Source organism: Euphorbia lathyris, chromosome 4, assembly GCF_963576675.1.
Source record: "Euphorbia lathyris chromosome 4, ddEupLath1.1, whole genome shotgun sequence".
Taxonomy (NCBI): Eukaryota; Viridiplantae; Streptophyta; class Magnoliopsida; order Malpighiales; family Euphorbiaceae; genus Euphorbia; species Euphorbia lathyris.
In genome coordinates this window covers 28,860,343-28,932,431 of record NC_088913.1, presented here as the reverse complement: position 1 = coordinate 28,932,431, position 72,089 = coordinate 28,860,343, and the positions used below count along the sequence as shown (strand labels likewise).

Below are 72,089 nucleotides of genomic sequence, written 5' to 3'. Positions count from 1 at the left end.
ATGAATCTTATAGATTGAATCTCTTGACCCAACTTAGTCAGAATTGGTTCATTGGTACCCAATTGTCATTGATATGTCTCGACTCCAAGAAAATTGCTGTCTTGGTGATTTGGTTTTAGTCCAAATTAGAATTACCAGTGGGGACTTACCAGTTGAAAAGAGGAGAAAAGAAAAGGTCAATGAATGAAGGGAAGATTGCTGAAAATGTAGGTATATAAGAAGGTGAAGGGTAGCCAAATTCATTCACCATTATTAAAGGACAGGAAAATTATTAATTAATCTGAAGAAAAAGAGTTAGCAGCTTATGTCGTTGAATTCTATTTTATACTTGACAGATCAAGAATCAAACATGTAATCCATCAGGTTGCAACGTTTCTAGTGCCTTATCTGGAACTCAATAATGATGTAAGATGTGACACTCTTACAAGGCATGATTGAGTTTTTTTTTTGGTCTCACATGTCACTGTGTGATACTGAACATTTTCTTTGGTCTGTTCGTTATTTTTTAAATGAAAGTGTGGTACTGTGTCATCCCATGCTTCTCTCTGTATATATACACGTTAGTTTCTTAGCTCTAATCTTAAAGCTACATGTGATACACGTTAGTTTCTTAGCTCTAATCTTAAAGCTACATGTGAAGGGGATTTTATCTAACCCGATAGCCGGACTTGGATAAAGCTTGTACCAAAAACACTCAAACCAGTTCACCTTTAGGATGTGAGATGAAATGTTTTCTCATCTTTTTATTGTACATCTGCTTAATGGTTTATATTAACTTGTCTCAGTTTGTTTCTGTCCACCAACTTCGAAATGCATATGAGTGTTCTATCCTCGAATTTTTATTGCTCATTATATGATTCTTGGAGATTGTGCAGCAGTTGTAGGTCAAGGTTTGTTCTTTTTGAGACCGAAAGACATGGTTTCTACTACTTTGAGGCCGAGAATTCAGTGCATTAGGTCCGAGAAATTTTGGGTATTTTTCCTATACAATGTTGTGATAATTGTTTCTTCAGGCAGCCTTTGCTTCTTTAGACTTGGATTCTGGGAATTTTGTGAAAAATCAGTGCTCTGTCTGTTAACTTTTGGTTTTAAACATAGTTTAGAAACTTGACTTGGTTTAATCCAATTACAGCATCATGATCTTTTTTTTTTTTTGTTGTTGTTTATATATCCAATCTAGCTTGAAGCTTGAAGTGTTTGATTTTGATCATGTTTTATCCCCTTGTAGTTCTAGTGTTGATGCATGAACAATGAGTGACTGAGACAATGAGGTGTTTCTGAAAACTGTATTGTACACAAACATCCTGTGCAGCTTACAACAAAGCTTTTTCAACCTTTTTTTGAAGCTTGATTGTTGCTATTTTCTTGTTCAAGAAATGTTTATTGTTAACATGATCATTGGTGTCAATTTTTTTTATAGGCATCTTGTTTGAAATCCCTGATTCATTGTGCTCTTTACCTATCCCAATTCTAAACCCATTGGTCTTCACACTTTAGGCTTCAGGCTTGAACTCTGTTTGTATTTTCTGTTGGTGATTTGATGGTAGTTCAACATGGCATTTTGAAGTTGTAAGATTCTGACCTATTAGATATTGTCCTTTTTGACTTGAATCCAATATCTTAGGTCTCACGGTTGTTTACATGTATTCAAAATCCATTTTATTAATTAGCTCTAGTCACACTCTATTTTCAATGTGAGATTCGGTTTATTACTGCCTCATCGTCATCTTTGAGGGTCGCTCTTTGTTCAAGCATTTTATCTCCATGCTATCCATTTCGAACATGTTTGTTATAGGCTTACTAACTTTCGCTTGGTTCGTCTCCAAATCAATACATCATTCTTGAAGAGTGGGATCTGATACTAATTATAATTGCCCATCCAATATCGTGCGCTTTAGTCCAAATCTAATACTTTGGATCTTGCTGTTTTAAAATGCGTTTAAATGCAATAAAAATCCACAAACTAATCAATATCAGTTACTCTTTCTCCATCCTAACTCCATTCTAGATTGCTTCTTGCGTAGGCTTTTTATCAATCGTTACAGGGTTGTCATGGTGATAACTGTTTGATGTTTTGATAACCTTCTATATCAATGTAGTGTGATATTTTTTTTTTGTATGTTAATATTTCTAACTTTTTTGGAACTATTTTTTAATACTCCATCTAAATGTTAGCTTTGGGTTATCTATATTACTTCTAAACCGGGTGTGACATGTTACTACTTTATCCAAGCCCAGTTCAGCCCATATCATATTCGGATTGGGCTGGGGCCAGGCTAGGGTAGAGGAGCTAATTGCTAAGTTCAGTCAAATCTGCCCAACTAATATAGATTCTATATTTAATAAATTAAATTATGATTAATTTCATAAAATAAGGATTAGATAATTAAATATGCATCAAGTTTATGAAATAGTGTTGTGTATTTGTAGTTTAATGCATGCGTATTGTATACTTTATCCAATTTTATTAAACTGGTCATGTTAGTAATTTTCTATAAAATACGGATGAGTGCGGTTTTGTACTTAAAAAGTTAATAAATTTGCTCTGTATACTATTATATGGTGTGCATTTATAATTTATCAAACACTAAATTAGTATTTGTTTTCTAATAAAAAAAGTATTATTTTGAAATAAAATAATAACAAAAATGATTTAGTTAAAGAAATATATATATATAAAATATAAGAATGGGTCGGGCATGGCTTGATTTGCACTTTTGAGATAAATGTCAAGTCCAATTTATCAAACATGAAATATGCATGTTTAAATCCAACTCATTATGATGAGTTTGGGTGGATTGGCAGGTCAATGGATTCATAAACAAATCTAGTTAGTACTAGTATATTGTAGATGGAGTAATTTCAAACTCTATTATCGGTAGGTCCAACAAAAGTAAAATTTCCGTTAATTGGGCTCTATTTTGTATCACCTAAGTTACAAATTTGACTCTATAGTTATTGGAGGAGAATTAAATTTAGATTCCATGTATGAAACTGTAATTTGGGTTTTATGGTTGGGTCTTCAGCTTACTTGGGATGTAGGTGACGTCGAGATGGACTCGCATACTGTTTTGGGTTTTATGGTTGGGTCAGTCCTCGACTCACTCTTTTTCTTGGCTAATTACTAAGTGTTAGGAGCTTCGTGATAGATAATGAGAGTTTATGTTTGTTCATATGTATAGAGAAAGAAACATGACACGAATTTCGTAGGAAGTCTCGATCTAGGTCATTACGAGTATGGTGTGCCTACTGCACACATCCAAGATATCCTCTAAATCAAGATAAAGGCTAGTAGCCCCTACAAATAATTAACAACAATAAATTTATTTAGATTTGTATAATAAAAAAATTGGGCCCTCTTAAATTTGGGGCCCTGTGCGGGTGAGCACCTTTACACCCTTCTCCTACTCCCTTGATTAGACACGTGCCAATTTTCGGTTGGTTATGTCAGGCTCAGTCTACAACATCGTCAGGTGGTGAACCCTGTTATGTAGCACATGTTTCAATCAGGTGGATGAGTTTCATTGGGCCTGGAAAAGTAAGAGCCTTTTCAGCACGAGTAGGCCGCTTCCCTTATTGGCTAAAATAGCTTCTGGCATTTAGACCTCTTGTGTGTTAGATGGCACACACTAATTTATGCTCATGTCCTTTACGTAATCATTTATACTGATCCAATGGTTGCTATTTTCTAAAGGTATGGATATATGTATGGTGATTAGAGATTTTTTCATGTGGCCGAACGATTTCATTCGCATCATTAAAGAATATTTCCTTTCTAAATCAAGCTATCACTATGCGTCTTTCGGTCATGGAATATTCCTTATGTTATATATATATATATATATATATATATATATATATATATATATATATTAAGGATTAATTATTTAGTAATATTTTTATTTTCTATCAATTTTTATTTAATGATTTAAATTACTGTTATTAATTGTAGAATTATTATATAATAATTTATTGATGATTTAAAGCATTTCTATATTAATCATTTAATATATTAATCATGATTTTATTAAATACTAATAATCAACAATAATATAAACTAGAAATAAAAAATAAAAAATTGTAATTTAAAATATAAATATAAAATTATATATTTTTAATTAAATTTGATATTCATAACAAATCATGTTATTTTATTAGTAAAAAAACTAAATGTCATGTAGTTAAGATTTGGGATAATATCCAAATTTGATCTTAACTTTTTTTTTTTTTTTAAGTATAGATTTAGAATGATATAATTTTATCTATAATATTACAAGAAATATCAATTCTATCTTTATCTATTATAAAATTTAAACGGACTAATTTGACAGTTAGTCAAATGTCATATCGGATTTTTCAAAAAACGTCTGTCGATAAAATAAAACAGTCATGCATATTTTGACTGGTTATTTAAACATATAAATTTTTGGCAATATTTTTGTAATAGGATAATGTGCAAAAATACTAGCAACATTGACAACCATGATCAATTTTACTTTTAAGGTTTTAAATTATATAATTTTACCCATAACATTGGTATTTAAGAATAATTTTACTCTTACGGTTTAAAATTATACAATTTTACCCATAACATTGGTATTTAAGAGCAATTTTACTCATAATATTAGTAAATTGGGTCAATTTCAGATATTATTATACAACACATATTTTTTCATAATGCAATTATATTTTCTCTTCATATATGTTTGTGAGTTGTTAATAATAAGTGATAAAATGATGCATATTTGAAAAAGTGTAGACAACAAGATTCGCGACTGAGAAAACATTTTGATAAATTATTTATCAAATTGACCCAATTTGATAATGTTACATGTAAAATTGTTCATAATTGTTAATGTTATGGTTAAATTGCACTATTTTAGATGTTAGGGTAAAATTGCTCCTAACTATCAACATTATGTGTATTTTTGCACCTTAACCATTTTATAACTAATTTGTATATGAAAGACTTAAATATTGGAGTTTCAACGGGTTATTTGTGACTGATAAATTGATCTTGTTTGGTAATGTTAAAGGTAAAGTGCAAAAATATAAAATTTGCATCTTTATCCCTTTAACATATTTATTTAACTTTATATGAAAAGAATGGGCAATTATCCACTGGTAAATAAAAAGATATTTATTTTTGGTTACATACAATACAATAGTACTACTAAAGATATTTTGAAAATAAAATATCTAAAGCAGTATATTTACGAAATAAATATTATTAAATGGTGGATAGAGGTGATTGGTACGAGGGTACAAACTAACAAAGCGTGTCATAATTCTGTCAACTTTTGCAGCATGGCTAACTGTACGGAATATGAAAGCTTCCACATTTATTTTAAGAAAATTACCAACTTCATTTTGAACTACTACAGTATCATACAAAATTTAAAGGCTAAATTAAAGGCAATACTTTTTTTTTTTTTTTTTTTTTTATGTGAAGAGATAGTTATATATTTAAAGAAGTAAGATATCAAAACAGGCCAAATTTTTTTTGGAAGTATCAATTTAGGCTTTAAGAAAAAAATGACACTAATGCAAACTTAACGTTTAAAAAATAGTACTAAATTAGGTTCGATAACGAAATGTGATATGTCATTCATATTAATCCGTTAAGTTCTGGTTTCTCTCTCCATATACAATTGAAAGATCTTAATGGAGTAATATGAATAACGTGTCGCTTTTCATTATCAAGGCCTAAATTAGTACTCTTTTTTAAATATTAAACCTATATTGGTGTTATTTTGTACGTGTAGCCTAAATTGATACTTCCCCAAAAACCTTAGACCTATTTTGGTATATATATATATATATAGCCTAACCAAATAAAGGGAATTCATTAAACATACATATTTCTCTATCTATCTTCATCGTATATTCAAACACGTATTTTTAGAGAAGAATGCTGATAGGCTGTAATTCCCTTCATTTTAATATAGGGACAATGGTGGTGCTTTGGTTGCAGTCGCTGGTGCCAATAAGACATCCAGTGCACTCAATACTACCAATGGGAGGGTGGCCGGTAGTATGCATGAGCTGTTAGAGGCCCTACCTCTCCCACGGGCAAAGCTGCAAACCTTGAAGGTAATGGCATTGACTCTCAGGGAAGTGCAGGCATCGAGGTCAATCTCTCCTCCTATGAACACCTCCTGAAAAGAATATATATATATATATATATATATATATATTGGAAAATACATGAATTAGGATGGACAATAAGTGTTATAGACAAATATAAACACTAGTTAGATAATTAATCTAATTAAGAGATAATATTGACAATTATCTCTAACGCACCCCTCAATCTGATGTCAAGAGCGAGCCAAAAGGCTAGAGTGAAGTATAGTGAAGTGAGCACTGGCAAGCGACTTGGTTAGGATGCCTATAACTTGATCATCAGTCGGAATAAAACGAACGTTGAGAAAGCCACACTAAACTGGTTCACGAACAAAATGATAATTAAACTCAATATGTTTTGTTCGAGCATAAAACACCGGATTTAAAGTGAGATACATAGCTCCAACATTGTCACACCAAAGCTGAACATGTGTCGGTAGTGGAAATCTAAACTTCGAGAGCAAGAACCAAAGCCATAAGAGTTCAGCTGTAGCATTGACAACACTTTTATATTCATTTTCGATGGATGATTGAGCAATCATGGGTTGTTTGCAAGTCTTCTAGGAGATGATACGTGTGTCAGGATAAACATTGAATGCACCCGTCGATCTTTTGTCATCTGGGCACCCATCTTAATCACTATCAGAATAGCAGTGAACAAGATCTATAGGTTTAACAGACATGAATATTCCAAAGTCAAATGTGACTTGGATATAACGAAGAACCTGTTTGACTCTTCCAATGCTCATCAGTAGGACAATGAAGAAATTGGCACAACTTGTTAACAGCAAATGCAATATCATGTCGAGTTAAAGTTAAGTACTGAAGGGCTCCCACAATGCTTCTGTATTCATTGCTAGAGTTTAGACTAGTGCCAAGATCTTTGGAGAGTGTTGGTGTAGTAGCTATAGGTGTCAATATGGGTTTGGAGTCAACCATGCTTCTGTAGCGCTCCCACAGTGATTCTGTATTCATTGCTACAGTCATGAAAACCGATCTGATAATTGTAGCCTTGACCACATGACTGAACGTCTTTTTGTAGTCAATTCCCGATTGTTGAGTGAATCTATGTGCCACCAGACGAGCCTTCTGTCTTTCAATACTCCTATTAGACTTCTTTATTAGAAATAATCAACTAGAAGTGATGATGTGTCTATTGGGAGGATAAAGAACTAACTGCCAGATACCATTGTCCAGAAGTGCTTGAATTTCTTCATTGGCTTGTGCCCTTCTGGAAGTTTGTTAGTTTTGCTGAAGCATGTGGGATCAATTGAGCCACTGGGATGAGTAGCAAGCAAAGCCTCAAAGCACCCTCTTGAATTAAAGGTGGATTGTCGGAGCTGCATGTTATGCTGACGAACTAAAGCAACCAATACTATATATGTGGAAAGAGAAAGTGTACCAACCATATAGAAGGGAGTGGTGGATTAAGTTGACACAACATCGTGTATTGTAGGAGGTGTTGTGGTAGGTATCATTTGTGCGGGTGAAGTACACAGTTCAGATGCATGGGATGAGTCAAGTGTAACTGATGATATAAAGTCCAAAAAATTATAAGTGTGGCAAACATGTGATCATAACCAGTGATTGGCACAAGTGTGGATGGCTCAATAGGAGATGAAGTTCGTATCGAAACTCAAGGATCATTACCTGTGTTATCAGAATCTGAATGGGTGTTCATGGTAGTAGAACCCAAGGTGGAGTCCACACGTGGAGTGGGGTATGAAGAAGAAGAATCGGTCGGAGAAGGTGTAAGATTAGGAATGGAGAAATTACCTAGATAGGGGCTGAGTAAAGATGGTAGTTGACAATATGTGCTTTCCAACGGGATGTTAGGAGATGATGTTGAGGAAGCTGCTAAGGAGGCAGGAAACACATCTTAAATGTATTGAATAAATTTACAGATATAGACTCGACCAATTATAAATTCAAGACAAAGATCCCCAGAGTGACTTATAGAAGGACCCAGATAAACACACAACTTGGATCTAAAATCAAACTTGTGCTGGTTATATGGACAATAGAGGATAAATTCCACTTCTAAAGATACACAATGATGATTAATTAGGTTGCCTATTATAAAAAATAAGGTATGGTGATTTATTTTTAAGAATTTTTGTAAGTAGATGATTGATTAATCGCATACTGTGAAACATAGCATAGTTCTAAAAATTCAATGGTAGAGATGTATTATCTAATAAGGTAAGACAAGTATCAATTACGTGCCTAATTTTCCTTTCAGCAATGACATTTTGAGCAAGTGTGTGAGGACACACAATTTTATGTATAATGCCATGGCTTCTAAGGAAGGATTGTAATTTTTGAAATCCCCCCAAGATCAGAATAGAAGTTTTTAACTCTAGATTATATTGATTAGCAATCATGGCATAGAATTCACGAAAGGTGGAAGCAACACCGCTCTTATTTTTTAAACAAAACACTCATTCAAATCTAGTGAATTCATCAATAATAATTAAAAAATAACAGTTGCCAAGACAAGATAACACTGGAGCTGGCTCCCAAACATCCAGGTGTAAACTTTCAAAAGCAAATGGATTAGAACGAGTAATAAAAGGTAAAGAAGTTCTAGTAACTGGTGCTGAAGAGGATAACTTGTTTGCTTTTAGAACTGTATTGACTGTCTGATTCTAACAATGTCCAAGCCGTGCATGCTACCTTTCAAAAGACACCTTCTCTCCTATAAGCGTCTCCTTTAGGGTGGTTGGAAGAACATACGACCCGTCTTTAATCTGGCCTTGCAACAGGATTTTCTTAGTTGTTTGGTCCTTTAGAAAAAAAAATTAGGCCAAAATTAAAAAAAACCAAGAATTGTCATGTGAGAATTTTTGAATAGATAAAAGGGATTTAGTAAGCTTGGGAACAAGCAGAACATCATTAATTTGAACATTATTAATGTGAGTATGTCCAAAGTGATAATTTTTTGAACTTTGACCATTGCTGAATTGCACAGTATCATAACCCTAATAAGGGTACATCTGCTGATGCTGAGTTAGATTGGTTGTCATATGATTAACAACAACAGTGTCAGGATACTAGGGTTGAAGAGGTCTAGAGAATGATTCTAAGGTTCCTGTCAGGCAAGATGTGCTTGAGGACCAAGACAAAGATTTTGAGTAGCATAACCCTTTGGATGTTTACATTTATTAGCCCAATGATTGAGATCTCCATAATCAAAGCACCTACCACCCTATTTCTTTCTCTATCGCAGTGGTTCAGACGAGGCAACATTAAAACATTAGCTTCACAAGTTGCATATATACTAGTAGAATCCATTAATTCAGATTTCCTGGTGGTGTGAAGCATGCCTTTAATAGTTTTCAAGCTATTTAGGAGTTCATAGTAGTCAATGTTGGTGCCTTTCTGAGTAATGGGATTCTGAATGGTAGAGCGATATTCCTCACTAAGGTTTTTAAAGAGCAGTGCAAGTAACAGATACATAGGATATGAGTTACCAGAAGTAGCAAGATCATCGAGAATACCTTTCCGTTTTTGCATATATATAGTGACAGATAGATCACCCTGTTCTAACTCATACAACTCAAGACTTCAGTGAAACTATTTAGTTCTTGAAATAGTGTCATATGTACATTCAAGAACAATCTAAATATCATGAGAAAAATAAACACATATGATTAGAGGATAAACCTCCTCAGTAATGGAATTCGAGAGCAACATCCTAACCATGTTCTCTAAATCATGCTAGACAGTAAACGATGAATTCAAACTTAAATCCACATATGACGTCGTGTAACCACAATGTGAAATATATTTTGGTGGAGGGTTGGTGCTAGTATTGTGATCGAAGAAGTGGTGAGATTTTAAAGTAGATTCAATGGCCATTCTCCATGCTTTATAATTATGAGGGGTTAATTTTATGTCAATGATAACATTAATAGGAGGAACACGAGGTAAAGCAAAAGAGGATGCAACAGGACCCAAGTAGACGAGATTAATAGTGTTAGATTGATGAAACGAGTAAAGTTGAGGAGATAAAGGGTTAGTTTGAAATTATGTAGGATGGATAGGGAGAGGATTACTAACAGTGTTAGAAAAAAATGATGCATGTGCATAAGGATTTTGAGCTGTTTGTAGTTGAGAACTGTGGAATGAAGTCCCGCTACTGCTGAAGGACGAACTGTAGCCCCGACAAACCGCTGATTGGCAAACAGAAAAATAGAATCAGGTTGGCGGTGGTCGGTAGGAAAAAATGAATGGATTACACTTGATCGACGACCTTTTGCGCAGCTCGGACGTAGGTGGGCATTGGCGGTTGCTGGTCAGACGATGGTGCTGCGTGGAAGGCAACGAATCCCGACATCAGTACTGAAGTTTGTGTATTGGCCGTAGTACGTTGATCGGCAGAATCGGTGGTGCGATTCTAATGTGCGGCTGCCGATTGATTTGGATTGAAGGGAGACTCAAAGCGCCCGCCGAAACTCGGTTGAAGAGAGGAAGCCGAGTCCGTAACATATGTGAAGGAGGGTGCGGCTACGAAAGGGGAAACAGTGGATGTCGAATTATAGGATGTACACGTTGGTAATTCAGCCAATGAAGAAGAAACAAAAGTTCAAAGCTCTGATACCCTAACTAGATAATTAGGGTTAGACATATACATATACATATGATTAATAAATTCTCTTGATTAGGCTTAGAGGGTGTTTTTTCAGCTTTTCGGAGGAGTGTTTAGCGTTTCACTCCAAACTGCTGGAAATATAGCGTTTGGTTAGGTTTATATAACCGCATCGTTTAGCATTTTCTCAGCGTTTTGGAGCGTTTTACGAAAAGCTTCTATTTGGAGCTTTTCATAAACAGCTGTTTGTAGTTGACAAAATTATCCTTCTTATTTTCATAAAGTATGTTTGTTCTTTAACACTGTTTATATTTCTACAACATAATTATCGGAAGAACAATGTTTTGTTGCGTTCAATAAATTTTTTATTTTTTATATAGATTATTTTTATTAGTTTGTGTAACATATTTTTTATTTTATAATAGGATAAGGTACAAAAATACCCCTAACATTTATAACTAGTACCCTTAACGTCTGAAATGGTGCAATTATACCCCTAGTGTTGGCAGCCAAAAGCAATTTTACGCCTAACATTGACAAGTTGGATCAATTTGAGAAATAATTTATTAAACTGTCTTCTTGGTTATTAATATTGTCATCTACACTTCACATGTGGACCATTTTATCATCGTTAGTAACAAATCACAAACATATAATTAGACGTGAATTTTTTTTTTAAGAAAAAAAAAATATATTGTCTTTTGTAAGAGTTGGACATAAAAATTTCAACTATTTCATCGAATTTAATTTTCAATTTTATTATTAAATAATAAAAAATATAATTTTTTTTGAAAGGTATAAAATCTCTTTTTTAGAACTACTGGTATGTGCAATTGGTGTAAAATATGAAATAAATATATATATTTTCTAATAATATCTGAAATCGACCCAACTTGCCAATGTTAGGGTAAAATTGCTCTTAACCGTCAGCGTTATGAATAAAATTGTACCATTTTAGACGTTAAGAGTAAAATAATTTCTAGTGATAAACGTTACGAGCATTTTTTCACATTTTTCCTTTTATAATTTCATCGTTGATTAATTTAAAACATGTCAATTTTAGACATTTTAAATCCGAACAGCAACAATTCAATATAATTTTACCAAACACTAGTAATTAAACAGCTAATAACAAACAGCTAACAGCAACAGCTAACAGCTTACTGCAACTGCAAACAGCTATCAGCAACCGCAACAGCTATTGGCTAACAGCTGAACCAAACAGACCCTTAGACATATATAACTAGGATTGACAGTAAGTGTTATAAACAAATATAAACACTAACCAACCAGGTGAAAACTACTTAACCAACCAGATAATTAATCTAATTAAAAGAGAATATTGACAATTATCTCTAACGACCACTACCATATATCCACGTATATATTTAATAAGATAACAAAAACAGATTGTGCTATTTTTTATTTTTTAATTTAAGTTATAATTAGCGAAAGTCAATTTTAGTTCAGATAAGTTCTCATCAATTAAAAAAAATGTTTTTTCTAAGCTATTGAAAGAATACATGTTATTTGCAAAACAAAAAGAAAAGTGCAACATTTTATAAATTCCATAACTTTAAAAAAAATAATAAAAAAAATAAAATCCTCTTAGTGGTTTAATGTTTATAAGTTTGTTTTAATTAAATTTCTAGTAATTATATCTTGTATATTCATTGTTTTCCACAATACGTGTCTTTTAAGGTTAATATACAATAATTAAAAAAACAATTAATTTTAACTAAAATACTTAATTATCATAATATCAAATTGCACCCACTAATTGTTTTTTAAATCTATTTCCAAAGTAAAAAGACAATTTAAATGGAGATATATTTGGTAAAAATCAATTAATGTGCATGGATGGAATCAAAATGACATGTATTATGGAACAAATTTTTTTTCTTAGAAAGACATGTATTGTGGAACGGATGGAGTGTTATATTTTTTTTTTGAAAAAAATACTATGTTATATTAGTTTCAACTAGACAATATACTTGGAACTTATAATTAAAGAAAAAAATACTATAGATTCGTTTGATTTACCTGTTGTTTCTTGTTGAAAAAGAATATATCATTGTTTTTAAAAAAAGCTACCATCAATAGTTTCCTAACCAAATATCTAAAATTTACATTTGAAAATCCATGTAAGAATTTGGTGTGAATCCACAACAAACTCTTAAAGAAATGTGGACACATGATATCTTTTGTTGGTTGCAAGTTTCAAGTAGATTATCTAATTGAAGCTAACACACCATAATATAATTTCTAACAATAAATAGTACGGGATTGTTTTACCACTCATTAAAGATTGAACTCGCCATTCCTTTCTTTACTAGTGAAAGATATAATACACTATTCAAGTCAATCTTATTTGACATGCTCATGCTCAACTCAATAGAAGCTGAACAAGCTCGAGCTCGAGTTTGGTTTGAGTTTAACTTTACGTTCAAGTCGATTCATTAAAAAAATTATCTGATCGTGAGCAACTCGTTTATTTATTTACGAGTTTTTCTCCCGAGAAACTCATTATTTCTGTTCATGAATTTTACTCTCAAATAACCGATTAATTATGTTAATAAGCTACGTAACTTTGAAACTTATAAAACTAAAGCTTCACACGAAACTACATAGTTTTTACATTTTCCTTTATAAAAATACTATTCATTAAAAAACAATAAGATCCGAGCTTACTCACGAGTTTGTTCACGAATATTATAATCGAGTTTGCTCATAAACTTGTTCACAAATCTATAACCAAGTATGCTCACGAGCCTTCCAACCGAATTTCGTCGTGTTCAAATTAACTCGTTTGCAAATCGAGCCTCAAAATCGTAGCCAATCTCGACTCATTTATAAATGGAGCCAAACACGGTCTAACTTTATCAAACCGAATGCCAACTCGGCTCATTTACAACTATTCTTATCTAGTGTTTTTTTCCTGATCATTGATAACTAAAAGAAGTTAACGGATATCTATATTCTACTCTTAAAATAAAAACTTTCCATATTTGAAAAAAGATATTTATTGATTTATTTAATTAAAGTTGACAAAAAAGATAATAATAAAAATAGACTAGTTTGAAACTCACTGAATTGTCAAGGACCAAGTAGGAAACAAAAAATATTTTTTTATATAGTCTGCATTTATTTAGAAATAAAAAAGAGTTGTTTCCATTCCAGAAGTGGGAGGGGGGACTTTGACACACAGCCACTTCTTGTTTGCTTGGCTATAAAAAGAATCTTTCTTTTATCCTCTCTTTATTTCTTCTTTTTTATTTTATTTTATTTTTATTACTTTTAATGGCATTGGTGGCTTTTGTATTTTTATTATATTGCTTTGCTTTAGCCTGGCTTCAAGTTTTCCCTACAGTAGTACTATAAACGACAACAACATTGAAAAAAGCCAATTAAAGCCATTGCATTTTACAGCAATTCATATATATCTATCTGCCCCAATCCCTGTGGCTCCTACTCTTTCTAAATCAGCTCGGATTGGTACTCTGTCTAGTCTCTTCATCAAAACCTGTAGGTTCTTCTTTCTCTCTCTCTCTCTCTTGATTTCTTCTTCAAGTTGGGTCTTTTAGCTCTTGCTTTTTTCTATTAGGGTTGGTTTTCTTGATCAGATTCTTTCTCATTTTGCTATTTGCTTTCAATTTCTTCATTTGTTTTTTGTTTCTATCCATTTGCCCCATCGTTTTCTTCATTTATCTCACTCTCCACATCTCCATTTACAGAAACATTTAGGTTTTGCTTTTTATTTTTTTACTTTTTCCTCTTTAGGTACTGGAATTTAATACATCTGCTTTGATCAATCTTCTGCTTAGGTTGTTGGGTCAGGTAATTAACTGAGTGATTTCTTTGATTATATGTTCATTGATTTTTAGGTGAAAATGAGATTTGATTTGTTTTTTTTTTTTTTTGATTGGAAGTTAGAATTGATCACTGATTCTAGTGTTGTTTAACCCTCGTTGTTCACATTCTTGTTCAATTTTCAGTTTAGTGAATGATTGTTTGGGTGATTTTGCTGGAAAGATGATGAGGTTTTCTTCTGTTTAGGGGAAAAAAATGACTAGGCAAAAAATCCAGATCAAAAAGATTGATAATACAACAGCAAGGCAAGTAACTTTCTCAAAGAGAAGAAGGGGGCTTTTTAAGAAAGCTTATGAGTTATCTACTCTTTGTGATGCTGAGATTGCTCTGATAGTGTTTTCTGCAACTGGAAAGCTTTTTGAGTATGCTAGCTCAAGGTTCATCTCCTTTCCTCTCTATATATCTTGCTTCTTCTCTCTTCCTTCTTCTCATTTTCAATTCATGATTTGAAATCATTGGTCCCCACAAAACTGAAAAAAGCAGTGAATGGCTGGAGTTTATATGAAATTGTGAAGGGTCAGAATATTTAGGTTTTTGTGAACAGATTTATTATTCTTAGTATTTCTCTTAGAAGAGACAGAAGAAACATTGGGTGAAGATTAATTAACCATATATCCAATAAGGTTTTCATGTCAGTTCAGTCCATTTTCCCAAGTAGTTAGCTAGTTAATACAAATGGCTCCATCTATGGTTATGTCAGAAGCCTTCTCCTACACTAAGTAAAGATTTTAGGGATCTTTTATCTGTCTTATTTTAGTACTTCTTGTCCAGGATAGGAAAGTTTATTTATTTGGATTTGCTAGCTTTCCTTGTATCCATTCATATAATAACCACATCACATTAATTAATTAGGATGTACTCATAAAATATTGGGTCCCCAAAACTTAAGACTTGTCAGATGCTTCATTTAACAACAAATTAAATTCAACACTTAAGCTTCTTTATATCTATGTAAAGTGTTTCTAATTGAAATCAAAATAAGAACCTTGAAGTAGTGGTCCTAAAAGATGCTTGCTAACTAGGAGATGGAGATGAAGGTGATCTTAATAATGATTAATTAACTACCATATGCTGTGATCAAGGTAAGTTAGTGAAAAATGATGAACTAGCTATTTCCAACTTAATTATTAAGAATGGCTTTGCAACACTCTAGGAAAATACTACTAACATTTTTGTGTATGATTACTAATGCATTCATAACATCTTACAGCTTGTGGTATTGGTTTGATACACTATCATTCCATTTCAAGTTATGTGGTAACTTGTGTAAAATTATATTGCAATAAAATTAAGCTTCTTCTCAAGAAAATCAAATCATTGAGAGGAGGGAGGGGTCTGTAGGATTAGGATATTCACAGGATTGCAGTATGCTGATTATTTGGGGTAAATTAAACTTCAAAGCATAACATAAAATTCAATTCAGTTTACACTTTCTAACATAAAACTTACTCAAATCTTGACCATATTAATAGTAGGTAACCGTGTAGTGTAAAATTGATGGAAACGGTATTCTAAACAACTTTACTTTTTTAACTTTTTGGCTTTGAGGTCATTTAAGTGTTGTTTGGTAAGAAAAAAAGAAAGTGAATGCTTAAAGAGAAAGCTCCGAAAATGTTGATTTTGAAAAATAAAAAAATTGTGGTTCTATGGTAAATGTAATTCTAAATAACTTTAAATCTTGGACTTTTCTATTTTGAGATCATCAATGATCATTTTGAGGTCGTGTACTTCTTCAAACTTTTTGGTTTGAGGTCATTTAAATGTTAATTGGTTAGGAGACAAGGTAAATAATTAGAGAAATAAAACTTCGAAAAATGGTGATTTTGAAAAATAAAAAATGTGAATCTATAGTAAATGTAGTTCTAAACAACTTTAATTTTTGGAGCTTTTCATTTTGAGGTCTCCAAAGATCATTTTGAGACCGTGTACTTTCATAAAAAGCCATAATTTAAAAAGTGTAAAGTTAAGTAAAAGTTATGTTATATTTTGAAGTTTAATGAGCATTATGTTAATAGTAAAGTTCAGTGGTAATTATGCATGTCATATTTATTAGTTCATTTTCATTTTTTACACATGAAAATTCATCTATACACATGAAAATTCATCCAAAAATTTAAGCCAATAAGTAAGGACTAAGAATAACTTTTATATATGATTCTATTCTAGCCAACACACAAATAGTTTTTGGCTTGGAGGGTGTCTAACTAGGGAACTTCTATGGTGAACGGGTACAATGGATTCAATCAATGAAAATAAAAGAACATACAATTTCATTAGAAAATTATTTATGTAAAGAAAAAAAGTACCCAGTTATCATGTTTCTATATGTCAAGTCTACCGCGTGCTGAAATTTCAATAATACATAAAGTTATTTAGATTTGAACTCTTGAATTCTTAATTTAAAAAATTATATAATATTAATTAAAGATAACCATTTAACTCAAATATTGAACAATAATTTTTATATATTATCTTTGTGAAAATATCTACTGGTTATTACTATTTCGTACTGGTTTCTTTGTGAAAATATCTTGGAATAAACTTTGAACCCTTTATAAATATCTTGTAGTTATAAGACTCTCAAGCTTTGCACTTTTTATTGTATTGAATATTTACATAAGGGCACAACGTTAGCATACTAGTTTAACAGCAAAATATAGCATAATAAACAAAAAACATCAAGGAGTCAATGTTAACATTAATGATATTTTGAGAGCTTAATTCAAAATAATAAACGGACGTGATCTTAATAGTGAAAGAATGCAAAGTTTAAGGGCCTAGGATGCATTTTGTTAATAATATCTCAATTTTTCACAATTTACCAAAATTAGCTCCTTAATTGTATTATTTATGATCGTAAAGAATAAAATTATTATTAACTAACATTTGATATGTTTATATACCTTATACTGATATAGGAAACAAGACTTTTTTTTTTTTTTCTTTTTTGAAAAAGTTAGGAAACAAAACTTAATAGTACATAATTGTAATTTTTTCCCACCTTTTTGTTTCTAGACAAAAAGAAGGTAATATATCAACTTTGAGTTTTGGAATTTTTGAAATAGTTCTACCATGTTTTATATATTTATTTTTTAAAAAGACTCAATTAAAAGATAAATCTATATGAACTCAATTAAAAATAAAAATAAAAGTACAAGAACTCAATCAATAAAAATATAAAAAGTTGAAGGATCTAATAATAATAATAATTGTTATATTATTATTATTATTTTTTTTTAAAAGACGAATCCATTTAACCGTTTTGTGCTCGAAGTTAATCTTAGAAATCTATATTAGACTATATATACAAGGTTATTAATTATTTTAGGGTCAAATACATGAATATCATAAATAAGTATAAAATTATAACTAAATCATATCATCAAAACATAAAGTAACAAAGTAACTATAGAAGACACCCTAAACTTAATTCTTAATATATCATTATTCTTTATATATTATGATTTTACACCATAATTTAAAAATTCTAAATTTCAGTTTATAAATTAGTAAACCCTATAAAATATATTTTAAATTTCTAATTTATAAATTCTAAATCTTAAAATATATTAAAAATATTTATTTTATTAATTTGATATAATTCAAAATGATAATTTAACATAGTTATAAATAGTTTTTAAAACATGAATTTCTGTATAATTTTCCCATTATTTTAAAATATACATTTTGTGTTTACCCTATCCTCTTATTTCTACCGACATTTAGTGCATTATAACGTATTCTTTTTTTCATGCATTAATAGATAGGTGTCAACACTACGTCAGTACTCTTTATGTATCTGCCTGATCACATAATAAGACATAAGACATAGATATTTTAGAAGTTTCTTGGACTTTGTTTAAAATGAATAAGATATTTTCCATGAATTAGAATTGAATAAGATATTTACTAGTGGTTTAAAATGATGTCACTGGGAATCATAATTCATACTTTATTTAAATTAGAATTAAATTGTTACAAAGGAAGATAATAAAAAATGATGCCATTGGCAATCATGATTAAGATATCCATCCATCTTTACATGTATTCCATCACAAACATATCAATACTTCATGAAATAAAAGCCCTTTTTGCTAGCACTTATTTTTTACTTTTCACTAACATATATTAAGGTAAAATATTATTAACTTATTAGATTAAGGATCAATTATATTTGGTCATGAAAAAAGAGGGTATTAAATTGCTTTCAAAGTGTTAAATATCACGTTACTTAATTAGGAAGTTGTATGAATTTTTAAATATGTGAGACAATTCTCCTTTTTAGAGATATCTTTTTGGATAAGTTATGTCTTTGATTACATAATATTCGAGACATATATACAATATTGGATTATCTATGTAATTCTGAAGCTGGAAGTCGAAATTTTTTAGGGTACTTCTGGAGTAATATTCCCGACCAACAAATTCACGACACATGCATATATAGTTTTTTTTTCCATCAATCATGTCAATGTAATGAGATTCAAAATGATTTTCATTGGTCGGGAGTATTACTCCAGGAATACTGTAAAATGTCTCGTGGAGGTGAGTTAGATATCTCACATTACTTTAGGAAGCTACATGGTTCCTTATATATATATATATATATATATATATATATATATATATATATATATGCAATCCTTCTCCTTTTGAGGTAGCTTTTTAGATGAGTTAGGCTTTGTTTGTATCGATGTGAGGGGTATGTATTAAATATCCCACGTTGCTTAATTAGAAAGCTATATTACTCCGTATATATATAAGACAATCTTTCTCTTTTGAAGTACTTTTTGCTTCATTAAGAGGCTATACTGTATATATGTGAAACAATCTTCCTCCTTTAAGATACATTTTGGGGTGAGTTATAGAACTTACTTATACAATTAGCCAGTAAACAACAATTAGTTGCAAGTATTAGGCAATAATTCTTTAAAGTACTAAGTTTTGAAGTTGTCATAAGGCAATTAGTAGGTTGAAGCATCCAGAGTTAAAACTAATTGGAATCTGATTCTCTTATTAGCATGGTAGAACAAATTAGAAAATAAATCAAACTGCAAAAGTGTGCAAGTTGGTTTGAGAATATTTTGTTACGGATTGGATCGATATTGACTATAATAAGTTTGATATGCATAACATGAAATTAAATATGTAATCACAAAAACAAGAGATTTATATATGGTTTGATTAATTTTGTCTACTACATTCACAGGAAATGAGATACATAATTTATTAGTAATCGGCAAAGTTTAAAATAGTAAGCAAATCTCATCTTCTAACTCTCAAATATCATAAAACCAGATTACACTCAATTCCCAAAAGGTCAGATATATGCATGTCCTAGTATCACAAGTTCTAAAGCTCTCAACGTTCATAAATAAACAAATAACCCTTATTTATATAGGCCTATAAATATACTCTTTAAAAAACAAATTTTCAATTCGAAAACCAAACTAAAACTTTAACAACTTACTTTGTTTATAATTCTATTGAAGATAAAACTTCTCTCCATCTTGATTTGAAAATTCTGGAGCTTTGTAGAAATATTCATTTTTTTTATAACCGTAACTTTTCCCTTTTGATGAGAATTACACACATCCTATGTTGCCATTGGCCTAATTTCTTAATATGGAATTGCATAGACGAAACTACCATTTCCATAAACATAATCAATATTAGATTCTAATACCAATTGTTTGGAATTTCTTGATTGTAATAAACTTGATGTACAGTACAAGAAATTAGACATGCAATCACTATTCCAATATGCAATCACTATTCCAATACCGATTGGAGCAATCACTAGCAAAACATAAAAGAATTTTTAAAACCCTAGCAATTTAACATAACTTGGAAACCTATAAATGTTCTTGCAATTACTGCCTTGTTTCTTCTGCTTGCTAATGAAGAAAAGAAATTGCCAAATTTTTTTTTGGACATTTAAAGCATGTCTCGGGTGATTGAAAGGCACAATCTGCATCCAAAGAACCTGGCTAAGCTGGATCAACCGTCTCTTGAGCTTCAGGTACGATTTCGTACTTCTTCTTTGTTGTAATTTCTGATAATATTAATCATCTTCTCGAAAAAAAAATCTCATTTGTTAAATATATTTGTTACAACAATTCTAAATTAACAGATGAAAAAATATTTGTGAATTGCAAGGTTTATACAGTTATCTTTCACTTACATATGCAAAGAAAAAGCTGCTGCCCAAGAAAATTTCGAACTTTTGTTTTTTGGAGGATGAAATGCTGAAGTTTGAACCAAAAATCATAGGGCTTTGTTCGATGTCCTTTGGGAAAATTGCTCCTCAAGAAAAGTTAACTTGTTCATTGTTCCATTCTTAGAATTTCAACTTTCTAACCCATGTTAGAACTAGTTCCTTATTGCTCAAGCGATTATCTTTTTGCCATTTTATTACACACATATATAACTTCATATTTAGTGCGATAATTACTTTAAATATATATATAATGTTTAATTTCAATTTACATAATCATGATTTTTGGATGCACCTTAATTTCTTTAGATTTAATGGCAATCAGTAGTGTTCACATGGACCCTGAATGGCTAAATAAGTATAAATCTAATGTTGAATGATTAATAATTTGACCATTTAGGGTCCATGTGAGCACTACTACAATGAACATTCCTTCTCGTTTTACTAGTTCATCAATCAATAAATTTGGAAAAAGGGAATTTGAAAAAAAGTTCCCCACTTCGGAGCTTGAATGTTCAGCATATCCTCTGTCAGTTTTTACACAAAAACAGATAATAATGCATTAAAGAAAAGAAAATCCCTTTATTTTTGTAATATATTTTTTCGTAGAAGAGAAAGCTTATTAAAGATAATTAAACTTGTTATCAAAAAAGATAATTTAACTTAAACTTGAAATTTCCTTAAAAAAAGAAAAACTTAAACTTGAAATTTAAAAATAAAAAATTATGGGCACTATCAAGAATGCAAACAAATACATGCATACTTGAGTTATTTGTTTTTATTTTTTTTATTTTTTTACCGATTATTTGAAATAGACATAACTCTTTTTAACTACACATAACATTTGCTTTTCTGCTATACCCCTAATATTATAGTTTAAATTACTATGGGTAGAATAAAGTAAATTGAAATAGGGTATCCGCGAGTAGTGTCCATCTCAAACCCTACTTCTACGGTGGACCGGGTGTAATGGACCAAACCAATAAAAAAAAAAATTATGCTACCTCATTGGGAGATGATTGGTGTAAGGAAAAAAAGTGTACAATTGTCACATTTCTATTAGCAATTTCCAATGGACCGGGACCATAGTAGAATTTCTCTACCCTAATGGGTATACTTTTGCATTCCATACCCGTCCTATTTAATTCACGGGTACCCACGAATACCCTTACCCGTTAAGAATCAATACGCAAAACAAAAAATATTACAAATTTAACAAAACATCAATTTAATAATTAATCAATCTAAAAATTAAACAAATATCCCAAATTCAAAAATTCTAAATCACTCAATGATATCACTCATGGTTGAAGAACAAAAGGTGTGGGTTCGAATCCCATATCTTACCTCTTAAAAACAATAATATTTTTTTAACATATAAAGGAATTATGACGGGTAATGGACGAGTAACAGGTACCCATTACTCATTACCCGTCAAATATATACCGGGCATCGGGTACCATGTGAGTATTCCTATACTCATCCCATATCTGGTACGGGTAATTTTAATTTTTTTGATGTCATACCCGTCTCATACTCTTTTATATATGGCACGAGTAGTCCTATTAGAGTCAGATAGTGTCGTGTACCCGCAGGTACTTACCTGTTACCATCTATACTTCAATCACTTAATTTTTTTTCATGAAACCTTTCGAAGCTTTGAGAAAACGGCAACAATGACCAATTAGCTGACACACCCCCACACGCGAAAGCACACTTGGACTTGAAGCGTGACAACACAGGCCCATATTACCATGTCCTGCAAATAACTCAACAAATGGGGCTGCCAGGAATCGAACCCAGGACCACTTGGTCACACTGGCTCTGATACCATGTCATGGAACCGATTGAACTAAAAGCTCGAGCTGATAGTTAAGGCCCAATCATAGATCTTATATTAATCTCCGACACACCCCCACACGCAAATGCCCCTTGGGCTTGCAGCGTGCACAACACTGGCCCATCCAGCCATGTGTTTTTAATTCCACACATTAATGGGGTTGCCGGGACTCGAACCCTCGACCGTTTGGTCCTAGAGGCTCTGATACCATGTAGTTTGAGAAAACTCAATAGCGTATTATTGGAACAATAGGTATTTATATACAAAGTGATAGAGATGCTAATAGGTCCCTGAACTAATATGCTAATAGGTCCCTAAACTAATATCTATATACAATTACATACATTACAATCTCAAAACCCCAGCAGCTTACCAAAGAATCAAGGAAGAGGTGGACAACATGCTCCACATGTTATGGAACTAATTGAACTAAAAGCTCAAGCTGATAGTTAAGGTCCAATCATAGATCTTATATTAATCTTTGACACCACATAGTCATTACAGCTGGTACAACAATTGTCAACATCCAAGCTTCGAAGGAAAAGGCGTTCCAATTGGAAAAAAAGCTTGCACAAGAATAACTTAACTCTCGGGGAGATGTTAAACTGGCACAGATGTGTACAGCCAACCCAATAATCGTCACTACCACCATCAAACAGAGCCTCGTTCACCACCAAATTGCAACCAGATTTCACATTATATCTACCTTTCCTTCAAAGAGCTAGAATAAGGTATCCTCTCAGTCAGGATTGCTTATATGGATATAGAGAATACCACGAGTATCAACATCATTAAACAATGAATTTAAAGACTCGACATTCCAAGTAGTCAAACCCGGAAGCCACAAGTTATTAACAATTGTTGGAACAGTATGATCAAGCCAGGGTCCTCCCAAATTCCAATCGAGCTACCATACACACCACCAGTTACCTTTAGATAAAATTGAAACTACATTCCAAGTGCCCCTTAAAGTTTGGTTAGGTGAGAACCTAGAGAAGCCTTTAAAAGATCTCTACGAGGGAAATGTTTAACTTTGAGAATTTTGGTAAAAAGAGCGTTAAGAGTTCTTAATGAAGTTACAAACATGTTTACCCAACATAGTAAAGTTAAAAGAGTTTAGGTGATGTAAGCCCAAACCTCCATTCTCTTTTTTGTCATAGAATTTATTCCAAGATCGCCAATGGATGTGACGACAACCATCAGGCTTTATGCCCCACCAAAACAAATTTATAATCCTCTAAATCTCATCATAGAGAGACCGAGGGAGCAAAAAGCATTCATACAATAGGAGGGGGTTGCCTGAGGGTCTTGTTACCGGCTTGAGATAAAAACTTTCTTTGCCAATCATTGATGCACTGCCAGACCGTGTCCTAGAGGAAACTCAGAATAACTCTTTTATCGATCGATCAAGAAAGGAAGCCTAAGGTATCGACCTATATTCGGAGCACTATGAACCCTTAGAATGACATTAATCTCATCATGAAGTGGACTCGGAGTGTTGGAGCTAAAGGAAAGCCCCGACTTCTGAAGATTAACACTTTACCTGGAGTCCCTCTCATGTCATTTTATAATTTGTTGAATAACTACATACCCTGAAATGGTAGCACGAAAGAAGAAAATGTTGTTATCAACAAACAAAAGATGTGAGATTAGAGGGGGCCAGTACAAATTTGGATACCATGAAGATCGCCTCGTCTTTCAACATGTTTTTATAAGATTGTAGAGTCATTTTGTACAAGAATAAAAAGTAAAGGGATAAGAGGCACCCCTACCTTAGATACCGCTTAGGTGAAATAAGACCAATCTCCTTTCCTTTGAGGATTTCTTTGTAAGACATAGAAGTAACACATTGTATAATGCAGTTAATCCATTGATCTGGGAACCCTAGTTGGAGCATAACCTAGGACCATCTGACTCTATCATAGGCTTCCAAATATCAATCTTGAAAGCAACATTCTCAACTTTTCCTTTCATCCAATACATAGAATGGATGGCTTCAAAAACGACTAGAACATTATCTATGATGGACCGATCAACAATAAAAGCTGCTTGTTGCATATTCAATCTATTAGCTATGAACTTGGGCATAATTTTATACAGAACGTTATATAAAGAAATGGGCTAAAAGTTCTTAAGTAAGGTAGAAGAATCGCTCTTAGTAATAAGAACAACCACTTTAGCATTGATAGTAGACGAAAATAAAGGGACTTGTTCGGGTGCATAGCAAACACTCCCACCTAAAACTCATCAATGGTAAAGGGCTGAGTTAACGTCGAACACCGAAGAAGGTTGAAAATAGTTGATGGACATTCTATGGGAAGCAACATCATCATTCAGGAGATTACGGAAATAGTCAATACAAGTTGTTCCATATGGCTCTGGTTAGTGATCCAATTGCTTTTGTCATATAACAACCTAGCGTAATACCATGTAGATATTGTCGACTTTGCTCCAAATCCAACACCTTGGACCTAATGGCTTTAAAATGCATTTGCATGTTGGATTTCCACCTTGCTAATAAGCCCCATTCACTCTCTCTCCATTTCCGATATGTGATTCGGTTTTCATTCCTGTCCCATCACCATCCTTTAGGGCCGTGTTCTCGACGCTACCCATTCCGGACTGGGCCGTTACACGTAAATCTGGTAAACGACTAATAGCATTCCACCTTTTACGAGATAAAACATTAGCATGAAAAAAATTGCTATTACCGTCGCTATCCATAAGCCCAAAAGACTTGGAGCGTTGCTTCCAATAAGCTTCCTCTTGAGCTAGAATACGATCCAGGTTCTTCCTACACTTCGCAACGTCATTAGGGTTATCAAATTTGGAGTATGCATGGTGTCAGCTAGGGCTTTCTTTCAATTTGAAGCTTTCTTTCAAAATTTGAGCCGGAAATTCGTCCCTCAATCATCCAATAGTTTTGTACATCTACCTAATTTCTCAATAAAAGGCTAACCTACTGGTTTAACCCAACGACTAGAAATAATATCAGTGAATCCCTCCTCAAAGACCCAACAGTTTTTGAATCGAAACTTCCAACCCTTGTTGTTATGAATCAAGAGCGAGGTGCTAAGCAAGCTGAGATGGTGATTGGAAACGGAGGAGACACGATAGGATAAAGCCGCAATAAAAAAAGAGACTTAGCTAGTCCTCCACAACCATGCAACGATCAAAACGCTCTACCCTAAAATTAGTCGTACCTCACCTTTTTCCTAGGTGAACCCATACCCATCAAGAGCAATATCTGTTAAATCATAGTCAAGAACAACCTCCTTGAAGTTAGGAAACAACCATTTTGAGCGAGGATTACTGTCCTTGTTCTCCGTAGAGTTCGGTAAGTCGTTAAAATCTCCAATAACACACCAAGGAAGGTGATTTTAAGATGTCAAGGACCGAAGGAGGTCCCAAGTCATGTGATGTTTAGCTCGATCTAGAGCAACATAGAAACCAGTGCACCGTTACGGATTAGAGTCTTTACTGGTGATAATCAAGTCAACGTGATTTTTCAAGTAGCCAATAATATTAACCGAGACGAAATCTTTTCAGATAATAGCCAAACCACCACTTCTATCAACATAATTCAATCACTAAATCAATGGAGAGCGAATATTAGAAAAATATGAATAATATTTAGCATTTTTTATTCAAAGTGAAATCATATTTGTATCTATTGACATGATATTGTAAAAAAAAAAATATTGTTATAAAATATGTGATCGAAAGTTAGAAACTGGAATTGTGTTAATGTAACACCCTCCCTCTCCATTTCCGATGTGGGATTCGGTTCATTCCTACCCCCATCGCCATCCCTTAGGGCCGCTCCTTGCTCAGGCCTTCTACCCTGGCGCCACCCACTCCGGACCGGGTCGTTACAGGCCCACCAGCTTCCGCCTGGTTCGTCCACGAACCACACATCGTACGTGGAGAGTCGGCTCTGATACGAATTGTAACACCCTGGTCCAATACCATGTAGATATTGTCTGCTCTGGCCCAAATCCAACACATTGGGCGTCACGGCTTTAAAACGCATCTGCATGTATTAGATTCACATCTTACTAACAAGCCCCAATCACTCCCTCTCCATTTCTAATGTGAGATTCAGTTCATTTCTGCCCCCATCCCCATCCCTTAAGGCCCGCTCCTTGCTCAGACCTTCTACCCCGGCGTCACCCACTCCAGACCGGATCGTTACAGTTAAAATACTTTTTATGCTATTTTATTTCATCTAATTGGAAAATTTGGAGCAACTTCCCACGGAATTCTTTACAATAGTCCAACACCAATGTGGTCGTGAATCGTTCTAAGTGGTGATATATCAACACCACTGCTAATCTCCTGAGTGGTATCACAATAAAGTTTCTCCTTCCCCTCCCTTTCGTGTGGAAAATTATTTCCCATTTAAAAAATTGACATGTTAACTTGGAGTTTCAATTGTGGTATTTTCCTTAGTGAGTGATTCATACTCTTCGGAATAGCTGTACGGAAAGATTCAAATATGACTTGAACAGCAGCTGCCTTTAATTGCCTTTCTTCTGTACTTATATATCCATAGTTCCATATTCTGAATTGATCACTATTGGAGATTCTCCTCAGAGTTGTAGGGTTAAAGTTTAAGAACTATCCGTTTCCTACTTATTCATTTCACTTGCTTTCCCTTTCTTGTTTAACATGCTCCTTGTCAAAGAATCTGCTTAGGGAAGGTTACATAATGAAAGGGAGTGAAGGTTATTGTTAAATATAGGGATTGTATGAATACCAAATTTAATATTTGAAATCAACTAAATTTGAACACAGATCAACCAGATTCAAAAATGTATTTCTGTAAATTATTAGTATTCCAAGATAGCATGTCTATGCATTAAAAGAAGTGTTTTATCTTCTTTTAGCTTGAGAATGGCACGCTTACTGCTTTGAGCAATGAAGTAGCAGATAAAACCCAAGAACTCAGGTAAGAATCCAGACCTTTTCATTTTGCCTGTAAGATGCACATGCCTGTATACAGAGTTGATAAAATGATGATGAAATCACAGGAAGATGAGGGGAGAAGAGCTCCAAGGATTGGATATTGAAGAGTTGCACAAATTGGAGAAGTTACTTGAAGGTGGCTTGAAACGAGTTGCGGAAACAAAGGTTCATACAAAATGAAATCTTTTTTTTTTTTTTCTCATTAATTTTTTTACTATATAAGTTGACAACATCTTGTCACCTTATGGCCTTTTTCATCTGTGTTTCAGGGTAATGTATTGATGAATGAAATCAAAGACCTAAAAAGCAAGGTAACATGCCCATCTTCGTAGGGCTTACTTTCTTTACAGCCCACCTTCAAAACCGGATATAATTAGTAAATTTGTCCTTTATTAACATAAAATCCCCTAATCTTTAACTACTCGGATTCTACATCTATTGTAGAGTTGATAGAAATGATATTCTAAATAACTTTAATTTTTGAACTTTTTTATTTTTAAAGTCATTTAAGCATTGTTTGTTTAGAAGAAAGAAAGTAGTTGTTTCGATTGAGAACGTTTTGAAAATGATAAATTTGTATGGACTTGTCCATTTTTTAATCTCATTTAATATGTTTTTATATGTTAGGAAGGGTATAAATGAGATTAAAAAAAATGAAATTTCATTTTGAATGTTTGACATGTAGTAAAATTTGGACAATTTTAATAAAAAAGTGTTTTTTGCAAGTGGAACAAACCTCGGGTAATTTTAGAGCACTCCTAGACTAATACTCTTTATCATGCTCATGTATTGGGATTAGTCGGGAATATTACTCTAGGCCTACTATAAAATTTCTCACCAAACCTCAAACTTAAGTTTGTAAATTTTAAACCACATTAATGTTTTGCAAATGTGCAAAACCACAATATTTATTTTTGTAATTTATCCGAATCGATATTGATAACGCAGTTTAAGGGTGTTGATCCTATTCTTACCACTGCATTGCATTCTTCTAACCTTGGCCTTAACAATCACGGCTCTGGAATATTTAGTGTTTGTTGTTTTGGCGTTTACTGCTCTTCTTTCTTTGTCATTATTTTGCAGGGAAAACAATTAATGGAAGAGAACAAGCTACTAAAGAACCAAGTCCGTAAGATTTGTTTTTTTCTCTGTTGCTTGTTGTTACATGCTCTCACATTCTGAATTCATCTCTATATGGCAGATTATGAATATGCCAATGGAGCTATTGCATGTTGAACAAGGGCAGTCACCTGATTCATTGACGACTAATACAAGCAGCTTAGTAGATCTTTCTCAAGATTGTGGAGGCTCAGATACCTTCCTCAGATTGGGGTACTTGTTTATATTCATAATGCCTGCTAGAATTTCGACTTCAATGACAAACTTGAATTTGTTATGGATTGTTTAGTTGTGATACATATTCTAGGTAATCTTATAGGGTTAAAAGCACCATGTTATCCAGCAACTTAGAAGTGGCAATTTCTGAGAAATTCTACAATACTCCCGGAATAATATGCTCGACCAACTAATTGATATCAGTCGTACACATTTGTGTCTTAGCACCAATCATCTCCCATAAAGTGATATGTCTCTTTTTTCGTTGGTAGGGTGTATTCTCAAGGCGTACAGTAGAAATTCACCAATTGACATGACATGATCGATATTATTAGCATTTTTCTTACATTTATATCATATACAATAATATGGAACATATAAATAGTATAACACAATCCATTTGCATTAGAAAAGTCATATACAATTCTTATATTGCTATGACACTTAAGTTATAAATTTCTGTTTAGGCGAATGAGTTTGCTTATTTTAATTTGAATTTGTCACAATTATAATGGATCAGACTATCTCAAAATTGGAGATTAATGACTTTGAATTGGGTCTTATTTAGAGATTATGTTACTATAGATTGTGCTGATTATAGTGACATAGTTTACTTGTGGATTGAGCTCATTATAGGGATTATGTTAATTTGGTGTGGATGGTGTGAAAAAAACCGAGCCTTTTGTGATTATAGTAAGTGACGGATCCAAGATTTATTAATAGGGGTGTTTCACGTATGCCTATGGATTATAGATGCTTATTGAAATTTATTGGGTGCCTTTGCTCTAAAAATATTAAAACTTCTTATAGAATTAAATTGAGTTTTCCGGCGACCAATTGGGTGTTTGAGCACCTTCTTGACCCCCTAGATCCGTAATTGATCATAGTGAAACATTTCTGTAAGTTCCATATATGTTTGTGCATCAAGCCCTAAGCTTATTTATGCATAAGTTGATAGTTTCATAGCCAAGAAGACAAATATTTCATGTGTTTGAGAGCAGAGCCGAATTTTGTTTTTACATGATGGTGTGTCTAAGTGGAACTTGAAAATGTTTTGCAGGTTGCCCTTCCCAAATTAAATCTGATGGATGAAATTGAATCTCTAAATATGAATGGCTTTGCAGTTTCTCCTTAGGAAGAAGATGTTTTTGATTGAAAACCAGTGCATGTCCACCTCAACTGTATTACAGAAAAATCACATGACACTTTTGCAGGCTGCTTGGAGTTTATCTATATATATATATATATACACAAATATATAGATATATAGGTATGTATTTGTATATATGTGGATATGATGCAGCCATTAGAAAGAAATTAGAGGCTGCATTTTGCCATTTGAGGTTATAATTTTAAGTTATGGCAAGACAAATAAGATATCTGCGGGTGTATTTTTCTATTGAGATATGTATTATTCCAAATGTCAACAATAGTAAGCATTGCAGTTGTTTTATGCATCTTTTTTCTTTGCATTCTTTACCTTTTAACACCCTAAGTATTTGAGTATCTTGTGATCTAAGGTTTAATTCTTGTATCAATGTTTATATTCTTTATGTTTATGTTTATGACTGATCGGAGAGGTTATTGGTTCGAATTATATAGGTGGAAGTTTTTTTGTTTATTGTTTACTATAAACTTAATTGTGCAATTTTTTTTAGAAAAATAATAATTAATAATGATAATACGTATTAGATAAAAAAATCTATGTTAATCTTTATTAATCATTATTATACTTTTAATATTTATAAATATATTTTTACCTTTTTAGTATGTACACGTTTTTTATATTTTCATTTCATATCTTTTTAAAAATAACTTTTTTCAGCGTTCGTTCTCATGCAATATAGTTGATGTTAGAAAGAGACCACAGTTGATGTGACTAAAAACTAATTTTCTTATCTTTTATAATTATGGGGCTTTTTCTTTATCTTCTTTTATTTTTCTTTATTATTGCAATTATGCTTTATATGTCAGTTCCATTATTCTCTTTATTCTTTTAAACTTTCACTCGCTAACGTTTCAATCTTTTGATATTTCGATTTTAATATTGTAATATCCGCTCCAAGAAAAAGTATATATTTATATATTGCAAGAAAAAAAAAAGACCTCATTAATAACATGTAAAAATGGGGTTTACGTAATGGATAAGCCTGTTATAAATACATGTATTACTAATAGTTTTAGTAACCGGCTAATACTCATTACAAACAATAGGGTTCTGTAATGGGCTTTCTAAAACGTGTTGCAAATAGTGCTGGTCAATTGTAACACACATTGATATTACCTTGGCACAAAAATTTATATTTTGTAACCCTTTGTGTTTTGTGCCCATTATTAATTACACTTTTATAACAAGCTTTTTCGCTTAGCCCGATAGATATTACTTTACTTATATATAATACGTGTACAACATTTTAAGTATCTTTTTCAACAAATGAATTTAGACTTGTTATTTATAATACAATAATACTTATAACACTTTAAGTATCCCTTTCAGCAAATGAAGTTAGACCTGTTATTTATAATACAATGATACTTACAACACGACAAAAATAATAGCATATACACAAATCAATTCAAAACCTTAAATTAATTAACAACAAAAATTATACAAGTGTTTTATTTACAATTGTTATATATATGCGATCGGTCATACTATAATTTACTTTTATTTACATAAAAATTCACACATTGGTCTTGAATGAACTTGGCAGGATTTTTATACCTAGATATATCGCGCATGAAAGCTTGTACCTCTAGATTACTAGCGACATCAATATTAATTTTAAAAGGGCATACAAATTTTATATTCTTATTTTTCAATCTATACTTTTCATATATTAACTCGTATATAGTTTTCAACAATATTCAATAATACAAAATTTCAATTATATTGAAAAGAAATTAGAATGTAAATATATAGTATACTTACTATATATATCAACACAACCTCAACTTGTTCAACTTACAACAATGCACTGTAATGTTCATCTTCATAATCCATAATTCAATTTTATCTTTCTAATAGATGAATTAACCATTGGGATGCATGATCGGGATGGAGTCTGGACCGTGCAACTTGAAAATTTTCTCATTGATTTATGCCTCTTATTTGGGTAAATTACATATATGATGTACAACCTTTGTGCTATTTCACACTTTGTGTACAACCTTTAATTTTGCACACAAAATTGTACAACCTTTTGATGACTTCACACTAAAATGTACAACTGGTCAACACGAAGTTAATGCACCATGTCAGCAATTTTGACTTTTAGGAAGGTCAAATTGATGACGTGGCATGAAGACCAGTCAAAATTGCTGATGTGACGCTTTGACTTTGCATTGACCAGTCAACTTTTGACTTTTAGAGAGGTGAAATTGCTGACATATCGTGTTGACTTCATATTGACAGATCACAATTATCGGATGTACACTTTAGTGGGAACTCATCAAAAGGTTGTACAATTTTGTGTGCAAAATTGAAGGTTGTGTACCAAAGTCTGAAAAATGACAAAGATTGTACACTACATGTAATTTACTCATTCTTATTTGATGGTGTCTCAACCTTTTATACCTATAAAACTTTATAAAAATCGGCAAAATAAGATAACATTTGAGGTGATTTAATTTAAAGACTAAACTTACATCATCTTTATACAAATGGACCAACTGCAATGGCCACAAGTATCTTGATGCCATTTGAAGACTACTGGAAAATGGTGATCCACATATTCTCAGAAAACTTGATCCATACCGACCCTAACATAACATGGTTAGGTTTTAGAGCCTTGGTGTGGATTAATTTTCATGGATATGTCAATGCTCTCAGTAACTACAATTATTTTCCCATCTTCCTCATTTAAGAGAAGACGGCATGGCGTGAAACGCTACATTAGTGGTGAATGATTAATATAAATAATTAATAAATGTGGAACATATGAATGTATAAAAATTACAGCGAATTACCTCAATAAATAGTGGTAGAAATATTTGAGCTCGCTAGGGAAGCTTCTCGTTCATACTTTCCATATAAGATTTGAGTGTCATCCCCAACTGCTCTTTTACATGTTCAAAACTTGTTCCACTCTTTCTAACTTTGCTTCAAAATCTTTAATTAAATTCTCTTTCACCTCTTCAAATTCTTTTGTTAAGTTTTGTTTCACCTATTCTAATTCCTCCACCACATAACCACTTTAACTAGACATTTTACCCTTTCAGTCTACCAGACCAAATATCTTAATTTATGCAACATTACCCCCACCCCCACCAAAGAAATCCTTTGACCAACCCTCGATGGTACTTTATCCTAATAGTCTTTGTAAGGGAATCCACACCTCGCTCTTATGACGTAGCCAACTCTTCTTCCCTATTTTGGCCTCTCTTTCCAAGTTTTCAATATATAACAAATATGTCTTACCGAAAAAAAATCTATAACAAATATGAAAATCGAAACATATTATACAATACAACAAACACGAAACTTACTACTCGAGCAGCAATTATGTAAGTTTTTTTTATCATTTGGGTCAATGGCCTAATTTTCACTATCCACTTTCTTTTGACATGCTAAAACCCACTCTTATGGAAGATCTTAGGGCTTTTAGAGCCAGTGCTAACTTTTGATGCATTATTGTTTATGCATTATTTCTTTGTGAGCATCAATATTCGATCTGGTGGCCAAAGCAGCCTGTCTTTGGTTTGATAACATACGAGCACAAACACCTACATTATAAGTCATTAATGCACCTAAAAAATGAAAAAGAAAGCAAAGTTAGAATAAAAATTCACCTTCAAGGATCTTCCTCATCCAAATCGAAGACCATATCCTTATCTTACACAATGCAAAGACGCCTCACTCGAATCATCTCTAGCATGATCATCTAGTGCCATAAATTAGGAAGGGACACAATCTCCCTTACGGACCTTTCCTCCCCCGAGGTTAAATCTCGCAACTTCTTATTATTAGTAGGATCTAAATTCCAATTAGTCTTGAAGGGGAAGCCTTCCAGATAAGGGATATCAGAAGAACCCTTCTTCAGACCCATCCGAAACCATTTCTCCTTGAAACCTTTGATATTGTCCATTTTTCCAGACAATAAGGCAGGCCTCCGGAGTCCTGAGTATCGTCCTCCTATATTCCAACAGCACACATCTCCCCCATTCCTTCTTAGGGGCTTCCAGAATTGGCGAACAACCGCCATTGGAGCAAAGTTTGTTCAGGGAAAACAGTTCCAACAAAGCATTCGGTGATAGGTGACAAGGGCACAAATAAAATTCCTTCAAAACTGCTACAATAAGGACAAGAAGGGGAAATCTTCAGTCGTAGGTCAAGAGCTGGACATAAACTCCGATGAATTCCTCATCATCTCTCCTAAGACCGTCGTTAATACATTGCCTAGGATCAGGTAGGTACATCTCCACAAACTGTAGCCAAATCCAAGAACATCTGGCAACCAAAGCCCTATAGAGCTTCGAGAATAAAAAAAAAAGGGCACATCTGATATCATCTGAAAGATATCAAGATCCATGTGTTCTCATCCGAAATCTACAAGGCTTTCCGGCGCAAGGAAGATCATCATATCAAACTAATAAAACTCCTCCCGAGACATGTGGACCAACAGAAAACTCTCTAAACCCTCTTTGGATTAAAGAATCTGAATTTGGATATATTACTAACTACCTAAAATACATCAACCAGTCAGAAGCTAACACTTGTCCTCCGAAGAATCTAAGATAAGTTTAGCACCGACTTGCGGTTTTATCCATGGACCCCCTTTAAATAGGATGTAACTTCATAGTCAAGTCACATACTTGCATGTATTGCAATTTACTCTCAATTTCTTAGTGCGCTAATTCTATAATCTCATAAGGGATAAGGTACTAAAATAGGCCTAAAGTTTTTGGGAAAGTACCAATTTAGGCTCAACGTTTAAAATAGCATCAATATAGGCTTAACGTTTACAACATAATATCAATTTAGGCTTAACGTTTACAATATAGCATCAATTTAGGCTTCACGTACAAAATAGCATCAATATAGGCTTAACGTTTACAAAATAATACGAATTTAAGCTTAACGTTTACAAAATATATACACTATAAGCTAAACGTTGTTATAATGAAATTAATCATATTATATTTTTTCGCTATTAACTTTATTTGTTATCTTTTTATTTAGTTCTATATTCTTATTTGTTATAATAGAATTAAGGCTTAATACATCATTTGCCCCCTGAACTTGTCCAAAATGATTGATTGGCCCCTTGAACTTTTAAAGTGTCCCGATAGCTCCCTGAACTTGCATAAAATGTTCAATTAGCCCCCTAAACTTGCGTAAAACGTAATCAATAAATCACTCGCTTGCAAAAAAGTAAGTTAAATGCGGAAAATGTATTCCACGTATCTTAAAATGTTATTACATAATTCAAGAATAGAGTAAAAATGAAGTTATTACTTGCTCAAGTATAAACCTGGTATTCTCTAATATTACAACCGCAATACCCGATCTTGATTGTTTTACTTTTTTAAGACGCGTGCAATACATTTTTCGCATTTAACTTACTTTTTTGCCACCGAGTGATCAACTGATTACGTTTTACGCAAGTTCAATGGGCTAACTGAACATTTTATGTAAGTTCAGGGGGCTATCGAGACACTTTGAAAGTTCAGGGAGCCAATCAAGTTCAGGGGGCAAATGATGTATTAAGACTAGAATTAATTAGTATTCTTGTCCATTAAGATCTTATATTTATATTCATCAATGATTCCATAACTACTAAATTTCATTGCTCATGTAATATATGCAAACTAAAAGTAATTGAATATCCACAATATTTAACTAGTGGAATCATTGATGAAATACAAATATAAGATTTTAATGGACAAGAATACTAATTAATTATATTATAATAAATAAGAAAATAGAACTAAATAAAAAGATAACATATAAAGTTAATAGGAAAAGAATATAATATGATTAATTTAATTGTGACGTTAAGCTTAAATTGGATATATTTTGTAAACATTAAGTTTAAATTCGTAATATTTTGTAAACGTTAAGCCTACATTGGTGCTATTTTATACGTGAGGCCTAAATTGATACTATATTGTAAACGTTGAGCCTAAATTGATATTATATTGTAAACGTTAAGCCTATATTGGTGCTATTTTGAACGTTGAGCCTAAATTGGTACTTTCCCAAAAACCTTAGGCATATTTTGATACCTTATTCCATCTCATAACTTAGGTACTACAATAAAGTCGATGATCAATGGTCTCAACTTAATCATTCTTCAGTCTTATTGTAAGGCATCAAAAAAATTCTCTCAAAGGTTTTAAATGAATTGTATCAATGGTTATTAAATATAAATCAAATAAAAACTCTGTTTTCTTATGGAATTCAAATTTTGTTAAAAAAAATTAAAAAGAAAAACTTATTGGTTAAAAATAATTTGCAGTTCCTTGTCAAATAATCTTTTTAAGGAAATACTCTTTTCTTTTAACATCATTTATTCGTTAATTTAGGACATTCCTCCTAAAGACTTGCTCAACATCTTACACCATTTCTTTCTTCTACTTAGCTTTCTGTTTCCTTTTACACCAAATATCATGTATTCCTTTCTTTCTCTCTGATATCTATCTGCATTGTAATTTGATTGAGGTTTTCTGATTGCTAATCATGGATGAAGAATACGATGTCATAGTTCTTGGTACTGGTCTCAAAGAATGCATTCTCAGCGGTCTTCTTTCTGTTGATGGACTCAAGGTATATTCAGTCTTCCTAAATACACATAATTGGGTATCAAATTAGGTTTTTATCGTCCATGCCAAAATTTTCCTTTGTCTTGATCTTATGTTTCATTTGTAATTGCTTTGATCTTTTGATCCTATCTCCATTCGATGGCGTTAAGCTATGTTACATGGATATGAAAATGAATACAAAAACTGAAACAGAAAACAAAACTGCCAAATAATATTTGTAAAAAATATAGCAAACAAAAAGGTATAAATAATTATATGACTATATCTATAAATTTTTAAAATTATAAGAATGTATGCGTGTGTATATATATATATATATATATATATATATATATATATGCTTTAAAAAAGTTACAACCAATTAAGGTTGGTTGGAATGTTTAAAGGCCTCAAGCGGCTTAAGCTAGATCTCGAGTTCAAATCTCATTGTAAGTAAAAAGCTTAATTGGGAGAGTATCCACAAAAGGGCTCCCAAAGAGCTCGAAACATTTCATACAAGTTTTGAGAGTTCTGGTTTCCGAGACGTGAATGGCTTTAAAATCAAATGTCAATGCAACATAGGTGCTAACTTGCAAGTAGAAGAGCAAAATGGTTGTTTTTGGTACTTGACTGCTATTAGAATCAGCAAAAATTTAAGTTATTATGTGATTTAGTAGCTGTCAATTGGTATATTAGACAATTTTCACCAATTTTGTTCTCAATTATTATATTCTTATGCCATTTATCTTGGGATTCTTGCTATTTCCATTCCTTGAATTAAACTTATTTGCCTATTGTTTCAAATCTACACTTCACGATCCAGTTTCCATATGATATAGAGAGGTTTGATATGAATGATCTTGTCTCTAGAAGCTTTGTTCATTGCAGAATTCCTGCCATAATCTCTATTTCGTGAAAAAGTGTTCCTGGATCTTCATTATAGGCACATATTTATTCAGCATTTTACTGAATCTTGCTCTGAAAATAGGTGTTGCATATGGACCGAAATGACTACTATGGAGGTGAATCAACCTCTCTTAATCTTAATCAGGTATATTCTCTCATTGTCAGGATATAGAATTTGTTAATTAGCTAAATTTATGATTGTATTTTGTATCTATCTGATCCTCTTTTTGAAATTTGTTGACAATTGTAGCTTTGGAAGCGATTCAGGGGAGATGAAAAACCTCCAGAAGTCCTCGGTTTAAGTAAGGAGTATAACGTTGATATGATACCTAAGGTATGTGTCATTTGAGTACTTATCACAATTTCTATCTTTGTGATTTTTGACTCACTTAACAATGATATATACTTGCTCCTTTTTTTTGCAGTTCATCATTGCCAATGGAAACTTGGTTCGAGTTCTCATCCATACTGATGTTACTAAGTATCTAAACTTCAAGGCAGTGGATGGTAGTTTTGTATACAATAAAGGAAAGGTATGATGTGCTTGTAATAGGTTTCGCTTGATGTAATTGGAGTTAAAATTAGATAGAAGCAACTTTATTTTTTAGTTACTATCTACAACAAGTAATTGTGCTTTTCAGATCCACAAAGTTCCAGCAAATGATGTAGAAGCACTGAAGTCACCTTTGATGGGACTGTTTGAGAAGCGCCGTGCTCGGAAATTCTTCATTTATGTCCAAGACTATGATGAAAATGATCCAAAATCCCATGAAAAGCTTGACTTGACCAAAGTCACCGCAAGAGAGATTATCTCGTATGGTTCTTATCTGCTCATTTCTACATGATTTGCTATTTTTTTCTCTTCAGTTGAGGGACTCCTCGAGCAGAAACTATCCAAAATGAAGTTGGTTAATACGGAATGCAGTTGGTTTTCCGTTGTATCTATATGACCTTACACTTTATTAAGACTATATGAGATTTGTTTTCAACGAAATGAAGTAGACAGTGGATGATAGTAGGAAAGAAATAGAAAACAAAATTTGTATCATACAGTAAGCTATGGAATGGAAAATGAGAAGTGTACACACATATGCGCAAATCGATTACTCATTGATTTGGACACAATTAACAATTGCTATACTTTTTCATTGCAGAAAATATGGACTAGAAGATGATACAATTGACTTTATTGGTCATGCATTGGCACTGCACCTTGACGATAGCTACTTGGATCAGCCAGCTCAGGATTTTGTCAAGAGGATGAAGGTGCATTAATAAACCTGCAAAAATTCTTATATATATGTAAACAAAATACACATTATATTGTGTGGACTTTTTGTATGTTAACTAGTTAGTTGATGTTTGATACAGCTCTATGCAGAATCTTTAGCACGTTTTCAAGGAGGATCACCCTATATCTATCCCATGTATGGATTGGGGGAATTGCCTCAGGTTCGTTCCTGCTTCTGTTTTTTAAAGTAATTTATTGTTAAAGATTTATTACTTTGACACTTTATGGTATCATTACAGGCATTTGCTCGCTTGAGTGCTGTATATGGTGGAACTTACATGCTGAACAAGCCAGAATGTAAGGTATATGCCATGCTAATCATGTCCCGAAAGCTGTGCCATTCCTGGTGATCATCACGGTTACTATTTGTTCTTTCTAAGGCTTCTATATATGCCAAGTCCTGAAAATTGTTGCAAACCCAAGGCTCAACCTTTGAAATGTGCCATGGTTGTGAAATTTTAGTTAGTATCTCTCAACGTATTCCCTAGTTTAGTATTGTCTTTCCAAATATACGAGTCTACTGTTAATAATCCTCGCATATGAAGCCGGAAGTTACTTTTATTTCTTACTTTCTTCAAGTAATGCTCTACTCTTGTTTTGTCATACAAACAACAAGACTCCAACTTTTTTATTATGTGCTTTGATAATATATTTTTCTAGTTACCTACTGAATCTTTCTGCTTTGTTTCTTCAAAGTCAAGAATTAGCTCTAACTTTTGAATTGAGTTATCAAATATTTCTTTTTGGTATCAAATATTTCTTTTTGGTGCTGCAGAATCTCTTTAATTGTCATTGAATACCTTCTACATCTACACTGTGTTTCATGTCATGGAGTATCTGTGATCTTTTTCTAATGTTTAGATTCGTACTAGTTTAAGTCATTCTTTGTTTCTGATGATAGGTAGAGTTTGATGACAGTGGCAAAGCCATTGGTGTGACCTCTGAAGGGGAGACTGCTAAATGTAAGAAAGTTGTGTGTGATCCATCATATTTGTCCGACAAGGTAATTATTTCCAACAAAAGTTCATACAAGCTTAAACCACTTACTCATGAGTAGACAGGAAATGTTCTTATCTATCATTCCTCTATTGCAATAGGTAAAGAAGGTCGGAACAGTTTCCCGAGCTATCTGTATAATGAGCCATTCTCTTGGACACACCAGTGACTCTCACTCGGTCCAGCTTATTCTGCCACAGAAACAACTTGGTCGTAAATCAGACATGTGAGCCACTAAACTTTCATTTGTTTTCTCTCTATTATTCCTTTTCATGAATATCTCTTATTCACACAACGTTATATGTCTTGATTTCAACCTGGCCATAGGTACGTATTCTGCTGTTCTTATTCTCACAATGTTGCCCCCAAAGGAAAATATATAGCTTTCGTTTCAACTGAAGCCGAGACAGACTCACCCGAAGCTGAATTGAAGCCAGGAGTTGATATGCTTAAGCCAGTAGATGAAATATTCTATGACACTTATGACAGATACGAACCTGTTAGTAGCCCTGAAGCTGAGAATTGCTTCATATCTCGTGTAAGTGGAGATAAATAACAGTAACACCAATGCTGTTCATTACAAACCTGAACAGAAAACATTGTCTTTGCATTTCCATTGCACACCATGTGAAACACTGGTTTCTTATTTCGGATTAGCTCTATCCCAGACATTTTAGTGTTTTATTTATAGAATTATATGATATTCTTCGCAGAGTTATGACGCGACAACTCACTTTGAGACCACAGTAGATGATGTGATTGAAATGTACAGCAAGATCACTGGAAAGGTAACTTCTTATCCATGTAGAGTTCCTGCAACGTTATGAATCTTAGTCGAATGTTCGATGATAGATAGTCATGAAGAACTTGCTATTAATTTAGGAAACACTAAAGTTATATTTGTACTAACTGATTTCATTGTGGAATATTTTCAGAGTCTTGATCTTTCTGTGGACCTGAGTGCTGCAAGTGCTTCTTCTGAGTAACAAGTATTAACTTTTTATCCATTGATGAAGTAGAAGAATGAAGAGGAATCATCAGACATTGGAATTTTATGTTATTGGATAACAGAGAACTTAGCTTCTTCTCTTTTCAGCGGATATGCAGTTTGTTTATAATCATATTGCCTGACTGAGCTGCAGGACATTTTTAGTGAGCTATAATAGATTACCTGCTCAACCAATAAAGTTGCAGAGACCTTTTCAATTTTTCATTTTAATAAAATTTATTTGCTATTCTAATTTCTCAATACTTTATATGTGTCCGGACTTATGACTAAGCAATAGTAGTTACATTGCATTACAACGTATCAAATGTTCTAGTTTCTTAATACTTCATTATACGTGTCCAAACACTTTAGTAATTCCTTATTTATACTGGTTAGAGTTTCTCAAATTTATTTTTTTTGGTACAATATAATGAGGTTGTAATGTAATATAATGAGGTTGTAATGGTATATATATAACATCATTTGTTAGTCATTTTAATGGAATAACTAAAATTACTCAACAAGAGTGATTATATATTGCATTACACCATGTAACAGTTTGAATCGCTGAATATTGTTATTGATGTATAATTCAGTATATATACAGAGTACAATCCTTGTTGTAGTGAATAACTAATACTAGCTAACTATATAGATAAGATAAACTCTATCAGTAAAACAATATAATCTCTAATAACTCTAATAATGTTTCGTATGTTATTTAGTGTTCTCTTTTTCTGTTTTTTAATTCAATCACCATTGGTTAGTTATTTGTTTTGGTTAAATATTCTGTTGACTATTACACCAAAATTTAGATATGATTCTCACTATATACCAAAATTGGATAAGCCTAATATGAGATTATTATAATATTCATTACATTTAATGTACACACATCCAAACATAGAAACAGCGTGCTATTCTATGATATATATAGTTGATTGCAGTAAGTGATTCATTCCATTATGATATGCTAAACAATCCCATTGTTTCGATATCAGACGTGATGAGCAAAAATGTGATAATATGCTAATTAATGTTATCATTGGCCTTGATAGGCAGCTTGGACTGAATGGTTCAGATCCGAAGTCAGGATATTTGAATCTTACAGATAAAGGAGTGATAGTTCACTATTTAGGACATTAGTGTCTGATAGGAGGTGAAGTCCTATTCTAACTAGACTGTGTGAGAACTATTATAAAAGGTAAAGTTTAGAAAACCTTAAGCTATATTATGCAAACCTTAATCTAATGTACTTTTTATATTCGCAAAAATTTAGTAAGAACATCTATAATGGTTGGAGGGTTTTCAACTTCCAACCATACTATATCAATGTTTAAAAAACACTCTCCAAAAAAATAAAACAATTAATAAAATTTTATATATATTTTTAATAGTCCAAAAAAGGTTTATGCAATTGATAGTGGTTGTCACTGTGGTCTTCAATAAAACTACAATTCTTTATTCACACTTCATTCTTGATAACTGGTGATGAGCTTTCGACCAGATTCCTTCCCTGCGGGGGGCGTCGTTGGGTTCGATGGGGGGAAGCTCTGACGCCAAAGTCAGTATATGTGTATAGAGAATAAACTATAATGACAAAGTAGGGTTTAGGAGAGCGTGAATGTGTACCTCAATGGCTTGGGATGCAAGCTATTTATAGTCATGTAGTTGTAACCATTGGTAACTAGTAAGTCTCCATTAATGCCTCATTAATGGCGGTTACTGATCTTATTCAAGTATGACCATTAGCTCATTAATGGGTTATTAATCGCCTTTACTGGGAATCGGCTCAACTGCTCGATAGGCAGATCGAGGTGTGATGGCAAGTCTCCTGTAGGTTTGACTACGGATAGCGTGTGGTGGCATCTATGTGATCCGCCACTCGGGTAGCTTGCTTGATACACCATTACTTTCCGGATCGCCTGAATGCGCAGTCGTTTTGGCAAATATCCTCTTTGATCCCGTAAATAATATCTCGATGTTATCAATTCTTTATGTGTGCAAGTCACATTCCACTCTCCAAATAACATGTAGTCCAAATTACACTCACTTCCTTTCCCTGCATCACTCCTTCATTCTCCTCATTTTTTTTTCCAAAACATTGTCCACAATTGGAGAATGTTCTAAATTGGATACAATAATTTTTTATCCTCTACTGGTTAGATAGTATTTTTAGAATTGTAAAAAATACAAAACAGTCCCCATTTGAAACCACTAAAGATGCTCTAACAAAGGCATTATAGAGAATCCCCGTCTAACAATTGGCAGCTCATTTGTTTTGTAGGAAGCAACTCGACACGAGGGAAAATTAGGGTTTCAACCACCGAAAATCTTCTTCATTAATGCAGTACGCATGAGTCTAAATATAATCATGAGTTTTTCTTTGGTGACAGGGAGGGGTTAAACTCCGAAAACAAAGAAAACACGAAAAAAATAAGAAATTAGGTCTTGATACGCCGAATGGTGGATACACCACTAATATCTGTGCCAAGGATATCCTGGAGGCCTGCAGGCGGCACAACACACTCGTGATGACCTAAAGATAGAGTCCCTGCGAAATTCGTCAACCAATCAGCAGCTTTGTTGCCTTCTCTAAAGGTGTGAGCCACTGTGATATCCCAGTTTTGCGTTAGAAGAGTTTGACATTCCTCGATTAGCCAAGCATAGAGGTGGAAGCAGCTTTCTGCGTCTAAAATTAATTCCACTGCCATTTGTGAGTCTGATTCCAGTATAACCCGTCTGAACCCTGCTTTCCAAGCCATCTTCAGACCATAAAAAATCCCCCATATTTCCGCCAACACCCGCAGTGCAAATGCCCAGATTACAGGCAAAGCCTCCTTTCCAATTTCCATTGCTACTCTCATCAATCCTCCGGTATGAGCATATCCCGGGTTACCCTTGCACGCTCTGTCCGTATTGATTTTAATCCAATCTCCCTCCGACAGTTTCCAAGCAATACGCATGTCGTGGTAGCCACCTATTCTTCCCAACCCGGCCTGTTATTAGAATCAGCAAAAATTTAAGTTATTATGTGATTTAGTAGCTATCAATTGGTATATTAGACAATTTTCACCAATTTTCTTCTCAATTATTATATTCTAATGTCATTTATCTTGGGATTCTTGCTATTTTCATGCCTTGAATTAAACTTATTTGCCTCTTGTTTCAAATATGTACTTCTTGATCCAGTTTCCATATGATATAGAGAGGTTTGATATGAATGATCTTGGTCTCTAGATGTCACATCCGTGTCCCTAATTTTAGTTATTATACCCTAATATTATGTTACATTATATTTATTTATTGATTGGATAGTTAATTGGGTATTATGGATATAGTTTGGAGGCCAATTTCATGCTTTAAGTGTAAAATTAAAAGTTTAAGGTAAGTTTTAAAAGAAATTAAAGTTTAGAGAGACCAAAAGGGATATTTTCCCCTTATTGGGAATGTAAATAACTCATTTCCATGCACTAATTTCGTGCATATCAAGATCAAATTCATATCCCAAGCTTTGGCCTTCATCACCAACTCTATCTCACCTTTCTTCTCCATTCACCCCAAAATACACAGCTGCAATGATCTTAAGATATCCGGAGTTTCTATGGTCCGATCGAGCTGATTTTTTTACAGTAGGTTCTAGACATCCTAATACACATTGTAGATGGTGTGATTTGGATTTAGAATTTTATATGATGGATTCGACCTACACTGATTAGAGGGGCAGATTTGAGGTTTAATGTGCTAATTTTCTCAATCATTGCTAAAGTAAGTAACTATCAACTGTTAGAAAATGATTAAACCAAAAACAAACAAACACAGAAAGAAAACATGAACAGTAAACAAGAAATTAAAAAGGAAAGAGTTTAGACAAATCTGAGGCCTGCATTAGCAGTTTCCTTAAGACAGATGTTGTCGCTATTGACAATCGTCTCCCAGGATACAACAGATACGCAAGCGAACTCTTACCGAGTGTATAATAGCTATCACCAGAGTAGAACAAAACAACACGTACAGAGACAAGAAATATTTAGAGAATAATTTTTCAAAGTATATCAATCTTACAGTTCCATCATGTATATATAGAACTTGAATGGACATGTCTGTTCTCTAATGACCACGACTATTCATGAACGAACAAGACTGTTCATGAACTGACACGACTAATCATGAACGAACACAACTGTTCATGAACAAGGATGACTATTGGAATTTATACTAATTTCATTTATATATAAATTTTCCAACAATCCCCCGCATAAATGAAATTGGAAACGAGACGATTAGGATGTGGTGATAACTTTCTACAGCTGATATCTGCATAGGATAGGTAGCTAATGTGCCTTGAACCCTCCCTTGTGAAAGTATATTTACTTTACTGGTTAACTAGTAGACGCGATGCTTTGAACTATTCTGTCGTTTGTGTAAACGATGATATACCCCACACAGATACCAACATAACCCGGTATAGGTTCTCATGGTTATGTTCGTTATGGTCATGAACATCGCCTAGTTCTGCGAGAGTTTAAGATAACTAGGCCCCACTAGTCTCCATCGAAGCGACCCCACTTCACTCTAACATAGGTGATTTTATTTGCTCAGAATTTTTGACGCACAATGTATCATAAAAAGCATATAGCTTAACCTTTTTCCGTTGGTGTCACTGTTTACATCTAGGAATGGACTAGGGTTTAACCCCCTACAGTGAACGTGCAAGGTTTATGCAATTAGGTTGTCCCTTTGAACCTAGATTTTGGGGATCTCCATTCAACTAGGTAGGGTTTTCCTTCATATAACGCCTCTTCTCTATGGGCTTTAGTCCCATTCCTTTCGATGATTTTTCAACTTGATCTCTATTTAACCCTTTGGTTAGCGGATTCGCTGTGTTATCCTTTGATCCAATAAAATCAACAGAAATAACACTTGTTGAGATCAGTTGTCTAACGGAGTTATATCGACGACGCATGTGTCGAGGTTTACCGTTATATATCCCATTTTGTGCTCTCTTAATCGTTGCTTGATTATCACAATGTATACAAATTGTGGGCACAGGTTTGGGCCACATAGGTGTTGGTCCCTTATAACGTGACAAGTTAGTTCCAAGGGGGGGATAGGAACTATTTAAAAATTTGTCCGTTGAGGCTGACTTCTTTTCTTATGAAAAGGTTTACACAGCGTTACTAAGTAGATTCAAGACACAAGCTTAGTCAACTTGTGACTAAGTCTGCTTCTTTACTTGAGTTAGGAAATAGCACTTAGAGTCTATTCCTGAACTCAGCTTCTTAGTAAACTTAACTCAGCGTGAGTTCTTTACTTAGTCAGTTTTATAGCAAGCAATATAAATTAAAGGAGTTTAAGGGTTAGAGAGATAATACTCAGCAGACTTATCCTGGTTCGACCTCTCCGCCTACGTCCAGTCCCCGGAACTCGTTCCGAGCTTTTTGAATTCTCTACTGAGCTCTTTAAAGGTAGAGCACGAAACCTTTTACAGATAGAAGCTGAGTATAACAAGAGTACCTTCCTCTATACCTCTACTCACTCCTATATCTACGCTGAGTACTATAACCGAGTACTCAGCCTCTCCTTTCTATTCTTCTAGAAATGATAAAGTGTTTGTCCTAAACAACGATTGCTAAGACACTTTATGTAACCCCCTCACTTGGATCACATGATATCTCACACAATATCAGTTATAGACATGCTTTCAATTCTCAATCATATAAACTTCAATCTCATATAAACTTTACATATTATACATAAGAGAAAGCATTTACAATTTACAATACACGTTTAAGTCATTATCCTACATAGAGGATTTACAAAACAAAAGTATATCACAAGACTCCAAAATGCCTAGATGAGAATGGACTGACACTGCTGGTGCGACCTTAAGCAAGAAGAACTCCACCTAACATGTAAAATCTGTTGGCAAGGGGTGAGCTGCCTACTCAATAAACATATTACGCATATATGTATATACAAAAGTAATGTAAAGAGCACAAATCAAAATATATCATCAATACCAAGTTAGACTTTATTCACCTGTTTCACTTATTATAGTAATACTTATTTTAGAAAGGCCTTGATGTACTTAGACAATATATATAAAATGGTCCTTGGGCCCAATCTGTATTCCGGCTCACTAAATTCGGAATACAATCATCTGTGCTACAGAGGAGTTACACTCACTCACGTACTCATATATCTCAACACATGTGCTTCCGGCTCACAATATTCGGATAGCACTCTCAACTTGGACCATTTCACATATCCATCTAAGCAAGCTCATATTCATTTATAATCCAACCATTATTCAGTTCCAGTATGTGCACAAGGCTTAACATGCCGTATTTACGCATAACACTGCAACATACTCAATCATAACACTTTCTTATCAATCATGACGTATCATAAACACTCAAACATTATCCACATCATTCACATCAGATTCAACCACATCTCACACTCAACAAGTCACAAGGCACAATACAGTCATACACATATATAATCAATATGCTTACCGTCGCACTTGGTTCGATCTATTCAACACGATCGGGTGTGCGTTCAATTGCACCTTGCCCTCCTAATGTCACATAACATTGATCCAATTAGCCTTAACATAAACTTAATGAAAATATAAACTAAGGAATGCTATATGATTTACAAGACACTAATGTCACAAAGTTCATGCAATCTAATCCTTTTGTCTTAGATCATCATATGACCTACTTGCACACATTCTGCCATAACTATCTCTATATAAATCCAAATGCCCTGATTCTTAAACCTACTGAAACTAGACATATATGGGTATAACATATCCAAAATTCATGTGAAGATCGCTTCTACACAATATATGGCATGCAAAATGATTCTGTCCTGTTTCCTGCCAAGAAACAGACTATCCAGATTTGCAATCTACCATAATTCACTCAACCTAGCTCATACTAAACACAATGGATTGCCAAATCCTTTTACATACATATACTTCAAGTAGTTAGGAACACTTTTGTATAAATAAACTTTCTCAAATTATGAATCTAAGGTCCTCAAAATGCTACATCAACATGGCTGCCTCACATGACATTCAATTTCGAGGCAGTCATGTTCCATCTAGGTTTTCTTCATCTATATATGGAATTAAAGTCCCATATTTTACAGAGGGTTTCATAACACATATAGCAACATATGTTATTCTTTATGTATCTTCAAATTCGAAGAATATCAATATGAAAAACATGCTCCAAAATGACTGAAAGCAGTACCCTAGATTTCTATTTAGGGCACTTGATACATATCTTTCATTTGGACAGCCTATAACCACTTTAAACAACACAAAAACTCAACAAACTCCATCACAACTCATCCACAACAAATCCTATGATCAGAGCTAGGTATTTCAGAATCTCAAACTCATAGAAAACAAGCTAAAACAACATACTAACCTTCAACTCGTGTCTATCACCTAGTATGCTTCCTAACTTGACTTGTTTGACTCGAAAATGGAAGAAATTGGAAGAGTTTTCTTTGGAGAGGTTTAGGGTATGAACAAGGAAGGTTTTGCTGAAGCTTTGGTCGAAATTTTGGCTGGAATAGATAAAGAATGAGTTGTGCACATCATTTGGCAAATGAAGAGGTGTATTTTGTCTTAATATTGGGGTGACACCTCGTGCTTGCTCACAAACCTCAAATTCAGCCCTCCTAAAGTGTAACTTAATCAATTTAGGACATATGAATTCATTCATTCATTGATTTAAGTCCTAACTCAATTAACCAATCGTTACATCTTAACGATACACTAATCGTCTACTAATCGCACGGTAATCGCATTATGCATATGAAACTTCTAATGACAATGCGATGAATCTAAAATGTATGTATTCAATCATGAAAACATATATGAATGTGGGAAGATGTATATGTTAGGGTTTTAGGGATGTTACAGTTCTTCCCCCCTTAAAGAATTTCGTCCCCGAAATTCACTTACCAAAAGCTTCAAATAGGTAAGGATATTGTGTCCTCATATTTTCTTCCACCTCCCAAGTTGCCTCATCAAGTGTTTGATTATGACTCCATCTCACCTTAACTATTAGAATTTCACGGTTTCTGAGTCGTTTCATTTCTCGTCCCAAAATCTCCAAAGGTTGCTCACGAATAGTCAAGTCTGTGTTCACTATTGCAATCTCAGGTTCAGGAATCATATGACTTGGGTCTGGTCTATATCTTCTTAATACTGACACATGAAATACATCATGTATTAAAGACAATTCTGGTGGTAGAGCTAACCTATAAGCCAATGGTCCAACTCTCTCAATGATCTCATAAGGCCCGATGTATCTTGGATTCAACTTCCCTCTTCTACCAAAACGAACTATTCCTTTCCATGGGGATATTTTTAAAAACACTTTATCTCCAACTTTATATTCCATCTCCCTTCGGTGCTGATCCACATAAGCTTTCTGACGTTCCTGTGCAGCTTTTAAATACTTCTTTATGACATTGATCTTCTCAACCGTTTCCTGGACTAACTCAGGTCCTTCTAATTGCCTCATTCCTTCAACATCCCAACATATAGGGCTTCTACACGGTCTTCCATATAATGCCTCATAAGGTGCCATGCCTATACTCGAATGATAACCATTATTATAAGCAAACTCCATATGAGGTAAATGTATATCCCACTCACCTTGGAAATTAAGAACACAAGCTCTCATCATATCCTCTAAGGTCTGAATAGTTCTTTCTGATTGTCCATCTGTCTGTGGATGAAAAGCTGTACTGAAATGCAATTTTGTTCCCAAGGAGTGCTGTAAACTGCCCCAAAATCTAGATGTAAATCTAGGATCACGATCTGAAACAATAGATATAGGTACTCCATGCAATCTCACAATTTGTTCCACATAAAGTCTAGCCAATTTATCCATCGAGTCTGTCTGTTGAACCGGTAGAAAGTGAGCAGATTTCGTAAGTCTATCCACTATCACCCATATACTATCGTGTCTATGCCTTGTTCTTGGTAATCCCATCACAAAATCCATAGTGATCCTCTCCCATTTCCACTCTGGTATGGTTAAAGGTTTTAGTTTTCCCATGGGAGCTTGATGTTCGGCTTTAACCTGTTGACATGTCAAACATTTGGAAACAAAATCAGATACATCTTTCTTCATTGTAGGCCACCAGTAAAAAGGTCTCAAATTTCTGTACATCTTTGTCATTCCTGGGTGCATAGCATAAGGAGAATTATGTGCTTCCTGTAGAATTTCTGATCTTAAATCTGCTACATCGGGAACACATAATCGACTACCTATCATCATAGTTCCATCATCTTTCACAGAAATATCAGGTCTTTTACCTTGTTGTACACGATCTCGCATTTTCTGTAAATAAGGATCATGCCATTGTGCTTCTTGGATCCTTTCTTTCAAATCTGGTTTTACCCGTAGTGTAGCCATCAAACCTGTTACTTCATTTACTTCTAACTGCACATCCATGGCTCGCATCTCCACTAGTGAATTTAAACTATAACTCTTCATACTAGCCACAATATCAACACTCTTTCTACTCAAAGCATCTGCAACCACATTAGCTTTTCCTGGATGGTAATCTATTGTACAATCATAATCTTTTAATAGCTCAATCCATCTCCTTTGTCTTAGGTTCAACTCCTTTTGTGTAAAGATGTACTTCAAACTCTTGTGATCAGTGAGAATCTGAAATGTCTCCCCATATAGGTAATGTCTCCATACCTTCAATGCATGGATGACTGCTGCCAACTCTAAGTCGTGTGTGGGGTAATTCATCTTATGAGGTCTCAGTTGCCTAGAAGCATATGCAATGACTTTCCCATTTTGCATTAGAACACATCCCAAACCTTGTCCCGAGGCATCTGTATAAACAACAAAGCCACCACCTTCAGAAGGTAACACTAACACTGGTGCAGAAGTCAATCTCTTCTTTAGTTCCTCAAAACTTTGGTGACATTTATCATTCCACTGGAATACAATGCCCTTTCTCAGCAATTTAGTTAATGGACCTGCAATCAGAGAAAACCCCTCTACAAATCTCCTGTAATAACCAGCTAACCCAAGAAAACTCCTAAGCTCTGTAACGTTCTTTGGTGGTTCCCATTCATCAATGGCTTTAATTTTGGAAGGGTCGGGTTGAACCCCTTCACTTGACACCACATGACCAAGGAATACAACTTCATCCATCCAAAATTCACATTTGCTCAGCTTTGCATACATCTGATTATCTCTCAAAATTCTCAAATGTTGTTCATGCTCACCCACAGTTCTTGAGTACACTAGGATATCATCAATGAACACCACAACAAACTTATCTAGATATGGCTGAAAAGTCTTGTTCATTAATGCCATGAAAGCTGCAGGAGCATTAGTCAAGCCAAAAGGCATCACAAGAAACTCAAAATGACCATACCTTGTGCGAAAAGCAGTTTTAGGTATGTCAGCTTCTGCAACTCTCAACTGCCAATAGCCCGATCTTAGATCAATCTTTGAAAAATGACGAGCTCCTCTAAGTTGATCTAGCAAATCATCAATCCGAGGCAATGGATACTTGTTTTTCACTGTCATTCTATTTAATTGTCTGTAATCGATACACAAACGCATACTACCATCTTTCTTCTTCACAAATAATACAGGTGCTCCCCACGGTGAAGTACTAGGTCGTATAAACCCCTTCTCAAGTAGTTCTTCTATTTGTTTCTTCAATTCTTGTAATTCCATTGGAGCCATTCTATATGGAGCAATTGATATAGGAGATACTCCTGGCATGGTCTCAATAGGAAAATCAATCTCCCTATGAGGTGGTAATCCTGGTAGTTCATCTACGAATACATCTGCAAAATCTCTCACCACTGGAATATTCTCCAATTTGCCTCCATCCTCCCTAGTGTCCACAACATAAGCTAAATATGCCTCACATCCATTTCTAATCCATCTGATTGCTTGAATTGCAGATATTAAACAAGATGGCACAACCTTTCTCTCCCCAATAAATAACACAGTTGATTCTGAAGTAAAATGTAACACAACTTCCTTTGAACAACAATCAACTTTAGCTTCATATTTACACAGCCAATCCATTCCCAAAATAATATCAAATTCTCTAAACCCCATAACTACTAAATCTATAGGGAACTCACTTCCCCTCACTTTTATAAGACAATCTCTCAGAACCTGATTTACAATAACATTATTTCCAACTCGCAGGATAACTCCCACATCATATCCTAATGGTTCTACCTTCCCATTTATTTTCAATATAAACTCAGGTGTTATGTATGAATGAGTGGATCCAGGGTCAATCAAAACAAAAGCTATGGTATCAAGGATAGAAATTGTACCAGATATAACTTCTGGTGCTGTTTGAGCTTCACCCCTCGTCATATTGAAGGCTCTGTTTCGTGGTAAATTTTGTGTCTGTCCACCCATAGGAGCATCATGTCTACCCCCTCTACCTCCTCCTCGACCTCTGCCTCTGCCTCTATCCACTCCAGCTGCACCACCTCCTATATTAGACTGAGGTTGAACTCTCTCTCCTCTATCAACTAGTAAGGGACAATCATTACGATAATGGCCTGTTTCTCCACACTCAAAACATGTACCCTTCTTAAATGAACCATAACACTCTCCTGTGTGAGATCGGCCACATCTACCACAAACCAGGGAAGGTCCCCAACACTCACCTTTGTGTACCCGTCCACATGTCTGACAAGCTGGAAAAGATGTTGTCCTCGCTCCTCTTCTATACCCACTATTAAACCGACCACCTGAAAATTTGTTACTACCAACGGATGGAGCACTACTCAAAACATCTCCAAATCCGCCCCGTGATCTAGTCCCACCACGATGGATACTACTACTACCACCTCTAAATTGTTGAGAATAGCCTCTAGAAGAAACTGAGAATCCACCTCTCTTTGTTGGCCTGCTAGACTGGCCCTCTGTATCAAATCTAGCCCTTTTGGTTACAAAAAGTTGTTCTCTATCTTTCACAATTTCCTCAGCTCTGAGTGCAGATTCTACTAACAATCTAAAGCTAGTTTCATGTGCATGAATCCCAATTCTAACATCTGGGTGTAGACCATGTTCAAACCTACGACATTTTGCTTCTTCTGTAGCCCCATTTGCAGGTGCATATTTGGCTAAAGTGTTAAACTTAAGCTCGTATTCAGCCACAGACATATCCTCCTGCATAAGGGTTAAAAACTCTGTTTGTTTCCTATCTTTGTATATCATTGGCATGTACTTATTAGTGAACAACTTCTTGAAAATATCCCATGTTATTTCAGTTCTAATTCTTGTCCTTTTTATAGATCTCCACCATTCTAAAGCTTCATCAGTGAAAAGATTAGAAACATATTTGACCATTGAATCTAGTCGACATTCTGCGTTCTCAAGTACATCTTCAATCTTGGCCCACCATTTATCAGCTATATCAGGATCTGTACTACCCTCAAACTCTGTTGCGCCCATCTTTTTAAGCCTTTCAAAAATTTTATCAAAGACTGGCGCATCTCGACGAGCTTGAACACGTGGCTGAGGCTGACCTTGAGCCAAATAGATTCCCATCATTTCTTCAAACTGGTTGTAACCCTGTGGATAACCTGCATGTCCTGAAGCTCCTATATGTTCTGAGCCCCCAGACTCATGAACATGACCAACTGAACCATGACTAGACACATTACCGGATTGTCCATTCTCACCATCAGACTCCATAACCCTACATGAAACATGACCATGTTAACATGCTTTAGAATAAGAAAACATGATTATGTGGTCTTAACCTAGGAATCCAAAACAAGTCATACACAACCTAATCCCTAGGAAAGTAGACCCGCTCTGATACCACTAAATGTAACCCCCTCACTTGGATCACATGATATCTCACACAATATCAGTTATAGACATGCTTTCAATTCTCAATCATATAAACTTCAATCTCATATAAACTTTACATATTATACATAAGAGAAAGCATTTACAATTTACAATACACGTTTAAGTCATTATCCTACATAGAGGATTTACAAAACAAAAGTATATCACAAGACTCCAAAATGCCTAGATGAGAATGGACTGACACTGCTGGTGCGACCTTAAGCAAGAAGAACTCCACCTAACATGTAAAATCTGTTGGCAAGGGGTGAGCTGCCTACTCAATAAACATATTACGCATATATGTATATACAAAAGTAATGTAAAGAGCACAAATCAAAATATATCATCAATACCAAGTTAGACTTTATTCACCTGTTTCACTTATTATAGTAATACTTATTTTAGAAAGGCCTTGATGTACTTAGACAATATATATAAAATGGTCCTTGGGCCCAATCTGTATTCCGGCTCACTAAATTCGGAATACAATCATCTGTGCTACGGAGGAGTTACACTCACGTACTCATATATCTCAACACATGTGCTTCCGGCTCACAATATTCGGATAGCACTCTCAACTTGGACCATTTCACATATCCATCTAAGCAAGCTCATATTCATTTATAATCCAACCATTATTCAGTTCCAGTATGTGCACAAGGCTTAACATGCCGTATTTACGCATAACACTGCAACATACTCAATCATAACACTTTCTTATCAATCATGACGTATCATAAACACTCAAACATTATCCACATCATTCACATCAGATTCAACCACATCTCACACTCAACAAGTCACAAGGCACAATACAGTCATACACATATATAATCAATATGCTTACCGTCGCACTTGGTTCGATCTATTCAACACGATCGGGTGTGCGTTCAATTGCACCTTGCCCTCCTAATGTCACATAACATTGATCCAATTAGCCTTAACATAAACTTAATGAAAATATAAACTAAGGAATGCTATATGATTTACAAGACACTAATGTCACAAAGTTCATGCAATCTAATCCTTTTGTCTTAGATCATCATATGACCTACTTGCACACATTCTGCCATAACTATCTCTATATAAATCCAAATGCCCTGATTCTTAAACCTACTGAAACTAGACATATATGGGTATAACATATCCAAAATTCATGTGAAGATCGCTTCTACACAATATATGGCATGCAAAATGATTCTGTCCTGTTTCCTGCCAAGAAACAGACTATCCAGATTTGCAATCTACCATAATTCACTCAACCTAGCTCATACTAAACACAATGGATTGCCAAATCCTTTTACATACATATACTTCAAGTAGTTAGGAACACTTTTGTATAAATAAACTTTCTCAAATTATGAATCTAAGGTCCTCAAAATGCTACATCAACATGGCTGCCTCACATGACATTCAATTTCGAGGCAGTCATGTTCCATCTAGGTTTTCTTCATCTATATATGGAATTAAAGTCCCATATTTTACAGAGGGTTTCATAACACATATAGCAACATATGTTATTCTTTATGTATCTTCAAATTCGAAGAATATCAATATGAAAAACATGCTCCAAAATGACTGAAAGCAGTACCCTAGATTTCTGTTTAGGGCACTTGATACATATCTTTCATTTGGACAGCCTATAACCACTTTAAACAACACAAAAACTCAACAAACTCCATCACAACTCATCCACAACAAATCCTATGATCAGAGCTAGGTATTTCAGAATCTCAAACTCATAGAAAACAAGCTAAAACAACATACTAACCTTCAACTCGTGTCTATCACCTAGTATGCTTCCTAACTTGACTTGTTTGACTCGAAAATGGAAGAAATTGGAAGAGTTTTCTTTGGAGAGGTTTAGGGTATGAACAAGGAAGGTTTTGCTGAAGCTTTGGTCGAAATTGTGGCTGGAATAGATAAAGAATGAGTTGTGCACATCATTTGGCAAATGAAGAGGTGTATTTTGTCTTAATATTGGGGTGACACCTCGTGCTTGCTCACAAAACTCAAATTCAGCCCTCCTAAAGTGTAACTTAATCAATTTAGGACATATGAATTCATTCATTCATTCATTTAAGTCCTAACTCAATTAACCAATCGTTACATCTTAACGATACACTAATCGTCTACTAATCGCACGGTAATCGCATTATGCATATGAAACTTCTAATGACAATGCGATGAATCTAAAATATATGTATTCAATCATGAAAACATATATGAATGTGGGAAGATGTATATGTTAGGGTTTTAGGGATGTTACACTTTAGATGATTAAAAATCACTCTAGACTTTTATACAAAGATTAAGAATTGGTGTAAGGTATTTGCTTTGCTTTTCTCATAGAAACTTCAAGTATGAATTCGGTCAACGTTTCGACTAATTGAAGATCTGCATCGATTGAAGCAAATGGATGGCCTTTATATAGTGACACTTGAGGCACCTCGTTATTTCGAATTTCGAAATAACCGTTGGAGGGAAACGGCTTCCTGTCGTTGTCACTCTGGGCGTGCTCAGCGTCGTTGGCCAATAGGATTCTTGCATCTTCTGTCTTCGTCAGTCTTCGACAGAATGTTTCGACATTTAAGGAAAAGTCCACGAGACAGCTTCCTGCGCCTTCTGAACTTTTCCCAAAATAGAAATACTTTGTCTAGAAGTTGAACATTGTCTGCCGCTGTCCAGACTGCATTGTCGTCCAACTCAGCAGCTTCCACTTGAAGCTTTTGCCTCGAAGGCTTCTCAATCCTTCTCTTGCTGAGTCGTCGTTTTACTTGATACAGCTTCGTTTTGAACTCTTGAGCTGAATGGTCTTGATGTGTTGATTTGGGCTTGACTCCCACTTTATGGGCCTTTGGGCTTTTTAATCTCAATGTCTTATAAACAATTAAACTCAACATTGAACAAACACATTAGTGTAATAAATCAAAGCATTTAAATTTAATGTGTTAGAATATTTTTATCATCACTTAAATAATTTTGTCAAATCAAAATCATGTGGAAAGGTGTTTCAACAAACTCCCCCATTTTGATGTTGGCAAAAATATTCAGTTGAAGAACTCAGTGTTGAGCTCCCCCATGATAGTTGACCTAATTTTATCAATTAACTCCCCCGTAAGGGTTGAGCTGCTGACTTAGTTTTACTCTAAACATTTTAAGGTTTAATCGAGTAAGTCTAAGGTCAGTTTTCAGAAATAGGTTAGCTCATGGAACATATTCTATTTAACTCAGTTTTATGCGGAAGGTTTAAAAATCAGAGAGCGCTGAGTAAGCTTTGTTCAATGAGTTTTTCTTAAGTGGACATATTTGATCAACACAGCAGACATATCATTAATCAATATAGACTGTGTAGCACAGTTGATTTAATGAAGATGCGTTTTAACAAATTATAACAATCACTTAAGTAAGCATCACATAAGAGTAGACAGTATGAAAGAGATGCATATAATTTGTTTTAAATTTAAAGTCAGCACAACAAAGTTCACGAGAAGAATACAGATATGAAGGTTCAAAAAGCTAGCTATTCTAGTCAGTACAAGTGAAGCTATTTCTTCTTGTAATTAATTTGAACAGCATGTTCTGTAGCTTTGCCTTTACTCTTGACTGTCTGCTGACTAACTGAAGCTTCTTCAGTTCGCTGAGTTCTTGGGGCTTGTTCTTTCTCCCCCATTTTTCCAGCATCGGTTTTGGCAATGAAGGTTTCTTCAATGGCAGCTTGAGTTAGGCGTCTAGAAAATGCCTTTAGCCTTCTTGTGCTTTCATTCATTCCGTCAAAGATTGGGACACCCTCATCCATAATAGCTCGAGGAATACCGATAGATGCAGCACTCAACATACTCAAAACATAGGCTTGAGACTTGCCAACCCAGTTTATGGTTTCGGTGAGCATTGTAAAAGTTTGATGAAACATCTTTAGCAAAGATGAATCAAAATACTCACGATGAGCGTTGATTTGGCGCACATGGTTGAAAGTTACGCGAGAGTACTTCAGGATCTCGTTTGTTTTGAGCTGGTCAGTGTCCATCTCTTGCTTGTTTAAGTTCAGCAAACGCACAGCCTCGCTAATTTGCTCAATGGAGCATTGGGAGGAGGAAGAGAGTTGGTGATTTGTTTTCTCTTGCTCAGTATGAAGCTGGCTGAAGAGATGATGCACTTCGGCAGAAGTGGCATATGCTGAGTTCGGAGCTGACAATTGATGAATCTCCCCTTGCAGTGAGTTCATATGGTTGACCATGGCCAGCTGGAGTTCGGCCAGCTTTGTTAAAGAGTCATGCCTGGGCTGTTGAGATTGTAGGGATGTCATGACACTCAAAAGATCCTTCAGACCTTTGATCTCAGTAAGAAGGTGAGTGACAGATGAAAGTGGAGTTGTCTCAACATTAGTAGACCCAGCGGCATTGGTACTTGTTTGATGGAGGTCCTGGATAAGAGCTTGAGCTGAGTCAACGATTCTTCGACCAGACTCAGAGGCATTCAGATAGCTTAAGGATCCATCATTTGTTGGCCCAGATGCCAGAGGAGGAGTAGAACCGAATGAAGGCAGTGTTTGGTACTGCTCATCATTAGAAGTGTTGGAAATAGGGCTAAGGTATAGCAGCGGAAATATAAATTTTTTACCCTACTTCCTTTTAACCATAGGATCCGTTAATCGTTATTTCATATAAAGAGGAATAAGAAGAAATACCTTTCGTTGATCAATCTACCGTTGCAAACGAAGTGCCCACAACTTCAAAGGAGAGGTAAACTGTTTACCAATCTGCCCCTATTCGAAACAGACCTTCCAGACCTCCGAACGACAATCCCTTCGGTGAAAACGTGGAAGAATATGTCTAGAAGCTACTGTCCAAATATCGCGACGATCCGACGGTTCAATCTCGGGGAATCCTTGAAATAGTGAACTGACCTGATGTAGGCGAAGAAAAACGAATTTCTCCCTTTTAATTGTTTTTCTTCTTTCGTGAACACGGTGAGGTTAAATTAGAATCAACCCTTATGAGATGTAACCAAAATAGATTACCTCTAATTAACCAACACAAGATCAAGGAGAAAGAGGGATGAATTAGATTAATCAATCGATGGAATGCCGAATGAATTCTTGTCCACGAACTTGGGGATGGGAATTCTTTTCTCTCTCTAACTAAGCAATTTCGAAAATCACTTTAGGGGAGGGTAGAGGCTTAGATCGAAATTCACATGTAGGAGGGGTATATATATTTGCTTGTATCTAAACCCTAGTTAGATAGGAATAGGTTACTTAATAGGAATCCAATTCGGAATAGGATTTCTAATTATTATCTTACTATATATCTAATATAATTAAGATAATAATAAATAACCTAGTTAGATAATAATAGGAGTATATTAATCTAATTAAAACTCCTAACTTGATTATCTCTTAATTAATTTAATTTCACAATCCTAATCAAATTAGGATGAATGGAATAAATTAATTCCTTACTCAAATACATATAAATTTTGGCCCCTCCATGTAATTGGGCCTTACTGGGCTTAATTTTGGGCTTCCATCTATTAATCATATCCATCTCTCCTTTTGGTTCCAAGTCTTATGTGTGATCCATTAGGTCCTTACTACTTCTGGCCGTATGCAACCTATTAAATTAATTTCTTCAAGAATTATATTTAATCCCTTGCATAACGGAATGATGTACAGAGTATGTTATTGGCAAGTCCATAATCATTCCCCCAGAGTCCGTTAAGAAGACAGGTTGATTCTGTCGTTAACCCTTCCGTATTAGTTACGGTATAATACGATCCTTTATCAACTACATCCTTGAACTGAATCTTATGACTATGGGTAATGTCAAGTCACATATAGCGAGACGTTCATTTTACTTGTTATTGGCCGAGTCAACTCAAAAGATAGGTTAAGTGAAATCCGAATTTCTACTCTTAAGCTATCACCTTGCAAGGGTTTAGAGTCGAGTCTTCCACAAGCGATCCTTGGATGTATCTCCCATTCATCGGGAGTGATAAATGCTCAATCCAATGTATAACTACCCTGACATTACCTCATGTGACACCCAACCTTTGCAGTTCACACCCCAGAGTCATCTCTGTTAAGGATCGTGGGACCACGCGATCAAAGTCTCACATTCAGTAATTCAGGATGATCAATTAACATTCCTTTGAGTCTGAGGTTTAGTTATACCTATTAATACCAATGAGATGAACAGGTGACAAGGATGAATCTACCCATCCTGTTATCTCAAGTCGGATCCCCAATCCTAATAAACAACGTTTCACCGGATCTATGTAACTGTCCATATATCTATATATGTGAAGCTTGTGAGATCAGCTTTCTGTCGGACAGAAGACATTGTTACATACAAGTCTAAACAGTGATATATCAATCCTAAACATATCACTTGACTTGGGGTGGTTTTAAGTTTATTAGTTTATTATAAAGTTTTGTCTCACTTCATGCTTGTATGAACACTTTATAATCACTTTAAACAAACTTACGGATTTCCTTTTATTAGACTTTATTTAGTGCTTTAAAAGGGATTGCCTTTATATAGTTATAAAACATATATCTTATTAAAACAAATGATATAAAGAACAATTCATTTACAATAAGTTTGTATCCTGTAACAATTGTCTATAGGACACTAAACCCCAACATACTCCCACTTGGACTAAAGCCAATTGTTTCTAAAACTTATCCCAGTAGAAGTTAAATGACGATCATGTACTTTCTGGGCTAATGGCTTTGTCAACGGATCTGCAACGTTGTCCTCGGTAGGTACTCTTTCTATTCTCACATCTCCTCTAGCCACAATCTCTCTAATGATGTGGTATCGATTTAGGTAGTGCTTGGATGCATTATGAGACTGTGGTTCCTTTGCTTGCGCAATGGCTCCATTGTTATCATAGTACAGAGTAATGGGATTGACAATGTCAGGCACCACTCCTAGTTCTGTAATGAACTTTCTAATCCAAACTGCTTCCTTTGCTGCTTCCGCAGCAGCGATGTACTCTGACTCGGTCATAGAGAAAGCTACGCTTCCCTGCTTGGAACTTTTCCAACTGACCACGCCCCCATTCAAGATAAACAGTTATCCTGATTGGGATTTAAAATCATTCTCATCTGTAAGATGACTAGCGTCTGAAAATCCTTCAAATTTCAGATCTCCTTCTCCGTACACTAGGAACATATCTTTAGTCCTTCTCAAGTACTTAAGAATGTTCTTGACGGCAATCCAATGCTCGTCTCCCGGATTCCCTTGGTAGCGACTCGTTATAGATAACGCGAACGCTACGTCAGGTCTAGTGCATAGCATAACATACATAATCGAACCGATCGCGCTGGCGTACGGGACAACAGTCATGCGTCGTTTGTCATCATCAGTTTTAGGACATTGATGATTGTTTAACTTTACTCCATGTACCATGGGTAAGTTACCTCGTTTCGATTCAAGCATGCTAAACCGATTTAGCACCTTTTCAATGTATGTAGCCTGTGAAAGACCAAGCAGTCTACGCGATCTATCTTTATAGATCTTTATACCAAGTATATAGGCTGCTTCACCAAGGTCTTTCATTGAGAAGTTACCGGATAACCATACTTTCACCGATTGTAATAGAGCAATGTCATTTCCCATTAACAGTATATCGTCCACATATAGTATGAGAAATGCTATAGAGCTCCCACTTGCTTTCTTATAAATGCAAGCTTCTTCGCAATTTTGTTCGAAACCAAATTGTTTTATGGTTTTGTCAAAACGCTTATTCCAGCTTCTAGATGCTTGCTTGAGTCCATAAATGGATCTCTGAAGTTTGCAAACTTTATTTGCATCCTTTGATATGAAACCTTCAGGTTGCATCATGTATACATCCTCAAGAAGGTTTCCGTTTAGGAAAGCTGTTTTCACATCCATTTGCCAAATCTCATAATCAAAATGAGCGGCAATTGCAAGCATGATTCTGATTGATTTGGACATAGCAACGGGAGAGAAGGTTTTGTCATAATCAACGCCTTGTTTTTCCGATATCCTTTCGCTACCAACCTAGCCTTGTAGGTGCTAACCTTTCCATCCATGTCAGTCTTCTTTTTGAAGATCCACCTGCACCCAATGGGTTTTATCCCTTCGGGTGGATCAACCAAAGTCCAAACTTGGTTAGTATACATGGAATCCATTTCAGAATCCATGGCTTCAAGCCATGCTTTAGAATCTGGACTAGTAAGAGCCTCTTCGTAGTTTTCGGGTTCGTCGTCTAACACGGGAACCTCGTCATCATCTCCCACTAGAAAACCATATCTAACTGGGAGTTCACGAACTCTTCGTGATCTACGAATAGGTGCCACAGGAGTCTCATCTAATGGGACTTCTTCGGGTACCTCGACCGCCTCCGTTGTTTCAGTCGTTGTTTCTTCCTCTTGAACTTCGTCGAGTTCAATCACGCTTCCCTTTTGTGTTTCTTCGAGAAACTCTTTCTCTAAGAAGGTTGCGTGTTTGGATACGATCACTTTCTGATCATCTGGATGATAGAAGTAATATCCCATAGTTTCCTTAGGGTATCCAATGAAGAAACATTTATCAGATTTAGAATCTAATTTGTCGGACGCAACGCGTTTGACATATGCTGAACAACCCCATACTCTCATGAAAGAGAACACGGGTTTCCTACCAACGAACAATTCATATGGCGTGGAACTAGCGGATTTAGTTGATACTCGATTCAGGGTGAAGAGGGCAGTTTCTAAGGCATAGCCCCAGAACGTCTTTGGAAGTAAGGCCATGCTCATCATGGATCGTACCATATCTAATAGGGTACGGTTTCTCCTCTCGGATACACCATTGTGTTGTGGTGTATAGGGAGGTGTCCATTGTGAGCATATCCCACATTCAGTTAGATAATTCAGAAAATCATCAGAAAGATATTCGCCACCTCGATCAGATCGAAGTGTCTTTATTTTCTTTCCTAATTGATTTTCCACTTCATTCTTGAAGCATTTGAACTTGTCAAAAGCTTCTGATTTGTGCCTCATCAAGTAGATATAACCATAGCGAGTATGGTCATCTATGAAGCTAATGAAGTATCTGAATCCTCCTCTTGCTTGGACTGACATAGGGCCACATACATCTGAATGAATGAGTCCTAGAGTGTCTGATACACGCTCACCTTTATTGCTAAAGGGTGTCTTTGTCATTTTCCCTTTTAAACATGATTCGCATGTTTCCAATGATTCAGAATCGATTGGATCTATAAGCCCATCTGAATGTAGCTTTAGCATGCGTCTCTCGTTTATATGACAATGCCACAAGTAAGTTGAATTATCTAGCTTATGTCTTTTGGTATCAATTGCGAAAACAGAAATCTAACACATAAATCCCATTTTGTGATATTCCTGAAAAATAGAAAATCCCATCTCTATAAAAATCGCAATGTGTGTTCTTTATCGAAATATAGAACATACCAGATGTTTGGAGTACCGGCTTTTCCCTTCTGGAGGGTAGCTCGGTACAAAGAACAATTTCTCTTCCAATGCCCCATGTCACCACAATAGTGGTACTTTCTTTTAGGCTTCTTCACTTCCTTTCCCTTAACTTTAGTGGGCATGGCTTTCTTACCTTTCTTGGGATGTTTAGGATCGGGAGAATTCCCTTTCCACTTCTTTGATCCCTATATGACAATAGCCGGTATTGCCTTGCCTTTCTGAATATTGGGCTCAACTGACTTGAGCATATTTGCAAGCTCTTCAAGAGAGGTTTGCAAGTCATTCATCTGATAGTTCATGATGAACTATGAATAACTCTTTGGGAGGGATTGAAGAATTAAGTCTACACTTAGTTCGTTATCCATCGCGAATCCAATACTAGAAAGTTTGGTAATATAGCCAATCATCTTGACATAATGTGTCATGATTGATGTGCCCTCTTGCATCCTGCAACGATATAACCATTTGGATATCTCGTAGCGTTTGCACCTGGTTTGTTTCCCAAACAATTCCTTTAGGCGCATGATGATGGAACAGGTATAGTTGCCTTTGTAATTCCGATGTCATCGATGCAAGTATGATGCATCCGGCATGATCGTCATCAGCCTTGTGCTTCTTGTAAGCATCGATTTCCTCGATTTGGAGCATCATTATTAGGGATAGGGGGTATCGATGTATCAAATACATACCCTATTTTATCGAACTTCAAAACAATTTTGAGGTTGCGATACCAGTCGGTGAAATTTGAACTATTCAACTTGTTATCGGTAAATGTGTTTTGCAGATTGGTGTTAGTCATGATTTTAAGAGTGTTTCATTAAACTGAGAGTGAGAAAGAGTAAACATATGTTATTCATTTGCTTTAAAGTATAACAATCTAAAATTATAGGCCTTTTAATTTATTTCAGATTGCTCCCACTATTTTGCCAAATTAATAACCCTCCATATTAATTCGAAGAATTTCACAAATCCTTTAGTGAGCTAGGATCCTAACTCATGAGATTTCGCCTTAACTTTAGCCAACAAACTAGTCTCATTCGTTAGGTAGATTCATTCAATCAATCACATCTCGAATGCGATTCCTAGGTTATTGGGTTACTAACCACATTAGTAACTAATATGTCATTCATATTAATCCCAACCATTTTGCCCATTAGTGTATGACAACATGAGTTTGCCCATCCAATTATCATACTCTAATTTAAGTATTACCCCATATTCATGAAAGAACGATTTTCGATAATCCAGGTGTTACCATAAGACCCCGAGCTTGACTTTGGCCAACAACCCAAAGGCCCCCAGTACTGCCAGATGAATTATAATATTAGGGAGGGGCAACCGATTTTAATAACTTATTTATTTACTTAACTTTTTAATGAGGGATTTTTATTTAAGTCTCATAATCTAAATTAGTTTTGATTTGCTTTAGCATACATCAGACACACATTCACACATACATTGGCGTTATGGACATATCATCTAAATTATTCCGTCGAGCCAGAGACGGAATAAAAGGACAAACCTAAGGAAATACTAACTATTACATATTTCTCTTTAGGTCCTCCGTCTTCTCCATGGCGCCTTGAAATTACATATTAATTTCTATACTACTAAAAGAAAACTTTAATTGAATTGAAGGGAATCAGATGAGAGGAGAAATTACAATAGATAGTAGAAAGACAGGACGCGCATGCCCTATTTCAAAAATACCGAAAGACTAAAAGAGGGTCCAAATATATCCATAACTCCAAACATGCAAAGACTCAATTAAATAAATTTAATTGGTTGATTACATAACTGTCTTATGTAATATTTAGGTTAATCATATTAACTTATCAAATTAACTTTCATCCAATTTTACTTCTAATCGTTTTATATCTTTATATTAATTCTTAGATTAATATAACCATACAAAACGTTGATTATGCATGTCCCAATTATTTTGATTTCAATTCATTTAACGCTTTGATTTACAACTTGGTAAAAACAAACTTTTAAATGAATTTTCATTCGATAATCAAAACAGAAAACTATTAATTTCCGAAACATGTATATATATTTTATATTCAAAACTAATTTTAAACACATATATATCAGATTTTCAAAACGGTTGAAAAGCAATTTTCAGAAATAGGAAAAACTACAATAGATTTCCATTTTATCTTTAGAATCAATAAAACTAATTTTATTAATCTAACCATAAAACTAATAGATTTTGTTATAATGATTATCAACCGAAATAATTAGGAACATAAGCATAATCAGTTTTAATTAACAATTAATCAAAACTTTATTTATCTTTAGAATTAATCAATCAATACTATTTGTCAATTAATCCTAACCATAAATATTTATTCAATCTTATTGAAAACTTCTATATTTTCATATATGAAATAACGGATTTAACGATGGCTCTGATACCACTGTTGGAAATAGGGCTAAGGTATAGCAGCGGAAATATAAAATTTTTAGCCTACTTCCTTTTAACCATAGGATCCGTTAATCGTTATTTCATATAAAGAGGAATAAGAAGAAATACCTTTCGTTGATCAATCTACCGTTGCAAACGAAGTGCCCACAACTTCAAAGGAGAGGTAAACTGTTTACCAATCTGTCCCTATTCGAAACAGACCTTCCAGACCTCCAAACGACAATCCCTTCGGTGGAAACGTGGAAGAATATGTCTAGAAGCTACTGTCCAAAAATCGCGACGATCCGACGGTTCAATCTCCGGAAATCCTCGAAATAGTGAACTGACCTGATGTAGGCGAAGAAAAACGAATTTCTCCCTTTTGATTGTTTTTCTTCTTTCGTGAACACGGTGAGGTTAAATTAGAATCAACCCTTATGAGATGTAACCAAAATAGATTACCTCTAATTAACCAACACAAGATCAAGGAGAAAGAGGGATGAATTAGATTAATCAATCGATGGAATGCCGAATGAATTCTTGTCCACGAACTTGGGGATGGGAATTCTTTTCTCTCTCTAACTAAGCAATTTCGAAAATCACTTTAGGGGAGGGTAGAGGCTTAGATCGAAATTCACATGTAGGAGGGGTATATATATTTGCTTGTATCTAAACCATAGTTAGATAGGAATAGGTTACTTAATAGGAATCCAATTCGGAATAGGATTTCTAATTGTTATCTTACTATATATCTAATATAATTAGGATAATAATAAATAACCTAGTTAGATAATAATAGGAGTATATTAATCTAATTAAAACTCCTAACTTGATTATCTCTTAATTAATTTAATTTCACAATCCTAATCAAATTAGGATGAATGGAATAAATTAATTCCTTACTCAAATACATATAAATTTTGGCCCCTCCATGTAATTGGGCCTTACTGGGCTTAATTTTGGGCTTCCATCTATTAATCATAGAGAAAATTACACACAAAAACAACTTTAAATTTTTTATTACAGTTAACTATCTCTTAAAATTGTCATTTATCATTATATAATATTTCTAATTGAAAATATCAGATATCATTGAATTAATTCTACTTTTGTCATCTTACAGTTAAACTCACATTAAATTATTAATTTATTAATTAAAGGTCATTTTTTAAATTTATAATTCATTTTTATATTCAGGTATCCTTTTGCTGTGTTCCTTTTGTATCATGCGATTTTTTCTAATTTCTTTTGGTAGTTCTCTATTTTTCAATTTCCTTTTCTAGTGTTTATAGGATTCAATTCATAGCAATTTATTTTCTCATTCATTTATTTGATTACCTCGGTTTCTTTTACCGTGTGTTTTTCATAAACAAATTCCATTGCAGAAGCTTTTATCTTTCAAGCAGATATGTAATGAATTATGAATTGAATCTTCTTCTCTATCTTGAAGTCATCCATTAAATACTTAAATCATGAATATCATTTAATGATTTAATGAAATACCAGAAAGAATTGTGAAAGTAAAGACTAAATTTATGAATTTCATTTTTGCGCACAGAGCAAAAATGGAAGGAAGAAACCAGAGTGGTTTCTGTTTTCTATTTTTCCAATTAGGAGTTGTTTTGGATTTTTTTATTATTATAAATATTTAAAAACATTAAAATAATAAGTATTTCCTTTTTTTAAGGGATGGACGGTTTTGGGTAAAAGTAGGATATGTTTCTCACAGTTTGACATAATTGTATTATTTTTAACAAGTATGATACATTTGTAATAAATCAAGTGTTTCTTGATTTTTATGTAATTTACCCTTAATCATATCCATCTCTCCTTTTGGTTTCAAGTCTTATGTGTGATCCATTAGGTCCTTACTACTTCTGGCCGTATGCAACCTATTAAATTAATTTCTTCAAGAATTATATTTAATCCCTTGCATAACGGAATGATGTACAGAGTATGTTATTGGCAAGTCCATAATCATTCCCCCAGAGTCCGTTAAGAAGACATGTTGATTCTGTCGTTAACCCTTCCGTATTAGTTACGGTATAATACGATCCTTTATCAACTACATCCTTGAACTGAATCTTATGACTATGGGTAATGTCAAGTCACATATAGCGAGACGTTCATTTTACTTGTTATTGGCCGAGTCAACTCAAAAGATAGGTTAAGTGAAATCCGAATTTCTACTCTTAAGCTATCACCTTGCAAGGGTTTAGAGTCGAGTCTTCCACAAGCGATCCTTGGATGTATCTCTCATTCATCGGGAGTGATAAATGCTCAATCCAATGTATAACTACCCTGACATTACCTCCTGTGACACCCAACCTTTGCAGTTCACACCCCAGAGTCATCTCTGTTAAGGATCGTGGGACCACGCGATCAAAGTCTCACATTCAGTAATTCAGGATGACCAATTAACATTCCTTTGAGTCTGAGGATTAGTTATACATATTAATACCAATGAGATGAACAGGTGACAAGGATGAATCTACCCATCCTGTTATCTCAAGTCGGATCCCCAATCCTAATGAACAACGTTTCACCGGATCTATGTAACTGTCCAGATATCTATATATGTGAAGCTTGTGAGATCAGCTTTCTGTCGGACAGAAGACATTGTTACATACAAGTCTCAACAGTGATATATCAATCCTAAACATATCACTTGACTTGGGGTGGTTTTAAGTTTATTAGTTTATTATAAAGTTTTGTCTCACTTCATGCTTGTATGAACACTTTATAATCACTTTAAACAAACTTACGGATTTCCTTTTATTAGACTTTATTTAGTGCTTTAAAAGGGATTGCCTTTATATAGTTATAAAACATATATCTTATTAAAACAAATGATATAAAGAACAATTCATCTACAATAAGTTTGTATCCTGCAACAATTGTCTATAGGACACTAAACCCCAACAAGAAGGCCCAGCATTATCAGCGGCTGGCCTGGAATTAGGATTGTCAGTAGAAACTGACTGAATTTGATTCTGCATATTGAGTTGTGGAAGTGGAGGATCGGCAGAAAGTGTTACTTGCTCAGTGTCAGGCTGAAGCTGACTGGATTGTGGAAGCTGAGGAAGTTCAGTGTTCACCTGAGCAGGTAATTCCTTGGCTTGCTCAACGTGTTGAGGAGCGGAATCTTCGAGCACTTGCTCGGCATTAATTTGGTTTGGAGAAACGGTTAAGTCGGCATGTTCCTTTGGCTGAGAAACAGAGGCTTGTTTTTCTTGTTGCTCTGGTCGAGACTCAGGAGGGGTGGAGAAGAACCTAAGATGTACATCTGTAAGGTCGGAGATCTCATCCCTTAGCGGTGAGTCACCCATTAGGTAAATGACGGGTGCTCGAAATGCCTTCTTCTTCCTTAGTCTCTTTAGCTTTGGAGGAGTAGGGTCACAAGGAATGGACTCAATGGAGTCAGTGGGTGAAGCTTCCCTTTGAACATCGGGAGCATTTGCTGTGTGCTCAGTTTCTTCTTCGTAAACCAACTCAGTGTTGATTGGTTCAAGGTGCTCATCATTAGCTGTTTCTTCAGTGTCATTCTGACCACTTTCTTCTTCTTCAGACTCATCATCCAGTTCTTCTTCCTCAAACTGTTCCTCCAGTTCTTCCTCGACAAACTAACCACCCAGTTGGTCTTGTTCTTCCTGATCATCTAACTGTTGCTCAGCGTCAATGTCTTGACTTTGTACATAGTGTGAGTTAGGAGGAATGATGACATCAGTTGGTAGTGCATCGATAGGTCTTAACTCAAAATTGAGCTGCTTCTTCCTCTTCCTTAATGGTTGGTCATCAACCTCTCTTTCTTCTGTCTCAGGCTCAGCTTGCCTAGGTCTTTTCTCAGCTGACCTAGATCCACCCTGTCCTTGTTGAATCTGAGGCTTAGTTCCTCCACATACAAATTTAACCTTCTTTGGGGCTGAAGCAGCAGCTTTAGAGGTGCTTTGGACAGCCTTCCTCTTTCTTTGAGTTCTTCCCTTTTGAGTCACCGCTCCCTCAGCGTTCTGGACAGCTTCCCCTTTTCCTTTCTTTGGCATAATAGGTTGATCATATTCCAAACCGAATAGGGCAGCAGCTGTAATCTCGGTTCCCCAAGTGTGGATTTCATCAACCATGTCCACATTGTGATCCTTGAGGATTCGGGTGATGAAGGAGCCTAACCTAAGGGTTCCTGTACTTCATAGAAACCCAGCGATTATGAAGACGGGCATGTTTATCGGTGTATAGGTCAGCATGTGCCATATAAAACACTGCTCAAAGTTGGTTGCTGAGTTAGTGCAATTGATTTTAGGGAAAAGGAAGTTTGTCAGTATGTAATGGGCCATCTTTTGATGCTGACCCATGGAGGTACTTGAGATTTCACCTACATGACCCTCAGGTTTACAGAAGGTCTGAACGTAGTCGGTTTTCTCATGGTCACCTGATTTACGAAGTATAGCTCCTTCGTTTTTCAGCTTGAACAGTGAGGCAAGATATGCTGGGTTGATGAAGATGTCCTTCCCTCGAACATGAGACGCCAGGTAGTTCCGGTCATCATCGGCGATCTTTAGGTTGGCGTAGAATTCTCTTACCAACTCAGGGTAAGTAGCATCACAAAATGAGAATAGCTCGGTCCAACCATTATTCTTGATCCACTCACAAAAGGGTTGCTCGGCGTCCACGAATCCCCTTAAAAACCATCGTGAGTGATCAATCTTCCACCCCTTCACACTCTCAAAAACTTGAGAGTAGGTGCGTTCCATAACTTTCTTGCCCTTGTCCTTTTGCTGTTGTTTTCCCTTCGAAGAGGTGGCTTGGACAGCTTGGCTTTCTTGATCAGTGTTGTGACCTTAGCGTGGTCACACTGGGTAGGAGATTTGGGGTTTGAATCGGAGCGGTTGTTGGGTAAACCAGCACCAGAGATATTTAGAGAACCGTTCGTCATATTCTCAGAGAAGTTTTGAGAAGTTTGGGAATTTTTACAGAGAGAGTATGAATGCCAAAGATTTTTAAGCGTAAAGAAATAAAAGTGGGAATTCATCCACTATTTATAGAGATGTTGAGTTGATCTAAAGCGTTGGGTTATCAATTTTACCTCGAGATTCTCAATCGACAAAGATTCTGGCATTTATGACACATACGGCGCGTGTGTTTTCTAATTATAGCCTATACGTCATCCTAGGTGGCTATTTACTTCGCGTGCTTTGCATTAAAGTTTGCAACGGCTCTTCACTCAGTGTTAAGAATTTCAAGCGTTTAAAATTCTGAAGTCAGTGTTATGCACAGGAATAATTCTTATGCTTAGTTGCTCAGCTTAAGATAAACACTCAGCATGTAAATCTACTCAGCATGTGATAGTAATTTATTTAGCATAAATCATTCAGCATGGTAATTCACTCAGCATGCATACTATACTTGAAATTTATTGAAGAGGATTAAACATACCAATGGCTTCTCTAAGTATGTTGAATTTCTCACGAGCCAGTGGCTTTGTGAAGATATCAGCAAGCTGCTCATCCGTTGGGACATAGGTCAGCTTGATCTCACCTTTGAGTACGTGATCTCTAATGAAGTGATGTCTTATGCTGACATGCTTCATCCTGCTATGTTGGATTGGGTTCTTTGATAAGTCAATGGCACTTTTGCTGTCACATTTGACTTCAATTGTTTTAGTCCGAACGCCAAAATCTTCAAGCTGTTGCTTAATCCATAGGACTTGAGCAACACAGCTTCCAGCAGCAACGTACTCAGCTTCAGTGGTTGACAGGGCTACTGACGCCTGCTTCTTGCTGAACCAGGACACAAGACAGCTCCCAAGGAAGTGGCATCCTCTTGAGGTGCTTTTTCGTTCAAGCTTGTCTCGTCTGTAGTCAGCGTCAGTGTATCCAATGAGTGTGAATTCATAAGTATTGGGATACCACAAACCTGCATTCACTGAGCCTTGCAAATATCTAAGGATTATTTTTACAGCTATGTAATGAGATTCCTTAGGGTTAGATTGATATCTAGCGCAATAACATACCGAGAACTGAATATCCGGCCTACTAGCAGTTAAGTAAAGTAGAGAACCAATCATACCTCGGTACAATCTGCTATCTACTGACTTACCATTCTCATCAGCGCAGAGGACAATGCCAGTGCCCATTGGGGTAGATATTGACTTACAATTCTCAAGTTCATACTTCTTCAATATCTCCTTAGCATACTTAGTTTGACTGATGAAGATGCCATTTTTCCCTTGTTTGATTTGAAATCCAAGGAAGAAATTGAGTTCTCCCATCACTGACATTTCAAACTCAGTCTGCATCTGCTTACTAAATTCCTTGCACATTGACTCGTTAGTGGCACCAAAAATAATGTCATCAACATATATTTGAGCCAGCAGGGTATCTTTACCCTTTCTCTTAATGAATAAGGTTGTATCAGCTTTACCTCTGACATAATTTCTAGTCAGCAGGAAA

General features: G+C 34.7%; 2 protein-coding genes across 7 annotated transcripts; both read left to right on the top strand.

Annotated features, from left to right (window-relative positions):
• Positions 1-14,050: 14,050 nt before the first annotated feature.
• Positions 14,051-30,440, top strand: LOC136227368 (MADS-box protein SVP-like). Of its 6 annotated transcripts, none has more exons than XM_066016009.1 (10): positions 14,051-14,242; positions 14,498-14,554; positions 14,713-14,964; positions 20,531-20,609; positions 27,534-27,595; positions 27,678-27,777; positions 27,882-27,923; positions 28,696-28,737; positions 28,814-28,944; positions 30,008-30,440. In XM_066016009.1, the coding sequence occupies exons 3-10, from the start codon at positions 14,783-14,785 to the stop codon at positions 30,024-30,026; spliced, it is 657 nt and encodes a 218-aa protein (XP_065872081.1). In that variant the 5' UTR covers positions 14,051-14,242; positions 14,498-14,554; positions 14,713-14,782; the 3' UTR covers positions 30,027-30,440. The 6 variants fall into 6 exon arrangements, with proteins under 6 accessions (XP_065872081.1, XP_065872085.1, XP_065872080.1 ...); XM_066016008.1 differs by having other exon boundaries at positions 14,052-14,242; positions 14,774-14,964; positions 30,008-30,439; XM_066016010.1 differs by lacking the exon at positions 14,051-14,242 and adding an exon at positions 14,247-14,322 and having other exon boundaries at positions 14,774-14,964; positions 30,008-30,439.
• A 6,003-nt stretch (positions 30,441-36,443) lies between these two features.
• Positions 36,444-41,283, top strand: LOC136226495 (guanosine nucleotide diphosphate dissociation inhibitor At5g09550). Its single transcript, XM_066015011.1, has 13 exons — positions 36,444-36,715; positions 37,679-37,741; positions 37,847-37,930; positions 38,022-38,129; positions 38,238-38,410; positions 38,751-38,862; positions 38,968-39,048; positions 39,127-39,189; positions 39,789-39,890; positions 39,985-40,109; positions 40,211-40,421; positions 40,597-40,671; positions 40,819-41,283. The coding sequence occupies exons 1-13, from the start codon at positions 36,629-36,631 to the stop codon at positions 40,867-40,869; spliced, it is 1,335 nt and encodes a 444-aa protein (XP_065871083.1). The 5' UTR covers positions 36,444-36,628; the 3' UTR covers positions 40,870-41,283.
• The last annotated feature ends 30,806 nt before the right edge of the window (positions 41,284-72,089 follow it).

Bases quoted from the DNA above. Each gene is read 5' to 3' on its own strand.
- LOC136227368 (XM_066016013.1), top strand. From the start codon at position 14,783: ATGACTAGGCAAAAAATCCAGATCAAAAAGATTGATAATACAACAGCA. The intron at 14,965-20,530 runs GTTCATCTCCTT...GGACATTTAAAG, and splicing joins TTTGAGTATGCTAGCTCAAG to CATGTCTCGGGTGATTGAAA. The intron at 27,924-28,695 runs GTAACATGCCCA...ATTATTTTGCAG, and splicing joins TCAAAGACCTAAAAAGCAAG to GGAAAACAATTAATGGAAGA.
- LOC136226495 (XM_066015011.1), top strand. From the start codon at position 36,629: ATGGATGAAGAATACGATGTCATAGTTCTTGGTACTGGTCTCAAAGAA. The intron at 38,863-38,967 runs GTGCATTAATAA...TGTTTGATACAG, and splicing joins ATTTTGTCAAGAGGATGAAG to CTCTATGCAGAATCTTTAGC. The intron at 40,110-40,210 runs GTGAGCCACTAA...ACCTGGCCATAG, and splicing joins CTTGGTCGTAAATCAGACAT to GTACGTATTCTGCTGTTCTT.